Here is a 62,291-nt window from a genome sequence, read left to right on the forward strand (position 1 = left end):
CTCAAGAGGCTGAGGCAGGAGAATCTCTTGAACCCAGGAGGAGGAGGTTGCAGTGAGCCGAGATCGCGCCTCTGCCTCCGTGACAGAGCAAGACTCCGTCTCAACAACAACAACAAGAAGTCAGGAGATTTTTAAGGTTTGGTTCTGGAAATCTCCTCCCAGCAAGAGTACAATAGGGAGGAAGGAATCAGAGGTGAGATATCCACACAAAAGGGCCCTGTTTGTCCCAGTACTTCAGTGATAGAGCCAAGGATTGAACCTTGACCTTCTTTCTTTTAGACGGAGTTTCGCTGTTGTTGCCCAGGCTGGAGTGCAATGGTGCGATCTCGGCTCACCGCAACCTCTGCCTCATGGGTTCAAGCGATTCTCTTACCTCAGCCTCTCAAGTAGCTGGAATTACAGGCATGCACCACCATGCCCGGCTAATTTTTGTATTTTTTTTTTTTTTTTTTTTTTGAGACGGAGTCTGGCTCTGTGATCCAGGCGGGAGTGCAGTGGCCGGATTTCAGCTCACTGCAAGCTCCGCCTCCCGGGTTTACGCCATTCTCCTGCCTCAGCCTCCCGAGTAGCTGGGACTACAGGCGCCCGCCACCTCACCTGGCTAGTTTTTTGTATTTTTTTTAGTAGAGACGGGGTTTCACCATGTTAGCCAGGATGGTCTCGATCTCCTGACCTCGTGATTCGCCCGTCTCGGCCTCCCAAAGTGCTGGGATTACAGGCTTGAGCCACCGCGCCCGGCCAATTTTTGTATTTTTTAGTAGAGACGGGGTTTCAGGATGTTGGCCAGTATGGTCTTGATCTCCTGACTTCAGGTAATTCGCCCACCTCAGCCTCCCAAAGTGCTGGGATTACAGGCGTGAGCCACCGCACCTGGCCTGAACCTTGACCTTCTAGACCTGAACACGGGAGGCTGTGCACAGGCAGAGCTGAGGGCCCAGCCCTGCTGCTCAAATTATATGCGGTAGATCAGCCCTTGGGGGTTTGAGAAAGGAAGCCTGCTTTCATCAGCCTTAAACCCCCAACACCTTCCCTGAACTCTCAGCTCCCAGACCCCTTCCCCAGCCCTCTATCCCTCACCTCATAGACTGCTGGCTCAGGCCTGCCCAGCCCCCACCCAATGATGGAGGCGGCAGCAGCAGCAGCTCCCTGAGAAGGGACCATGAGGTCACCAGCCCCGGGTGGGCTGCAGGAGAAGCAGGAAACAGCCTCTGCCCCTTGGGAGGCCTGCGGGCTGCCTGGGAAGACTCAGCTGACACGCAGGAAGAATCTTGTCTCCCAGACCATGAACTCCTTGAGTGCAGCCTCCGCCTTTGTCTCCTGGGCCTGGCACAGGGGAGGAACTAAGTAGAAATCCAAAGAATCAATAAATAACCACTCTTAGAAAGCAAGACAAGTACCCGGCACGGGCCAAGAGTGAGCTGTGTGAACTAAAACGGTGCAGGGCAGAGAGGACAGTGCAGGTCCAGCCTTCCCAGGGAGGCAATGCCAGAAGACAGCGTGCTGGCTCTGGGCCCAGACTCCATCTCTCACTGCTATGCGACCTTGGGTAAGTCACGCAGCCTTTCTGAGCCACAGTCACCTCTAACTTCATGTTCACTCACTGCAGGAGTGGTGCATGCCTGTAATTCCAGCACTTTGGGAGGCTGAGGCAGACGGATCACTTGAGGTGGATCACTTGAGGTCAGGAGTTCGAGACCAGCCTGGCCAACATGGTGAAACGCTGCCTCTACTGAAACCCTGTCTCTACTAAAAATGCAAAAATTAGCCAGGTGTGATGGCGGGCGCCTGTGATCCCAGCTACTCAGGAGGCTGAGGGAGGAGAATCACTTGAACTCAGGAGGAGGAGGCTATAGTGAGCTGAGATCGCACCATTGCACTCCAGCCTGGGCGACAGAATGAGACTCTGTCTCAAAAAAAAAAAAAAAGAAAGAAAGAAAGAAAGAGAAAAGAGAAGAGGCTGGGCACGGTGGCTCACGCCTGTAATCCCAGCACGTTGGGAGGCTGAGGCAGGCGGATCACGAGGTCAGGAGTTCGAGACCAGCCTGGCCAACATGGTGACACCCCATCTCTACTAAAAATACAAAAATTAGCCAGGCGTGGTGGCAGGCAAGGCAAGACTCCATCTCAAAAAAAAAAAAAAAAAAAAAAAAAAAGAAAGAAAAGAAAAGAAATAGAAGGAACCCAGGGGAGCTTCCAAGTCCTGGGCCCAGGGCCCCTGGTGGGCCCAGGAAAGCCAGAGCTGGAACCAGAGTCAATGGGGGCCATAGAGCCATGGGTCGTAGGGACTATCGGAGGAAAAGGGGCATCTGAGGTCGGGGGTAGGGGAGACCATCTGGGAAGAAAGCCCGCCCTCCTCATTTCACATCACTTGGCTTGAGAATGGTGAAGGGGCTTCTGAACTCATCAAAACTGGAATCCTTCGGGAATGTGGCCCTTCTGGAAGGTTCTCCCTGCTCTCCACTCCCAACAGAGAGGACACCGGCAATTAGTGAATCAGCCAGACCCGGGCTGGTGATGCTACTTGGACCTGGGGCAAACAAGATACCCAAGAGGCCTTGCTGGGGGAAGGCGTGGTATTCTCTAGGGGCTATGCCTGGGTGCAGGGGACTAGTGGGTAAGGAGCAACATCTGGTCTTTGGTTTTGCTCTCTACACCCAGAGTTAGCTATCTCTCCCAGGAGCTGAGCAAGTGGGTCAGCTCCCCGGGCGAGCTGGGGCTGTGAGCGACGTGGGCGTCAGGAACTGGGGTGCACCGCGGCTTCTTCCCTGGCAAAACGGTTTCTGGCGGCGCAGGCCCACAGCGTCCCCTGCTGGCCGCGGAGGGCTCCTCACCCGGGAGCCGCCGCCTGAGCTGCGGACCCCGTTACCTTCCTGGGGTGACCACTTCCTCCCTCGTTTTCGGAAGCTGCAGCCAGGCTGCAGCCTGAGACCAAGGAAGCTGGAGGAATCCTTTCCCAGTTTATCTGCAGGAGAAGGAAGTGGAGGATTCTCTGTGCAGCCTCAGGACGCTCAGGAAAATGTCACCTCCATAGTTGGAACCAAGTGGAAAAAGTTAATAAATGGTCAATTTTTTTTTAAAGAACGCCTGTAATCCCAGCACTTTGGAAGGCCGAGGTGGGAGAATTGCCTGAGCGCAGGAGGTCAAGGCTACAGTGAGGTGTGATCGTGCTGTAGTACTCTAGCCTGGGCAATAGAACAAGACCCCATCTCAAAACATAAAGTAAAATGATTTTTTCTGGGCCGGGCGCAGTGGCTCACCCTTGCAATCCCAGCACTTTGGGAGGCTGAGGCAGGCAAATCATGAGGTCAGGAGATCAAGACCATCCTGGCTAACACCGTGAAGCCCTATCTCTACTAAAACTACAAAAATTAGTCAGGCGTGGTGGCACAAGCCTGTAGTCCCAGCTACTCAGGAGGTTGAGGCAGGAGAATCGCTTGAACCCAGGAGGTGGAGGTTGCAGTGAGCTGAGATCATGACACTGCACTCCAGCCTGGGCGACAGAGGGAGACTCTGTCTCAAAAAAAAAAAGTAAAATCAATTTTTTTTCATCATTGATATTTTTGTGTTAACATTGATTTTTTTAAAATATTGTATTCCAATATTATTTCTCTTGATTACTAGGCCCCTTAAATTTTGGGCCCCAGGCCAGTGCCTCACTCGCCACACCCTATTCCAGGTTCTGTCTCATTGTAGTGTCTTATTGTAGTGCGTTCAAGGGACCCCAGCTGAAGAGCACTCATTTTTAAATCTTATTTATTTAATTTAGGACACTGTCTGGCTCTGTTGTCCAGGCTGGAGTGCAGTGTTGCGATCACAGCTCACTGTAACCTCAAACTCCTGGACTCAAGTGATCCTCCCTCCTCAGCCTCCCAAAGTGCTGATATTATAGACATGAGCCACCATGCCCAGCACACACTCTTCTTGACCTCCAGAAAGTCGCCCCCACTCACCCACTGGGCAGCAGGTTTCATAGTTGCTCATTGGATGGCTTTGCTAAAAGAATTGATTTTAGCAGGGTATGAGTTTGGACTCAGCCCTTAGGGCTGAAGACACTGGGGCAGGAGCTTTTGGTGGCAAGGAGCAAAGGCCTATTTGGGCTCCCAAAGTGAGGGTGGGAAGGCTGGGCACGGCGGCTCACGCCTGTAATTCCAGCACTTTGGGAAGCCGAGGTGGGAGGATCACCTGAGGTCAGGAGTTTGATACCAGCCTGCCCAATATGATGAAACCGTATGTACTAAAAATACAAAAGTGTTAGCCAGGCGTGGTCGTGGGCGCCTGTAATCCCAGCTACTCAGGAGGCTGAGGCAGGAGAATCGCTTGAGCCCAGGAGACAGAGGTTGCAGTGAGCCAAGATAGCGCCAGTGCACTCCAACCTGGGTGACAGAGTGAGACTGTCTCAAAAAACAAAAAACAAAACAAAACAAAACAAACAAACTGAGGATGGGGAGTGCACAGTAAAGACATGCTTGGAAATAAGGGAGTCCAGTCTCTGGGGATCAGGGAAAGCTACATGACCCAGCCTTGCTGGAGGGAGAGACCGGTGCAGCTGCCCAGGAGCCTGGGAACTGAACAGCGGACTAGGGGAAGGCAACTCCCAGCCCAACCATCTCCTGACCGTCTGATAAATATCAGGACTCCCACTGTCTCTTGCGCACCCCTACTGCAGCCTTAAGTCCCTGGGACCCCACTCATGTTGAGCGGGCTTCTCCACTTTCCCTTCCTTCCATCACGGAGTGACCAGCTCTCAATCTGTGAAAAAACGCTGTAGAAACACTGTTGGAACCAGCCTTTCTCAGCGGCTGGGGTGGACAAAGCTCTCATTGGAGGCCACCCTGCAAGCCTGCCTGGGGCCCACCTGAGGTCTGATCAGCCCCGGCCGTCCAGAAACTGCCCCCACTACTGCACCAGTACCAAGGTCCCATCTCACTATTTCCTGGGGAAGAACAGAGCCATCATCCTCAGGGTCTCACTCTGTTGCCCAGGCTGGAGTGCAGTGGCGAAATCTCGGCTCACTGTAACCTCCACTTCCTGGGCTCAAGCAATCCTCCCACTTCAGTCTCCCAAGTAGCTGGGACTATAGGCACGCGCCACCATGCCTGGCTAATTTTTGTATTTTTTGTAGAGATGGGTTTTTGCCGTGTTGCCCAGGCTGGTCTTGAACTACTGGGCTCAAGCAATCCACCCTTCTCAGCCTCCCAAAGTGCTGGGATTACAGGTGTGAACCGCGGCGCCGACAGTTTTAACTTATTCATCATAGGACCCTCTGCCCCCACCCCACAGCAACCAGCTGCAGTCCTACTGGCCCGTCCACCCGACTTTGTTCATTCCTTCTACTGCCCTGGTTGCTTCAGGCCTAAGCCCAGGGTGGCCTCTGTGCCTTCCCCAGTCCATCCTGCACAGGCCGCCAGCTCTGTGGCCACTACTGCTCCTGTTCCAGGATCTCCACTGGCTCCAGGTCACCTCCCGAAGATAGTCTGAGCGCCTCAGCCATCGAGGGCCCCAAGACCTGGCACCAACACACTTCCCTGGTCTTACCTGGCTTGTTCTCCATCACAGATTTGACTTTCTCTAGCTCCCGGTCTCTGCTCACTCGCCCCCAGGGTCTCCACCGCTGACACGGTCTTCCTTCCTCATGGAGCCTTGAGCCGCTCTGCGCCCTCTTTCTCAGAACCTTCCTTGAAGCCCCTTCTGGACAAGCGCCCTCCTCTGTGGTGTCCACGCCCATGTACGCAACCTCCCTCTTCTCTCATGGAGAGGTTTGAGAGGAGAAACAGGACCTCATTTAGTCTCTATTTTTTTTTTTTTGGGAGACAGAGTCTCACTCTGTTGTCCAGCCTGCAGTGCATTGGTGCGATCTCGGCTCACTGCAACCTCTGCCCACTGGGTTCAAGTGATTCTTCCACCTCAGCCTCTCACATAGCTGGAATTACAGGCGTGTGCCACTGCACCTAGCTAGTTTTTGTAGTTTTAGTAGAAACGGGGTTTTACCATGTTGGCCAGGCTGGTCTCAAACTCCTGACCTCATAGGTCAGGATCCTCCCGCTTCGCCCTCCCAAAGTGCTGGGACTACAGGCATGAGCCACCTCACCCAGCCAGTCTCTTTAAATAATAGTGATGGGGTCTCACTATGCTGCCCAAGCCGACCTGGATCTCCTGGGCTTAAATGATCCTCCCACCTCTGCCTCTCAAGTAGCTGGGAATACAGCCAGGAGCCACCACGCCCGGTTTAATGTGATTTACTGATGGATGGGATGTGAGGGGTGAAAGAGAGAACAGTTGAGGAGGACTCCACGGCTGCTGGCCTGTTTAACTTGGCAAACAGAGTCGCCACTTTCGAGGGGAAATAGCCAGGGGAGAGGAGGCTTTGGCAGAGGTTCCGCTTTGTCCACACAAAGCATGAGGGGTCCAGGAAGCAACTGGAGGCTTCATCCTGAATCAGGACGGAGATGTCAGGGCTGGGATTTAAATTTGGGATTGGATGAGCTCACTGAGAAAAGAGTGTGGGAAGAGAAGAGGGGCGATGACAGAGTCCTGGAGCCATCAACTTTGAGGCCGGAATAAAGGGATCAGGGAGAGGGAGGATCAGGAGAGGGAGGATTAGGAAGGGGGAGGATCAAGGAGATGGGGGGATAGGAAGGATCAGGCAGAGGGGGCACCAGTGAGGGGCGAATGAGGGAGAAGGGGGACTAGGGAGAGGGCAAGGAGAAGGAGGACCAGGGAGAGAGGGAAGCAGGGTGAGGAGATGCCAGGTGGAGGAAGGATGTGGGGCGGAAGCCGGGGGATAGGGGATCAGAAGGAGGAGGTCAGTGGGAGGGAAGCCAGGGGGATAGGGGATCAGAAGGAGGAGGTCAGTGGGAGGGAAGCCAGGGGGATAGGGGATCAGAAGGAGGAGGTCAGTGGGAGGGAGGATGGGGGAGGGGGCATCATGGAGAGTAGGGGCCAGGGAGCAGGAGGAAAACCAGGAGGCTGCAAGGAGAGCATTTTGGGGCAGTGGGCAGCTGTGTGGGCGCTCTACTTAGGTCCAGAGCGGTGACGACAGATGGCAGGGTGGTGCCTGGGACTGTGACCTGGCTGGTTCAGAGACTGGAGGGGAGAGGTCTGGGTGGGAAGTATGGGTAAAGGATGATGGTCAGGGAGAGATAGGAGGCTGAGATGCAGGAGGACTTGGGGTCAGGAGAGGGAGATGCCAGCCCCTCTGTGTGGCCTGACCCCTGACGGAGAGAGAGAGAGAGAGAGAGAGGAGAGAGATGGCAATGCAGGGGATCAGGAGGAGGGGCTGGAGGGAAGTCCTCAAGAAAGAAAAGGAGGGGATACTGGCCTGGTGTGATGGCTCACACCTGTTAATTCCAGCACTTTGGGAGGCCAAGATGGGAAGGTCGAGAGGTCAGGAGTTCGAGATCAGCCTGGCCAATATGGTGAAACCTCATCTCTACTAAAAATACCAAAATTAGCTGGGTGTGGTGGCGCACGTCTGTGATCCCAGCTAGTCAGGAGGCTGAGGCAGGAGAATCACTTGAACCGGAGAGGCGGAGCTTGCAGTGAGCTGAGATGGCACCACTGTACTCCAGCCTCTGTGACAGAGCAAGACTCCATCTAAAAAAAAAAAAAAAGGGGGATGTCTTCATCCATCTGAGCTTCCCTAACAATGTTCCATAAACCAGGTGCCTGGACTGCTTATAAACAATAGAAATGTATTTCACACAGTTCTGGAGGCTGGGAGGTCCAAGACCAAGGAGGTTTCTAGTCGGTGTCTGGTGAGGACCCACTTGCTTATCCACAGAGGGCACCTTCTTGCTGTCCTCACCTGGTGGAAGGGCAAGGGTCTCTCTGAGAGGGCCTCTTTTATAAGGGCACTAATCCCATTCGTGAGGACACGCTAATGACCTAACTCCCTTCCAGAGATTTCGCCTCCTAACACCATCACCTGGGGGTTAATTACAACGTGTGAATTTTGGGGGGACACGGACTTCAGACTCTAGCAGGGGGATGGCCTTAAAGGGCCTGCCTGGGAAGGGGGAGGTGGGCTCTGCCACAGCTGGAAGACATGCAACAAGGCACGAGGGATGATGGTGGCCACCCCAGCTGGTGCTTCTCAATGCTGTGAGACAGCTCCTGACCTGAGGGGCCTGGGCTGTGGGTACCTGGGGAGGTCTGAGGAGAGAAGGGCGCACTGGCGGTCCAAGAGCAGGCAGGACTGGGTTTGCTGTGGAAGGTGGTGGACTGGCCAGGGAATGGCATGTGGTTACTGAGCCGTGCACCATGAACTGGAAGCAAGAGCAGCCCCTGCCAGGTGACTTTTTCCTTCAGAGAACAGAAAGTTCCTGCAAGGCCAGGATGTCCTGAATTACTGGGCCTCATAAGGTGGGTGAGGGCATAGGTCACATGGGTGGGATGACACGCTTACCACCCAGAGCGCCATCCAGCTACTATGAGCGCATCAGTCTCCTTGTCCAACCTCAGCGGCCGTTCCTCTGAGGAAAACAGGCCCAGCCCCAAACAGGGACCTGAAGGACCCATGCCCATCCCTGACTCCCCTGAGCCTTTTCTGTAGCAGGGGTAGGAGGGGTAGGGCTGGGGGGCAGAGATAAGTGAGTCTTTGACTTTGCCTAAATCCAAAAACAGAAAGTACAATACTGTTCATTGTCCAAAGCAATAACAATAATTTTCTTTTTTTTTTTTTTTTTTTTGAGACGGAGTCTGGCTCTGTTGCCCAGGCTGGAGTGCAGTGGCCGGATCTCAGCTCACTGCAAGCCCCGTCTCCCGGGTTCACGCCATTCTCCTGCCTCAGCCTCCCAAGTAGCTGGGAGTACAGGCGCCCGCCACCTCGCCCGGCTAATTTTTTTTTGTATTTTAGTAGAGACGGGGTTTCACCATGTTAGCCAGGATGGTCTCGATCTCCTGACCTTGTGATCCGCCCGTCTCGGCCTCCCAAAGTGCTGGGATTACAGGCGTGAGCCACCACGCCCGGCCTGCAATAACAATAATTTTCTGTTTAAAAATTTTTCTTTTAGAAAAATTAGCTGGGCATGGTAGCGTGCACTGGTAGTCTCAGCTACTTGGGAGGCTGAGGTGGGAAGATCTCCTGAGCCCAAGAGGTGGAGGCTACAGTGAGTCATGATCATGCCACTTAAAATGCAAGACCCCATCTTAAAAAAAAAAAAAAAAAAAAGTAAACATTGCTCTCCAGCCTGAGCAATACAGAGAGACCCCATCTTAATAAAATAAAAAATAAAAAATAAAAAAATTGTTTTCCAAGACAGAGTCTCACTCTGTAGCCTAGGCTGGAGTGTAGTGGCACAATTTAGGCTCACTGCAACCTCCACCTCCTGGGTTCAAGCAATTCTCCTGCCTCAGCCTCCCGAGTAGCTGTGATTACAGGAACCAGCCACCATGCCCAACTAATTTTTGTATTTTTAGTAGAGATGGGGTTTTACCATGTTGGCCAGGCTGGTCTCGAACTCCTGACCTCGTGATCTGCCTGACTTAGCCTCACGAAGTGTTGGGATTACAGGCGTGAGCCACCGTACCTGGCCAAAAAATTATTTAACACAGTTTTTTGTTTTTCTTTTTGTTTTAGAGACAGGGTCTCACTCTGTCACCCAGGCTGGAGTACGGTGGTGCAATCACAGCTCACTGCAGCCTCGACCTCCAGGGCTCAGCCTCCTGAGTAGCTGAGCCTCCTGAGTAGCTGAGACTACAGGCGTATGTACACCACAGTGCCTGGCCTTATACAAAGTTTTTGAAGTAGCATTCCTGGGAATTCTATATGATTACAAAGGCAATATGTATAAGATGACAGCAAGAGTGAAAAAAAAAAAAAACAGGCTGGGCGCGGTCACTAATGCCTGTAATCCCAGCACTTTGGGAGGCCGAGATGGGCAGATTACCTGAGGTCGGGGGTTCAAGACCAGCCTGGCCAATATGGTGAAACCCTGTCTCTACTAAAAATACAAAAATTAGCTGGGCATGGTGTCAAGTGGCTATAGTCCCAGCTACTTGGGAGGCTGAGGCAGGAGAATCGCTTGAACCCGGGAGGCAGAGGTTGAAGTAAGCCAAGATCGCACCACTGCACTCCAGTCTGGGTAACAGAGCAAGACTCCGTCTCAAACAACAACAACAAAACAAAGGCAGCCGGGTGCGGTGGCTCAGGCCTGTAATCCCAGCACTTCAGGAGTGCGAAGTAGGCAGATCACAAGGTCAGGAGTTCGAGACCAGCCTGGTCTCGAACATAGTGAAACCCCATCTCTACTAAAAATACAAAAATTAGCTGGGTGTGGTGGCAGGTGCCTGTAATTCCAGCTACTCAAGAGGCTGAGGCAGGAGAATTGCTTAAAAACCCGGGGGTGAAGGTTGCAGTGAGCCAAGATCACACCACTGTACTCCAGCCTGGGCAACAGAGCAAGACTCTGTCTCAGAAAAAAAAAAAAAAAAAAATTGCAGGAAATTTGAGGGGGAAAGAAAAGCACAAAGGGAGGTATCCAGGAAGCGGTTGGAGACTGGTCTGAAGCAGGACAGAAGTCAGGGCTGTGACAATAAAAGTCCCCTATGATCCCTCCACCTGAGAGTCCCTGTCAGTGTTTTCCTGTAAATACTGGCAGTGGTTTTCCTGTGCACGCGCACATTTTACGTGGCACACACACTACATTTTATGTTACTCCAGGATCTTAGCACGCATATTGGTTTTAGTGAAGAAGCCTCCAGCAGTTTCGCAAGTGAGTGGGTTTCGGTTCAGGTCACACGGGGATGATAGTAGCAGTTGACTCAGTGGCAGCGCATGTGGGTCTGACAAGTTCCCAAGGCTTTCTGGCTGGTCCCCAGTTTAGTGTGAAATGAGCCAGGAAAGAAAGCTATCATCTCTCCCGGCGACTGCAAAGCCTCCTCCCAGTTGTCGGCCTCCGCTCTGCCCTCCCACGTTGTGGTCTCCACGCAGGGCCCAGGAAATGCTTTCATCATATGAATCAGATCGCGTGGACTCCTCCCTGTCCCATCAAAACCCTGCCCTAGCTTACTGAAGTCACAGCCAAACAGAAAACAGAGTCCCGGCCTGGCTCACTAGCCCGCCTGAGTTGGCCCGGGCCATCTTTCCAGGCTGATTTCTCCTCCTGGTTCCCCTTCTCGCCTTTTTTTTTTTTTTTTTGTGAGACAGAGTCTCACTCTGTAGCCCAGGCTGGAGTGCAGTGACATGATCTCAGCTCACTGCAACCTCTGCCTCCCAGGTTCAAGTGATTCTCCTGCCTCAGCCTTCTGAGTAGCTGGGACTACAGGGCGAGCTACCACACCCGGCTAATTTTTGTATTTATAGTAGAAATGGGGTTTCACCATGTTGGTCAGGCTAGTCTTGAACTCCTAACCTCTGGTGATCCACCCACTTCAGCCTCCCAAAGTGCTGGGATTACAGGTGTGAGCCACTGTGCCCGGCCTAATGCAGTCTCTCTCTCTCTCTTTTTTTTTTTTTTTTTTTTTGAGACAGAGTCTTGCTCTGTCACCCAGGCTGGAGTGCAGTGGTGTGATCTCGGCTCATTGCAACCTCTACCTCCCAGGCTCAAGCAATTCTCCTGCCTCAGCTGCCCGAGTAGCTGGGATTACAGGCACCTGCCACCACGCCCAGCTAATTTTTGTATTTTTAGTAGAGACAGGGTTTCACTGTGTTGGCCAGGCTGGTCTCGAACTCCTGACCTCAAGTGATCCACCTGCCTTTGCCTCCCAAAGTACTGGGATTACAGGTGTGAGCCACCACGTCTGGCGACAGTAACTCTTAAAATCAAAATTAGCCGGGTACAGTGGCTCACACGCATAGCCCCAGCTACTTGGGAGGCTGAGGTGGGAGAATCACTTGAGCCTAGGAATTTGAGACCAGCCTGGGCAACATAGCAAGACTCTCTCTCAAAAAACAAAACAAACAACAACAAAAATACGCTCCCCCCACCAAAATCCATGATGAAAAAAATGCCAAAATTTTAAATACAGTGAGGATCCCTTTTCCCCGTCCCTCTATCCTCACTGTCTGGCCCTCCTGCCCACAGCCCACACTTGGGAAATATGGCTGAATGAATTAGAAGAGCAGGGGAAGAAACTGAACATAAGTCAGGCGGAGGCAAAGAGCAAGAAGCAAGTGGGGTGGCTCATGGGGACTGCTCAATGAGACCTCCCACCCGGGGATCAGGCTGGGGTCCTGAGGAGCCCCCTTCCCCTGCCTGGCTAGCAGGTCCTGAAAGAAGTGAAGGAAGAGACCGGCTGGGGGCCCCATGATGGGGCAGGGACCTGGGGGTTCTGCCTCCAGGAGAGCCGGGAGCGCAGGCCAGAAAAGCCTGTTACAACTATAATCCCAGCCTTTGGGAGGCTGAGGCAGGTGGATCACCTGAGGTCAGGTGTTTGAGACCAGCCTGGCCAACATGGCAAAACCCTGTCTCTAATAAAAATACAAATATTAGCTGTGCATGGTGATGGGTGCCTATAATCTCAGCTATTTAGGAGGCTGAGGCAGGAGAATTGCTTGAACCCAAGAGGCAGAGGTTGCAGTGAGCCAAGATTATGCCACTGCACTCCAGCCTGGGCGGTGAGCAGACTCCATTTCAAAAAAAAAAAAAAAAACCGGCAGAAATTGATTATCTCAGGGTGCTGGAGGCCACAGGTCTGAAGTCAAGGTGGGGGCCAGGGCCACGCTCCCTCCGAAGCCTCTGGGAAGGATCCTTCCTCACCTCTGCCAGCCTTTGGTGGCCCCAGGAGCTCTTGGCCCGGGCCAGCGTCACTCCAGCCTCTGTCTCCGCAGTCATGTGGCCTTCCCTGTGCGTTGCTCTTGTCTCAAGTCTCTCTCTGTGTTTGTCTTCTAGGACACATGTCACTGGATTTAGGGCTCACCCTCAATCTGGGATGGTATCATCTTGAGACCCTCAGCTTAGTCACATCTGTAATTACCTTTTTCCAAAAAGGTCACATGCACAGGTTCCTGGGACTCATATCTCTGGGGGCCACCATTTAGCCCACTACCCTTGTGGACTGGGAGGAAGGAGCCAGGGAAGAGGCAGGGATCTGCCACCCAGAGTTCCTTCCCCCTCCTCCTCTTGAGCCCTTTGGGAGCTGGGCCCTTCTGATCTGGGTGCCAGAGCAGACAGGTAGGGCCTGCCCGAGGAAGCATCCATCCCCAAAGACGAAGAACATAGTAAGCAAACATGTGAACAGTGGATTGAGTTCAGATGAGCAAGGACAGAGTCCCCGAGGTAGGGAGGGGCTGTTCCGGATGGGCCTCATCTGTTCTCCTCCATCACCCTCTGAGATGCACCTCATGACCTCATCTTACAGCCAAACGGCTGGGCTCATCAACAAGCCGCCCATGGCCATGGAGCAAGGCAGGAGCCACAGGCTGACCCCAAAGTCCCAGCCTCTCCCATAGTCCCCACCATTACAGAGAAGCAGAAAGGCGACAGCAGGGCAGGAAGCCATTGCTCTGGCCCAGGCTCCCCGTGGCCTCCCTGGTGGTCTCCAAGGTCACCCCCTACAGCCCAGGCTCCATCCAGCAAAGCTTTCTTCAGGAAAATCGACCTCCTCAGCCCCTGCTCAAACCTTCCAAAGGCCCCACACCAGCAGCAGCTGATGGTGAAGGATGATGAGGGTGGTGAGAGCAGCTGGGATCTGAGGCTGGAAGAGCACAGGGGTGTGATCGAGGGGGATCAGTGACAAGAGACTTCTGTTCCCAGCTTCTTACCCGGGAGTGACATCTGGGCCAAGGGAGAAAGGGAGGGCCCAGACGTCAGTGGCAGCTTGGGAGGTGAGATGGGACCCAGCCTCTGCCTCCCCTACCCTCTGAGGGCCTTGGGAGAGAAGAGCTCCTTGGAAGAGCCTCTTCTATTTCTCCTTGGTGACGGTGGAGCCAGCAAAGCAGTGTCTAAGGCTGCTTGGTTTTAGACTGGTCCCGAGAGACCCAGACGGGCTCCAATCTCCCTGGACTTGCTGTGCAACCGGGAGCCAGCCTCTCACCATCTCTGTGAAAGCTTGGTTACCTGCTGGCTTTGGGTTACCTGCTGTTCCTTCTGCTGAACCCAGTGCCCCCACGCACGACTCCCCGGGAGTTAGGATGAAGGATCCTAGGGAGCAGAAAGCCCAGGGGGCCAGCACCCCCCACCCAGGCTGTTGCCCAGGCTGGTCTCCAACTCCTGGGTTCAAGTAATCCTCCTGCCTCAGCTTTCCAAGTAGCTGGGATGACAATGTCATTTATTTTAAAATACAAATTTAAATTATTAGCATGAATTTTACTGTTCATCTTTATATTGCGCAATGCCAGTTTTTACACACAAATAGAAGAACATTGAATTCTTTTTTTTTTTTTTTTTTGAGACGGAGTCTCGCTCTGTCGCCCAGACTGGAGTGCAGTGGCGCGATCTCGGCTCACTGCAAGCTCCGCCTCCCGGGTTCACGCCATTCTCCTGCCTCAGCCTCCCGAGTAGCTGGGACTACAGGCGCCCGCCACCACGCCCGGCTAATTTCTTAAGAACATTGAATTCTTAATGCAGAATCAGCAGAATTACACAATTGGTATTTCATAGCTCGTACATGCGTCTGTTGTTCTTACCACAGCAGTGGAAACGCTGCACAAAACTAACTCACCTGTTTTTATTTCACTTTTGTTTTTGTTTTTGAGACGGAGTCTCACTCTATTGCCCAGGCTGGAGTACAGTGGCACAATCTCAGCTCACTGCAACCTCCACCTCCTGGGTTCAAGCGATTCTCCTGCCTCAGCCTCCAGAGTAGCTGGGACTACAGGCATACACCACCACACCCAGCTAGTTTTTGTATTTTTAGTGGAGACAGGGTGTTGCCATGTTGGCCAGGCTGGTCTCAAACTCCTGACCTCAGGCGATCTGCCCACCTTGGCCTCCCAAAGTGCTGGGATTACAGGCGTGAGCCACCGAGCCCCGCCTTTATTTCACTTCTTGATTCTTCCAACACTCCAGGGAAGCCAGTAGCTTCCTTAACTCCCTTACCTTGTATGCACGTTGAATCTTGCTAGACTCCCACCCAACCTAGGTCCGCCAGACCACTGTGCCATGGGCATGGAGAATGCTGTATGAAAGTCCAGTGGATGTCGGCTGTGGATAGGGTGCATGCCCCACTGTCCAGCTGGACTTCACTATAAGACACAAGTTCAATGAAAAAATGATTACGAATTCCAATATGGCGATAGCAGAGCATTAAACCAAGCACAGAGGCTTCTGAGCCCGGAGTCCTGTGCTACTGCCCAGCTGACACTCCCATATAGCGTCCCTGTCTCTGGACAGCTGCCAGTAGGGAAAGAAAACCTCAATCCAACAGGCCAGAGAGACACTGAATCCTGTCACCGCGTGAGTGTCCCCCAGTCAAGTCTCCAGATGACTGTAGACTCAGCCGACACCTCGTTGACAGACAGCCTATGAGAGACCCTGAGCCCAAGGACCCAGCTAAGCCACGCCCAGTTTCCTGGACCCACAGGAACTCTGTGATAATAAACATGTGCTGTTTCAAGCAGCTAAGTTTTGGGACACATTGTTTGGCAGCCAGAAATACCTAATACCTCTGGCATTCTTCTGTAAAGCAAGCATTCCTTCCTCAACCCGGACTATTCTGCTGCTTCGAAATACAGTTTCTACTGGAAAGGCAGGATAGATGCTAAATTTTTTTGCCTCTCTGGGCCCGATAATTTTTTTTTTTTTTTTTAAGAGGTAGGATCTTGCTCTCTGGCTTGGGCTAGAATGCAGTGGCACAATCATGGCTCGTTGCAGCCTCAAACTCCTGGGCTCAAGTGATCCTCCTGTCTCAGCCTCCTGGGTAGCTAGGACAATGGATGCACGTCACCATCTTCGACTAATTTCTCTTTCTTTCTTTTTTCTTTCTTTCTTTCTTTCTTTCTTTCTTTCTTTCTTTCTTTCTTTCTTTCTCTCTTTCTCTCTCTCTTTCTTTCTCTCTCTCTCTTTCTTCCTTTCTCTCTCTCTCTTTCTTCCTTTCTCTCTCTCTCTTTCTTTCTTTCTTTCTTTCTCTCTTTCTCTCTTTCTTTCTTTCAGAAACTGAGTCTTGCTATGCTGCCCGGGATGGTCTCAAACTCCTGAGCACAAGTGCTCCTCTCACCTCAGCTTCCCTAAGTGCTGGGATTACCTGCCACTGTGTCTGGCCAAGACTTTGGTTGAATAAATGCTTCGGTGGGGTCCCAAGAGTTTTTCTGGATTTCTCCAGTTTGAGTGTCTCAGGAACAAACGAATTTTATTTTTATTTTATTTTACTATTTTTTATTATTATTTTTTTGAGATGGAGTCTCGCTCTGTCACCCAGGCTGGAGTGCAGTGGGGCAATCTTGGCTCACTGCAAGCTCCGCCTCCCAGGTTCATGCCGTTCTCCTGCCTCAGCATCCTGAGTAGCTGGGACTCCAGGTGCCCACCACCTCGCCCAGCTAATTTTTTTGCATTTTTAGTAGAGACAGGATTTCACCGTGTTAGCCAGGATGGTCTTAATCTCCTGACCTTGTGATTCGCCTGCCTCGGAATCCCAAAGTGCTGGGATTACAGGCGTGAGCCACCACGCCTGGCCAGTCATTTTTCTTTTTGATGTTCAAATTGTTACAACTTGGTCAGTGGGAGTCCCTTTCAGCTAGCTCCTGTGTCTTTTTGACATGGCCCCATTAATCTTTTAAAGCTTCCTTCTTTCTACTGCAAACAGTATATGCCAGGCTCCCCATGCACTTGCCTGGCCCTGGCCCTGGCCCTGACCCTGGAGCCAGCCACTTCCTCAGGGAGCCACTTCCCCAGGGTTCCTTGAGTGGCCCCTGCCATTCAGACATGGAGATCTGGTTGCTAGGGATCATCACGGATTTAATTTACATCTCCCTAATTACTAGTGAGGTTGGATATCTTCTATATTCATTGATCATTTTTACTTATTCTTCTGTGAATGGTCTGTTCTTACCCTTTCTACCAAATTTCTATTAGATTTTTTTGTAATTTTTTTTTTTTTTTTTTTTTTGAGACAGAGTTTCACTCTTGTTGCCCAGGCTGAAATGCAATGGTGTGATCTCGGCTCACTGCAACCTCCGCCTCCTGGGTTCAAGCGATTCTTCTGCCTCAGCCTCCCGAGTAGCTGGGATTATAGGCACCCACCACCACACTCGGCTAATTTTTTTATATTTTTAGTAGAGATAGGATTTCACTATCCAGGCTGGTCTTGAACTCCTGACCTCAGGTGATCCACTTGCCTCAGACTCCCAAAGTGTTGGGATTATAGGCGTGAACCACCACACCAGGCCTTATTTTGTAATTTTTATTTTTATTTTATTTTATTTTTTGAGACAGGGTCTTGCTTAGTAGCCCAGGCTGGAATGCAGTAGCTCGATCTCAGCTCAATGCCACCTCCCCCTTCCTAATCCTCCCTCCCCGCATCCTCCCTCTCCCTGGTCCCTTTATTCTGGCCTCAAAGCTGATGGCTCCAGGGCTCTGTCCTCGCCCCTCTTCTCTTCCCACACTCTTTTCTCAGTGAGCTCATCCAATCCCAAATTTAAATCCCAGCCCTGACATCTCCGTCCTGATTCAGGCTGAAGCCTCCAGTTGCTTCCTGGACCCCTCACACTTCGTGTGGACAAAGCGGAACCTCTGCCAAAGCCTCCTCTCCCCTGGCTATTTCCCCTCGAAAGTGGTGACTCCGTTTGCCAATTTAAACAAGCCAGAAGCCCTGGAGTCCTCTTCAACTGTCCTCTTTCACCCCTCGCATCCCATCCATCAGTAAATCATGTTAGGCAGGGTATGGTGGCTCGCCCTTGTATTCCCAGCTACTTGAGAGGTGGAGGCAGGAGGATTGTTTAAGCCCAGGAATTGAGGCCAGCCTGGGCAACAGAGCGAGACCCCATCACTATTATTTTTTTTAGAGACTAGGGCCCGGCGCGGTGGCTCACGCCTGTAATCCCAGCACTTTGGGAGGCCGAGGCGAGGGGATCACGAGATCAGGAGATCGAGACCATCCTGGCTAACACGGTGAAACCCCGTCTCTATTAAAAATACAAAAAATTAGCCAGGCGTGGTGGCGGGCGCCTGTACTCCCAGCTACTTGGGAGGCCGAGGCAGGAGAATGGTGTGAACCTAGGAGGCAGACCTTGCAGTAAGCCAAGATTACACCACTGCACGCCAGCCTGGGAGACAGAGCCAGACTCCGTCTCAAAAAAAAAAAAAAAAAAAAAAAAAAAAAAAGAGACTAAATGAGGTCCTGTTTCTCCTCTCAAACCTCTCCATGAGAGAAGAGGGAGGTTGCGTACATGGGCGTGGACACCACAGAGGAGGGCGCTTGTCCAGAAGGGGCTTCAAGGAAGGTTCTGAGAAAGAGGGCGCAGAGCGGCTCGAGGCTCCATGAGGCAGGGAGACCATGTCAGTGGTGGAGACCCGGGGGCAAGTGAGCAGAGACCGGGAGCTAGAGAAAGTCAAATCTGTGATGGAGAACAAGCCAGGTAAGACCAGGGAAGTGTGTTGGCGCCAGGTCTTGGGGCCCTCGATGGCTGAGGTGCTCGGACTGTCTTTGGGAGGTGACCTGGAGCCAGTGGAGATCCTGGAACAGGAGCAGTAGTGGCCACAGAGCTGGCGGCCTATGCAGGATGGACTGGTGAAGGCACAGAGGCCACCCCGGGCTTACACCTGAAGCAACCAGGGCAACTGAAGAAACGGAAGGAGTCGGGCGGACGGGCCAGTAGGACTGCAGCTGGTTGCTGTAGCAGGGGGACAGAGGGTCCTATGATGAATAAGTTAAAACTGTCAGTGCCGCGGCTCACACCTGTAATCCCAGCACTTTGGGAGGCCAAGAAGGGTGGATCACTTGAACCTAAAAGTTCAAGACCAACCTGGGTAACATAGTAAGACCCCATCTCTACAAAAATATGAAAATTAGACGGCTTTTTTTTTTTTTTTTGTAGAGATGGCGTCTGCCCACATTGCCCAGGCTGATCTCGAACTCCTGGCCTCAAGTGATCCTCCTGCCTCAGCCTCCCAAAGTACTGGGATTATAGGCATGGGCCACCTCGCCCAGCTGTTTGGATTTTAACGTTGTCTGCGGTGCTTTTTGTGGCACGGAAGTTGGTGGCATTTATGTTAATCTGTCGATCTTCTGGTTTATGGCTTCTGGGTGGCATGTTTCTAGGACAGCCTCAGTATTCCAAAGTTAAGTAACTTGCTTAACCTCACGAGCTAATTATTGATGAGTTGGGTGTACCTGAGCATTTGTGTGCCCCCGAGGCCAGCGCCATTCTCCCGGGCCTCGCTCTCCTCCCAGGGTGACCGAGGCCTCCAAGGTTGGGGAGGGAGATACAGCAGTGATGGGCGCCTGAAAGATGAGCACAGCTGGGCTGAGCAGGTGACAGGGGCTCTGAAATAGCTTTCAAAGTCCATTCCCAAGGGCTGGTGGGAATGATCGAGCCCTGGCTGAGACTAGGATGACCCAGTGGAGGGCTGATGGTGGGGTGAGAATACTGGTGAGGAGCAATCTGCTGGCAGGCAGGTGGAGATGGATTTCAAGGGCACCATGAGGGAAGGAATAGCACCAGGAGGAAACAGCTGAAAAGTACCTCTGGGCCTAAGGAGTCTGACCACATCCACCTCCTCCCCAGCACCTGGGAATGACAGGCATTCTGGCTTCTCCCCTGGTGGCAGGCAGCTCCCAGGGTGCCTAAGGGTCTGGTGGCCCATGGACCCCGGGAGAGAGAAGGTCACTCACTGGTGCCCTCCCGGCCATGATGTCGTAAAGGCAAGCAGGGTGGCAAGGAGAGGCGTTACAGAGGCTTTGGCATCTTGCTAACCACTGATGAGTCCTGTTAAGAGTGAGCCTGTGCCCCTGTGCCCTTAACCTTCGGGCTGGACTGCCAGGATATCTGGTGAGAAAGCAGGTGCGGGGAGCACTAAGACTGCAGCTTCCCCAGGTTCCCCAGACCAGGTGGGTTCCTTGGTGCAGTACCTCTTCTCGCCACCAGATGGCAACGCCGCACCATCAATCGCTGTGGCCCTGCCGGCAAGATCCTGTGGTTCCTTTCTCCGGGGCTCCCACCTGGTCCCACTCCCGCCGCCGACTCTCCCTGCTGGAGGCCCAGGAGTAAGGGGAGGTAAATTCATCTATGCATATGGAGAGGAAGTCTGGGGGCTTGTGTCAGCTAAATTCCGAAGAGAGGAGATGCTCTTCTCATCCCTCCCCCTACTCTGCTCCCCCAGCCAATACCCTGGCCCCTCTCACCTGGTCTCCCCACTTTTGCCCAAACCCATCTGTTCTAAGCACAGCCAGAATGGGCCATCGGAAAGATGGGAATGGTCCGCCGGGATGGCTGGAAAGAGTCTGGGTGTGGGGCCCAGCACTCAGCCCTGCTCTCTCTCACCACCTGTGCCGTCTTGGGCACAGTCCTACACTTCTCTGAACCTTGACCAGGAAGTCAGCATCCAGCATCCTTTCATTCAAAATATTCAGTGTTTTTTTTTGTTTGTTTTTTTGTTTTGTTTTGTTTTGTTTTGAGATGGTGTCTCACTCTGTCACCCAGGCTGGAGTGCAGAGGCGTGATCTTGCCTCATTGCAGCCTCACCTCCCAGGTTCAAGCGATTCTCCTGCGTCAGCCTCCCGAGTAGTTGGGATTGCAGGCACGCGCAATCATGCCCGGCTAATTTTTGTATTTTTAGTAGAGATGGGGGTTCCACCATGTTGGCCAGGCGAGCCTCGAACTCCTGACTTCAAGTGATCCACTGGCTTGGCCTCCCAAAATGCTGGGATTACAGGTGTGAGCCACCATACCCAGCCCACTCACATTCTAAAAATGAAAAAAACTAACCATAGACCCCTAATATTTTATTCCCATGGACGAATGCCAGGGCGTCTTTCATAGGTGTGTTGTCGGAGCTTTTCTGAGTTCGCCAACTCATGGCTTCCAAACCCTCTTCCGTTTTCTTCTGAGGATCACAAGGTGAGTCTTGAGGGAGTCTCAGGGTGTGCAGTTCCCAGGGTGGGTCCCTCTCTGGGGCACATTCTCCTACCTTCCTCTTAGGCAGTACTCACTGAGGACCAAAGCTTCTCAATGTCAAACTCTGAGTCGCTGCTCTTAATTCCACAGCAGGCTCAGTGTCCTCATCTGTAAAGCCTGACCTGCCTATCTGCAGAATTGTTGTCAAGATTTAAAAAATAAAATAGGCTGGGCGTAGTGGCTCATGCCTATAAACCCGGCACCATGGGAGGCCGAGGCCGAGGCAAGAAGATTGCTTGAGTCCAGGAGTTCAAGACTAGCCTGGGCAACACAGTGAGACCTCCATCTCTACAAATAATAAAGCAAAATTAGCCGGGTGTGGTGGCCTGTAGTCCCAACTACTCAGGAGGTTGAGGTGGGAGGATCACTTGAGCCCAGGAGGTCCAGGCTACAGTGATTCCCATTGTACCACTGCACTCCAGCCTGGGTAACAGAGCAAATAACTTCCTCAAAAAGTAATAATAGGCCGGGCACAGTGGCTCACACCTGTAATCCCAGCGCTTTGGGAGGCCGAGGTGGATCACCTGAGGTTGGGGGTTCGAGACCAGCCTGACCAACTTGGAGAAACCCCATCTCTACTAAAAAAATACAAAATTAGCCGGGCATGGTGGCGCATGCCTGTAATCCCAACTACTCGGGAGGCTGAGGCAGGAGAATCGTTTGAACCCAAGAGGCGGAGGTTGTGGTGAGCTGAGATCGCGCCACTGCACTCCAGCCTGGGCAACAAGAGAGAAACTCCATTTCAAAAAAAAAAATTAGCTGACTGTGGTGGCGCATGCCTGTAATCCCAGCTACTCGGGAAACTGAGGCACAAGAATCGCTTGAACCCAGCAGTCGGAGGTTGCAGTGAGTGGAGATCGTGCCACTGCACTCCAGCCTGGCGACAGATCGAGACTCCGTTTTAAAAATAAATAAATAATAATAATAATAAATGAAATAGTGTCTGTGAAAGCATGTTTCAAAGGAGGCTACACAAGCAGAAAATATGAGGGTGCAATTTCCTAGTTGAAAATGCCTCATGGCTCCCCGTTGCTTATAGAATAAAGGAAAACTCTTATCTGGACACACAGCAGCCTCCACCCTGAGGCCCCCCTGCCTCCCGGGCTTCTCCTGTCCTCCTCCTCACACAGCCTGCGATGTAGCCAAGCCGTAGCGCCAGAAGCTTCCCCACCACGGCCAGTTTCCTGGCTGTGTCTTTGTTCTTGTTCTTCCCACCAGAAATCCCTTTCCTCATCCCGATCTGTGAAGATCTTCCCTACACCTGTAGGTCTATAAAAATAAAAAAGCTTAGACAGTGTTTTACTTTTTTTTTTTTTTTTTTGAGACGGAGTCTCGCTCTGTCACCCAGGCTGGAGTGCAGTGGCACGATCTCGGCTCACTGCAAGCTCCACCTCCTGGGTTCACGCCATTCTCCTGCCTCAGCCTCCCGAGTAGCTGGAACTACAGGCGCCCGCCACCACGCCCGGCTAATTTTTTTTTTTTTGTATTTTAATAGAGACAGGGTTTCACCGTGTTAGCCAGGATGGTCTCGATCTCCTGACCTCGTGATCCGCCCATCTCAGCCTCCCAAAGTGCTGGGATTACAGGCGTGAGCCACCGCGGCCGGCCGACAGTGTTTTTCACTTCTTTCCGTTTTCTTTTTCTTTGCTTTTTTTTTTTTTTTTGAGACAGAGTTTCCCTCTTGTTGCCCAGGCTGGAGTGCAGTGGTGTGATCTCAGCTCACTGCAACCTCTGCCTCCCGGGTTCAAGCGATTCTCCTGCCTCAGCCTCCCAAGTAACTGGGATTACAGGCATGTGCACCACGCCTGGCTAATTTTGTATTTTTAGTAGAGACGGGGTTTCTCCTTGTTGGTCAGGCTGGTCTCGAACTCCCGACCTCAGGTGATCTGCCTTGCCTTGGTCTCTTAAAGTTCTGGGATTACAGGCATGAGCCACTGAGCCTGGCCGACAGTGTTTTTCTTTAAGTTATAAAAGTAAAATATGCAAAGTGTATTCCCCCAACACTTTGGGAGGCCAAAGCAGGATCACTTGAATACAGGAGTTTGAGGCCAGCCTGAGCAACGTAGTGAAACTCCGCCACCATCACCCGCCCCCCATCTCTACAAAAAAAAAAAAAAAATTAGCCAAGAAGGATGGCGTGCACCTATAGTCCCAGCTACTCAGGAGGCTGAAGTGGGAGGATCACTTGAGCCCCAGAGGTCGAGGCTGCAGTAAGCCGTGAGTATACTATACTCCAGCCTGGGTGACACCAAAACCCCGTCTCAAAACAAAAAAAACAAAGAGTTTAGACAGTGTTTCTCTTTAAGTTATATGAGTAATATATGCACATGATACAAAATGAAAAGCAAGTGCCTCTCTCCCCCTAACCCCTGCAGGGTTACCCCACAAATATCCTTCCAGAAAGTTTTTGTGGATCTACCAACATATATATGTCTGTTCTATTTAAATTTAGGTAAATGGGATTACACTAAACATGCAGCTTGCTTTTTTAAACTTACTATAAGTTGGAGATAATTCCTTTATCAGTACATGGATAGCTGCCTCATTGCTTTTAACAGCTGTGTCACATTATCACAAATATACCCCTGGCCTATTTAACACTCTTCCCTCTCTAGCCTCACAGGTGCGTGTTGCTACAGCCAAGGCTGTGATCAGCATCCCTGCACCTATGTGGCCGGGCAGCATGCCATATTTGCATGGGACAAATCCCTGACACTAGCTTAAACACCACCATGAATCCCTCCCCTCCTGGGGACTCCTACAGAGCTTCCAGTAGAGCTCCAGGAGAGAGGACCCAGCTCAGGCGTTTGTAGCGTGTTTGTTAGTCTAAAGTCAGATCGTGACTGAGTTTAAACCCCAGCTGCTCCCCTCACATCGCCCTCTGCCTCAGTTTTCTCATCCCTAAAATGGGGATGATCATAATGGTGCCCACTTCATAGACCAGTACCGCAGATTATATAGACTAAAGCACTTTGGAATGGCTAGCTGCTGTCACCCCTCCTGTTACAGTATTGAGTTCCAACGTCTCCCTGTAGAATGCTGGCACTTTGTGGGCAGACCCTGGTTTTGTTCCTGTCTGCACATAAGCCTGGAATATGCTGGTCGCACAATAAATGGTCCCTTACATTTGTTATTAGGAGCAACCCGCAGCTTTGGCCCACTCCCCTTCCTTCCAGCCTGTGCCCTCCTTGTGGCCCCAAAGCTGGGGAGGAGAGATGCATCTCTCAGGATAATCCCCAGCAGCCAGGTGCTCCCCACCTCCACCCGGGTCAGCAGTAAACACCAGAGTCCTTGCGTTGGGGGGCAGGGTGGCTCAGGAGCTCTCTACGGTCCAGAGGTTTTGCCTTGGCCCTGACACCCCCACCCCCGCCCCTCCAAGGCTGAGTCTCTTCAAACTCTGCTTCTCCTGGCCTGGCCTCCTGGAGCGGGACAGGCGAGATGATAAGCAATGGGGCTGAGAACGGGGCATCCAGACCTTGGAGTTCGGTCCTAGCTGCCCTGGCCAAGGTTTTGTTTGTCTAGTCCCAAGAGTCAGGCCCTTGGAGTCCAGGGAAGAGAGAAGGAACCACCTGGGCAGATAGACCCAAGTCAAGGGGCCAGGTGTCGCCAGCGTCCCCAGTCTCCAGTCTGGCTCTGGCCCACATGGCAGCTGGAAGGGCCAGAGCTGGGTGGGTTCTGTCAATGCTTCTACGGGGCGTTTGCGGGGGTGGGGGCGGCAGGAGTCAAAAATGTTGGCCTTAGCTACAGGGCAAATGCAGATAGGACCTCCACGGAGAGCCTGTTCCCAACCCAAGGGCACAGCAGAGCTAGGGGAGAGGCCTCGGGGTCCAGGAGGGAGAGGTGTTCAGGCCCAGCTTCCCGGGTACAGTGTGACTAGAGACTAAAAAGGTCAAGGGAACAGGCCCACCTGGCCTGAGGATGAGGGCGCTGGAGGAAGGGGATGGGAGATTGGGTGCTTTTTCTTGAGGGGGAGGGGCGACTTAAAGACAGCAATCCAGACCTAGATGACGTGTTTGGTCTGGGGTGGAGTGAGGACGCTAAGAGAGAAAGGACGGCGCCCTGAAGAGACCAGCTCGGGCGAAAACAAGGCTCTGCCCAGGCGGGGACCCAGCTGGGTGGAAGGCGGAGGCGGGAACCCAGGAAGCAGACAGAGCAAAGGCTGCGTCCGGCAGGCCCCGCCCCCCGGAGCCCGGCCCCGCCCCCCGGAGCCCGGCCCCGCCCCCCGGAGCCCGGCCCCGCCCCCCGGAGCCCGGCCCCGCCCCCCGGAGCCCGGCCCCGCCCCCCGACCGCCCGCGCGCAGGTAGGGAAGAGGCGGAGCGCCGCCGCCCCGCCCCCGAGGAGCCACCGCCCAGCCGCTCGCAGGCGCCGCACGGAGCTGCGTCCCGGGGACTTGGGGCCGCAGGGAGGTGAGCGCGGGGCGACGAGCGGGGCAGGGCTCACGGCAGCCCAGCCACAGGCGCTGGAAGGGTCTCGAGGTTGTGCCCGAGCCTGCCCTGGAGCGGTGGTGCGCGGCCAGGGAGGGTGCCCTGTGCCCGGTGCCCGCCCTGCGGAGCGCCTGGGTCCCACGTGGGCTCGGCTGGAGGCCCGGGCTGGCTCGGAAGGCGCCGGCGGGGCCGCTGAACCCGGTCTGCTGGCCCCTAGGGCTCGGCTCGAACAGGACGCCTAAGGGGTCCTTGGGTAACGGGGCGCCAGATGTAGGGGCAAGACGATTGGGCAGAGGTTTAAACCTCCGGAGGAAGAGAGGGAACTGCGCAGGGCAGTGCCGCCTGCGTCCCAGAAGTGCCTGCAGTTCAGACCCTTCTCTCCCCTTCGTTTTCTCCCGGGAGAGCACCGGGCAATTTGAGGCCGAAGTTTGTTGGTTGAGCCGGCCAAGGTGGAAACAGGTGCGGGGATGGGGATGAGGGAGCCGGACTCACACAGCGGGGCTGGACCGGAGCTCAGAAATTGGGCCCAGGAGTCCTGACTTCTGGATGGAGGGGCTGGGGAAGGTTGGCTTGGGCTTGCCTTTTACCTATTTGACCCCTCGGATGTTCCCCCAGGGCATTGGGTTAGAGACGGATGAGTCCCCTAGGGTACAGACCCCGCCCCACTCCCACGCCAGGGCGCAAAGGAAGCCTAGGTTTTGGTCCTGCCCCATTCCATGAAAGATTAACGGAGGGGGCTCTAAGGTTGGAGCTACTGAGAGGGTGGCAGCGGGTGTGTCTGAGGAGCAGAAGGCGGGGGGAGCTGACCCCACATGGGGAGGGGCTGCTATTGCCTGGGCGGCTGGCATCAGGCCCCCAGTGTGTGCCATTTGCTGGTAAAATAACGAGACCAGCATCTGTCTTATTTGACCATCACTGTCTGTAGGGCAGGGAGTGGAGTGGAAAGGGAGGCGTGTTTTAGAGCAGTGGTTCTCAACCAGGGGCGACTTTGCTTGCCATGGGATATTTGGCAATGTTGGAGTGATTTTGGGTGTCACACACTTGGGAGGGGAAGTGAGTGTTGTTACTGGCAGGTAGTGGGTAGAGGCCAGGGACGCCACCAGACATCTTCAGGGCACAGGACAGTCCGCACAATGAGGAATTATCCAGCCCAAAGTGCTGTGCTGTACTGTGCTGTGCTGAGGCTGGGAAACCCTGCGCAGCACCTGGTCGGTCAGGTTCCTTCTCAGTGATGCTCCCTCACTGGGGAAACTACCTCAGTTTTCCCGAGTGGTTAGAAGAGGAACTTGAAATAAACCTGAATGAGATAAGGGGTAAGGCAGTGTGAGGACACTTATTCCCCTTGCAAGAGTCCTCCTTTGGTGCCATGAGCCACCACTGTTCCCGATCTCCACTGGCCCTGCAGGAAGCTGGTCTGGGTGCTGTGGGGTAGAGGTTGGGAACAGGGGACCCCTTCGCAGCCCAGGCCTGGAGTGCTTAACCCCAGGGCAGTCTCCCAGGAAGGCTGGGCCGAGGCAGCCCTTGAGCTCAAATATCCCTGGGCTGGAAGGGTGGGCAAAGGATGAACTCTGTTCCCATAGATTTTCCCAAAGCTGAATTGCTGAGGCTGGCATGGGTGCCTGATACCATGTGACCTGCTGGAATTTTCCCTTCTGAACTCACACCTAACTCCTCCAATGATGTACACCTTTTGAAAGCGACATCCAAAGAGTATCAGGGCTCCTAATTCCTGGAAGCTCCCCAGGCTGCTTTCCTCCTGCAATAAAGAGGGCACCCTGGGTTAGCGGACGAGCCCTGGAGTGGGTCCAGCTGCTGGCGGGGTGGGAGCACCCTGCCTGTGGTGTTAGCAGAGGTGAGAGATGGGAGACATCAAAGCACAGGCCAGGCGGCCCCCCGGTAGGGATGACTCAGAGTTGTTTGTGTTGAGCTGGAGGAATGTACTTCCAGTTTTCTGGCAACAAGGAGGGGTGGCTGGCACGGTGGGAGAGGATCGGATGAAGCAGCCGCGTCCATGCCCAGGAGCCAGAGCCACTTCGCTGCCCTCCCTCCCCGTTTTCTTGCAGTAGCCATCACACCCATCTGTTCACTTCTGGACTCGGCCTTCTTGCCCGGGAACCCTGGTGGAGGTTTTCGAGCCTGGCTTCTTTTTGCTGGTGTTGGTGGGGTTTTGTTTGTTTGTTTTTGTTTTTATTTTTGTTTTTTTGGTCTCTCGACTGTAAAAGGCCGAAGTGAAACTCCCACCTTTTCATTTGCACAAAAAACAAAAGTGGCCTCCATTGCTGTGAGCCTCTTGAGGGACAGGGCTGAGCACCCAGACTTAGACAAAGTTGTTCAGAAAGTCAGCAGTGGAGCTCAGGTGTGAACCCAGTTGCCCACCCTCAGGCCCAGCCCAAGAGCCCCACAAACAAACCCTCGGTGACTCCTACCTGTCTATATCTGGTGTAGACACACACACACACACACACACACAGACACACACACAGAAACACAGACACACACAGAAACACACACAGAGACAGACACACATACACACAGAAACACATACAGACTCACACAGAAACACACACAGACTCACACAGAAACACACACACACACAGACACTCTCTCTCCAGCTCAGGAGGGGGACTTTTGTTCCTGTAAGAGGAGGAAAAAATTACACTACAAATGCTTTGGGTGACGCACCTGGGACCCGAGTCCTGCTCTGGGGTCAGTGGTGCTGTTTTGGCTGTGACCTCAGCTCTGGATACTGTGGTGGCCTCTCCACCAAGGTTTCTGTCCTCCTTGCTGTGTAAACTCTGCCCCAGACAAGGTGACAGATGACAGCAGAAGTCAAGGAGCTGCGCATACCTACCCGTGAGTGTCCGAGTGGCATGGCTCAGCCGCCTGGTGCTTCCCTTTGGGCCTGGCCCCCGCCTGCCGCTGGCACAGCACAGGGAAGACGTGTGCCCTCCTGGCTGCCTCTCCCCCTCCACACTCTCCTCAGATCTCTGTGCCACGCACTCTGGAGCAGGCCTCGGCACTGCCCTGTCTGCCCCAGGGGGTTTCCAGAGTGAGCTCACGCATCTGCACCGGCTGCACTGGCTGTCGGAAGCGGCTCCCGGTTTCCTATCCAGCTGAGCCAGGCTGGGGGAGGAGTGGCGGGGACGTCTGCGCCTGCCCAAGTGCAGGCTGACCTCGGCAGTGATAGTGGCTAGTCAGGGACAGCTCTCAGGGCACGGGCGGCTTCACAGGGAAACCAAGCCTGCCTGGAACATCGTTTTGCCTCCCAGGAGACCTGGATGGGTGTAAAGAAAAACACATTTTCTGGGAAGTACAAAGCGCCACCGTGTCCACGGCCCCTCCTTCGGCAAATGTATCCGGGCGCCCAGCTGGGAGTTGTTTGTGGTCCAAAAGCCACTGGAAGGCAGTTCCAGCCCCAATGCCCGGCTCCTCCAGGAAAGTGGTTTCAGCCCAGTGGGCAGCGCGGGAGGTGGGCCGGAGACACTGTTTGGAGTGTGAGGGGAACCTTGTGACCCGTGGAAAAGGATGGAGGAGGATTCCAAACTTCAGGAGCTGGGCCAAGGCCCAGGGGCTGCCGGGCACGGTCATCCATGTGTGTGCTCAATAGGATGGGGTCACTTAACTAGTCTGTGCCTCAGTTTCCCCAGCTGCACAGTGGAGTCACTAACAGTAATCTACCTGGAGGGTTACGTGAGGTGAGGATTCCCGTGGTGAAGGTGTACAGCCTTCAGTGCAGTGCCCGGCCATGGCAGGAGCAGTGAGGGGAGCCGTCGTGATAATGGTGTTAGGGTGGCTTCAGGTAGGGGCATGGCTGCCAGTCCATAGCACAGCCTTGGGAGATGGCCAAGGCCCTGCCTCATGGGCTGTCAAGGACTAGACGGGAACATGCATATGGAGCAGTGGCACTGTTGTTGTTGTTATTGTTATTCCGTAGGAGTGTGTCTGGGGTAGGGGGACCTCAGTGCCTTGGTGACCAAGGGAAACGAGGGTGGGTTTCCATCTGGGCATGAACTGTTGACCTCTGCCCGGGGGTTTTCCTGGCCTGCCAGTGTGTGTGTCACTGACGGTGGGGTGGGGAGCAGATCATGGAGCTGGTGCCCCTCAGCTGTTCTTTCCCTGGCGTAGGTTCCTGGGGCTGGGAGCAGGGTAAAGCTACCTCAAGTCTTGGTTTTCTCCTCTGCCTCCCCCGTGTGGCCCCCAACCCTGTGCTAGCAGGTGGTGCGGGGATGGCTTCCTGCCCTGATCTCCGCCAAGGCTCCCCAGGTTGTCAGCTCCATGTAGCCATAAGAAGATCTGGGGCCGAGTGCAGTGGCTCATGCCTGTAATCCCAGCACTTTGGGAGGCTGAAGCGGGCGGTCACAAGGTCAGGAGATGGGGACCATCCTGGCTAACATGGTGAAACTCCGTCTCTACTAAAAATACAAAAAATTAGCTGGGTGTGGTGGCAAGTACCTGTGGTCCCAGTTACTCGGGAGGCTGAGGCAGGAGAATCGCTTGAACTCAGAAGGCGGAAGTTGCAGCGAGCCAAGATCACACCACTGCACTCCAGCCTGGGCGGCAGGGCGAGACTCCGTCTCAAAAAAAAAAAAAAAAAAAGAGAGCGATCTGGAAGAGGAGGATTGAGGATGTGCTGTGGGGTTTGGAGTGGAAACAGGACTTTGAACCCTGGTCTAAGCCCCTTTTGACCTTGCCCGCCCGTGAGGATGATGACAGCTGCTTGTCACCCTCAGCCTCAACTAAATGAGCTCATGTTTGTAAAAGTCTTTTGCAAGCCGAGCAGTGCCACCCAGGCACTTAGGTGCTGTCCCTTCTTCATGAATTAAAGGCCTTTGCACGCGGGACTCACTCCAGCACCCCAAACACTCAGAGTCCTCACCCGTTCTTTTTCCCCTGCCCCTCACCAGTTCCAGGGTGGCAGGAGGCTGCAGAGTGTGGAGGTTAAGAGCGCAGGGCCCTGGCTGGGGTTGTAGCCCCACCACTCCCTAACTGTGGGACCTTGGATAGGTGACTTCATCTCTCTGAGCCTCAGTTTCCCCACCTGTCGAATAGAGATCTGTCCCCTGTGGGGCTCACGGCTCAGATAGAGACTAAGTGAGCGATGGTGGCAGAGCTCAGCCAGGAATAAAAGAAGCTTCCAACTGGGCGTTGGGTGTGTGCCAGGCAGCGTCCATTCATATCTGCTGTCATCTTCCCCGGCTCCCTCCATGGTGGGGCGTCACCGCATCTCACAGCAGAGGAGGCAGGCTCCGTAGCACCCACTTGCCCAAAGTCTCCCAGCAGGTAGGTGGCCAAGGCAGGTTTGAGTCCTGTCTCTGGCCCCTTGTTCCTCCTCATTCCTCAGCAAGAGAGCCCCACGCTGCCCCAAAGCAAGGTGCGGGCCATGAGCGGTTGGCTTTGCAGGCCTGCTTGGGACGAGCAACCTGGTGGGCTGGTGTCCAAGTGTCCTGAAACCCTGGCAGCCACTGGGACTAGGGCCAGCCTCTTCCCTGGGAAGCAGGGAGCCCCAGGGCAAGAATCTGGGAAATTAGGTTTATTGGTTCCTTAATGACTGTTTACAAGCTCAGAAGTGTCTGCCTGGCATTTTCCTCCCTGCTGAGGGGCTCCATGCAGCCAGGGGCAGAACTGGGTCTCCAGAAGTGTTCTGAGTGTGTCAAGGTGCGGGCCAGGGCCGCCGTCAGCTCCCTGGGCTCTGCATGCTCACACCCAGCCAGCCCAGGCCTATTTCTGGCTGGGTGACACTGGGCAAGGTGCTTACCTCTCTGTGCAGTAAGTGAGACCTCGCACCTCAGCTGAGCTGCTCCTGGGGTAAGCCTGCATTCATGGTGATGTAGTCACCTAGATCTTAGACCCTGGGAGGATACTAGCATCCTATGCATACACAGACTGAGGCTCAGAGATGTTCAGTGGCTTGCCCAAGATCACACAGCAGTTAGAGATGGGCCTATGACCCTGTCTTCCGCTATCAGGCCAGATTTTCACCATCTGGAGGCAGGTGGAAATCGGGCAGGCTCCTACTTTGTAAGCGCAGGACAGAGCCCTGTCTGTGTACATGGGGCAGTCACAAATGGAAATGGCCTGGTCACACCTTAGTGTCAAGGAGCTCCAGCAGGAGTGAACCGGACCTCTCACGCAGACCCCAGGCTGCATCCCATCCTGCCCCAACCGCTGGGCTTGTGCTGGACCGCCGCTGCTTCCAACGGCCGTGAAAACTCGGCTGCCGGGACGCAGACAGGCGGACTTTCATGAATGTTTGCAGCAAAGGGCAGTTCCCACCGTGCCTGTGTTGCTGTGGCACCGTGTGGTGCACACCCCACCCTGGAAACCCTCCAGTGTCCTGGTGTCTGACCCCAAATGGACAGGGCCTTTTGGGCCCCAGGGGCCACTTCTAACTCCTCCCCTTTACAACGATGCTGAGGGAGCAGGAGAACTGGGGTCCGGCGGCTGCGCGTGCCCCCTTCCCTTCATTGCCCCGAAGCCTGCAGTCCAGCCCCAGGCTCGGGAGCGGCTGCATCTTCCCTGGGATGTGGAAGGCACCTGTATCCCTGCCCAGCTGCTGCCACTTGCCTGCCTCCGCCAGCAGCTTTGTTTTGTTTTGTTTTGTTTGTGTGTTTTTTGAGATGGAGTCTTGCTCTGTCGCCCAGGCTGGAGGGCAGTGGCGTGATCTCAGCTAACTTCAACCTCCGCCTCCCAGGTTCAAGTGATTCTCCTGCCTCAGCCTCCTGAGTAGCTGGGATTACAGGCACCTGCCACCACGCTTGGCTAATTTTTGTATTTTTAGTAGAGATGGGGTTTTACCATGTTGGCCAGGCTAGTCTAGAACTCCTGACCTTGGTTGATCCGCCCACCTCAGTCTCCCAAAGTGCTGGGATTACAGGCGTGAGCCACTGTGCCCAGCCTCCACCAGCAGCTTTTGAAATCCAGAAATTTCCAGGGGAGGGCACTGTGGTGGGTGGGGCCTGGCACTGTGTCCAGCTCAAGAGGCCTGGCTGCACTGCCACCTCCTTTGATGCCCTCCCCTGTATCTTGCCAGCAACTGCTGCACCTTGGGCTTTGGGGATGCAGGGCTCGGGCACCCCCAGCTCAGCCTGCTTCCTGGACCAGGAACCCCAGCAGAGGAGGGGCGTTTGTATCTCTGCCATCCCTGCTGGCAGCGGGTCCTGAGAAAACCCAGATGGTTGGTGCAGAGGGGGCATCAGGCTGCACCACCCTAAGAACATGACATGTCACCCCCCAGCCCCCCGCAACACACACACGCAGGTTCACACCCTCATACCCTGATCTTGGTGGCTCCCTGGAGCGCAGCGCCCGCTTCCCGTGTCTGTGGTTGGCTTATGACACCCCAGCCACTCTAACCAGGTTAAAGGGAGCCCAGAGCCTGGGGCCTGATGGGAAAAAGCCCAAAGAAGTCAGGGGATGGTCAAGCCCCTGAACCTGCCCCTGGGGGTTCTTGATCTTCTGAACTGAGTTTGGGGCAAGCCCTGGAGGGGTGAGGAGGAGAAAGAAACGGCTCTCTGGGCCAGGGCCCGCTGTTAGTGGGATGTCTGGGGAGGTGTGTGAACCCACAGGCCGTTTTGTTTCTCTCCATCAGCGGCTGTGGGCTGAAGCATGTACCGGCGGAGTGGGTTGAGATCGTGTCTGCGCCCACTTACCACCAGCTCTGGCCTCTGGGGAGGTGGTGCTGAGAGGGAGGGAGAGCAGCTCCTGTTTGGCTTCTGGAGACAGACAGCTAGGTGTCCCACCCTTAGAGTCCCCAGCCCCCTCTCCCCTCTGCTAACTCTGCCGGTGGAGCTCACGCCGCAGCTCCTGCCAGCCCTGCCCTCCTGTTTTGTCTCTCATGACTCTCCCCAAATCCTGCCCCCAGGCCCCCAGCCAGCCTTCTTGCCACTTTGCTGCCCTTTACTCTTGCCCCTTCTACCTCTTGCCAGGGCAAGGAAGTGTGCAGGGCGGCGTCACTGGCTACGTGAGGCCCAGCTTGGGGATGCATGGGGAGATGTGAGGACAGCTGTCCCATGAGCTGTCCTTCCGGGCCTCTGGGGCTGGAGAAACCCCGGGGTCAGCAGAACTACGGGTTTTACTGGGGATTGCACACTGGGTGAGGCCCAGCTTCCTCTTTGCCGCTTTCTAAAAATGCCCTGGTTCCCAGCAGGGCCACAGGCAGGAAAAATGAGTTTCAGTTTCTATGGCAGGGAAGCTGGGGAGAGAAGCAGTTTCCTCGTCCCCAGCCCTCACCCTGGCATCCTGTGATTCAACCGGGAAGACGTGGCCCCAAGCCTCCCACCGCCCTCCTTCTGTCCTGACTGCCCACTCCCAGGGACGCCAGGTGACTCGCTTCACCCACCCGCAGCTCCGGAGCCAGGCTGGAAGCAGCTTCCGGCCCAGGGGGTGGTTCCCTACTTCCTCTCTTCAGGTGGCTAGAGCCCCTCCCTTCAGGAGGTCCCCTAAACTTCCTGGTCATATCCAGTGGGTAATAGTGGTCTCCCTCTTTCTTGTCTGGAGGGGAAGAGGCTGCTTACTCCTTATCCAAGGGCCTGTCCCACCCCTTTGTCCCCATTTCTGGCCACATGCAGGCTAAGCCCTTGCATCAAGCCTCTGCCTGTTTCCCTCTGGGCTGCACCTGCCACGCTCTCCCTGCCCCGCCCCCTAAAGCTCATAGAGCCCAGGGTTTGTGGGGACTGCACCCTTCATTAGCAAGACTCGGAGCCTCTAGAAACCCACTTGTGTGGGGGTGGGGAGTGTAGGGAGGTTGGTGGCACCAGGTGGAGAGAGAAAGGGAACTGCACCTGGGGGAGGTGGGAGGGGCAGTAGGCTGGGCCTGCCTGAAGGAGTGTGGCTTGTACAGTCCGCATGGTGGGGGGACCCTTGTACCCTGCCTGGGCTGGCTGGTAGGGCTCTGTTGGGGACCTCCCTGGGGGTGGCCTTGCTTACCCAGCTGTGCAGGACAGGCTTGGTTGGGAGTGCCCAGCCCCACCCTTTGTGGGGAAACCGGATTCTCTGGGCAGCAGTGGTAAATGGTGTCTGAGTCTGCATTTCTGTTGGATGTGCCTGAGCTCCGCTGCTGCTAGCTGGGTTATGCTATCTCCAGAGCTATCTGCAGTGGGGGAGGCCCTGAGCCTGGGCAGGGGAGTGTGCAGAGGCCTCAACCCATGGGACCTGGGGGGGATCTGAACTCTGCACTTCACTTTGTCTCAGAATTTCCCCGCCCCACCCTAAAGGAGGAGGAAATAGAATCTGTCCCACCCTAAGCCCCAGTCCCTCTCCCCAGGTCCCTTTGGCATCTCCCAGCTGGGCTGGGGCTGAAGGCCCTTCTCTGGGGTTGGCCACAGTGAGGTCAGGATCTGGCTGGGCAGGTGGCAGTGCTCCGCCTGTGGGCTGGGTGCGGAGGTGGGCCTGGGGGTCTTAGAGAGACAGCGGCGGATGTGACTGCGGGCCAGGAGGAAGCCTGGTCCCAGGGTGTCACCATTTCCCCTGCAGTGAGCAAGCATTTCTAGGGCTCGGAGACAAGTGCCGTGTGGGGCGGCTCCAGCTCGCCAGGACTTTTTTCTGTCTGGTTCCTGCCATCTGGACTTGAGCCATGCTGAAGGCCAGAGTGGGTCTAACAGTCCCCACTCCTTTCCCCGTTGAGCCCCAAGGAGGGGACTGGGCTTTTGCACCCCTACCCCAATTTCTGCACGAGTTGGAGGCCGTTGATCTCAATGGTGGAAAGCGGCTGGTGCAATCATGCTTTCACACTCCGTGTTTAGGCTTCATAGGTGTCAAAGCTGGGCCATGACCTTATCCCATTCCCTCAGAGAAGGGAACTGAGGCGGGAGAGTGTAGCTGCTGTCGGGCCGCCGCCCAGGCCTCTTGTGCTCTGTGGTTCAGACAGTGCTCCTGATGCCAGGCTCCCGCCCAGGAAGACGTGCCCACCCGCCTTGGACCTGTCTCTGCTCTCTGGTCTCAGACCACCTCTCTTTGGAACCCCCACCCCCCCCACGGATTGCCCTGGGGCTGACCAGGCTCTCCTCTCCCTCAGTGTGGGTTTTGGGAGCCTCTGTCATCAGGAGGTTGGCACAGATGCCAGCAGTGCAGCGGATCCTGGGCGGGGGTCTCAGCTGGGATGGCCTGGCCTTGGGATAGGGAGGCTGGCTGGGCAGAACCCCAGAACCAAAAGCAGTGCCTGCGGCGGGCTAGGGAGCTAGGTGGGGAGTCTAGTGGGGAGGTCCACTGGACGCTCATCCTGGCACAGCATGTAGCGTCCTCCATCCTGGCCCTGCTGAGGGGGCACAGCCAGCAGGGTAGGAGCTCTCAGTGGAGCCCTCCAGAGGGGGCTGCCTCCTGGAGCATCTGCAGGATGGGGGAGACCACTTCTCTCCAGGGCTGCTATGGACTGACTGACCACCCCCATCCCCACCCTCTCACTAGCTTCCGCTTCCCATTCAGTCAGCCATTGATGAGGGCCCCCTGGTTGCAGAATCCTGGGCTGCCCGGGGTTGGGTAGGGGACTCCGACACGTAGGTAAATCTGCGAGATGGCAGAGAGAGCAGGCAATAAAGTGACTGATTCTCTCTGGAGGTGACGTTTCACTTTCCTAGTAGGGCTTGGCCAGGCAGGGAAGGTGGAGCCTTGTGTGCCAGGCGCAACACTTCAGATGACAGGAGGTGAGAGCTTGGGGATGGCACAGGGATGTGGTTTGTCTGGTGAGGGCGTGGCAGGGAGGGCCGGCCTGAAGGGACCTCCAGGGAGGTGTAATCAGATCTGAGTTCCAGAAAGATCCTACCTGCTTGGCAACCTTAACTGAACTGGAGTCTGGAGGCCCCACCCTTGCACCCGGCTCCTTCCACTACTTGCCTCCCATCCCCCAGTGCCAGTTCCCCAGGGCAGTGCCCTCCCCATGCCCTCTTGGTGTACCCTGGTCCCAAAGGAGACCAAACTATGAACTTTTCCTGCAGAGGTCCCAGGTGAGGCTGTTGTCTTGGAGCTGTCCCCAGAGCAGGCTCAGGACGAGGGGACCTGGCCACAGCTTCAACCGAGTGGGGTCCCGGTGTGGCTGCCAGGGCTCCTTGGCACCAACCCAGCCCAGTGGATTGATCTCTGAGGACCTCGTCATACTCGGCCGGGCAGTCTGCCCGGGGTGGGTGGGGTCAGGACTCCCTAGCACTTGGGGATGGAAGGAGGTGAAGCCAGCACTGCTAGCCTTAAAGAAACGGGAGACATCCTAGCTCTGCCTCAATAGTTCTCCTCTGTACCCAGCATTCTGCTCCCCAAATGTCCCAAATATGCAGGGGGTCAAGGAACATTGTTGGATGGAATCACTGGGGGGCCTGGGCTACTCCCCAGCCTCTGATTTGCCCCATAGCGGCCCCTTAGGCACCTCTGGGGACCCCCAGGCCTCTGAGGAGCTTTGTTTGGAAAGCACTGGAATGCTGGACCAAGTTCCCTCTCTGGCTCCCTGAGAGGGGGGTCTTCTAGCCCCAGTCTTAGGGCAGGAGGGAGCCCGTCCCCTAGGAGCCCCCAGGCCCCGGAGCCAGACATCGGGCATCCTAGCTGCACCGTTTCTTGGCTATGTGAGCTTGGGCAAGTTACTGAACCCCTCTGAGCCTCCATTCACCATCTACAGAATGGAAGAAACACTAACGTCTCCCTGGAAGGTGTTTTGAAGGGTAATGCGTATAAAGGCCCAAACAAGGCCCAGCACAGTTAAGGACTTAATCCTGCCTGGCCTCGAGAGGGATTCCGGCACCTTGGGGTTCCCCTCAAAGGAGGACCTGGTCAGGACGTCTTAAAAACAAACAGGAATGCCCCTGGGTTTCGTGCTTTAAAATGGTTGATTTTATGTTGTATGGCTTTTAACTTCAATAAATTACTAATCAAAGCAACAAAACACTTCCAGATCATTTGAACTTTGCCTTAAGTATCAGTAGGCAGCTAGTAATTTCTGGACTTTGAAAGTTAAATATGTGGGGTTCTTTTGTTTTGTTTTGTTTTGTTTCAAGACTGAGTCTTGCTCTGTCACCCAGGCCGGAGTGCAGTGGTGGGATCTCAGCTCACTGCAACCTCTACCTCCCAGATTCAAGCAATTCTCTTGCTTCACCCTTCCTAGTAGCTGGGATTACAGGCATGTACCACCACGCCTGGCTAGTTATTTCGTTGTTTTTTTTTTTTGGTTTTGGTTTTGAGACAGTCTCGCACTGTTGCCCGGGCTGGAGTGCAATGGCACGATCTCAGCTCACTGCAACCTCTGCCTCCCATGTTTAAGTGATTCTCCTGCCTCAGCCTACTGAATAGCTGGGATTATAGGCGCCTGCCACCACACCTGGCTAATTTTTTGTATTTTTAGTAGAGATGGGGTTTCACTATGTTGGCCAGACTGGTCTCGAACTCTTGACCTCATGATCCACCCGCCTTAGCCTCCCAAAGTGCTGGGATTACAGGCATGAGCCACTGCACCCAGCCCTGGCTAATTTTTGAATTCTTTTTTTTTTTTTTTTTTTTTTTTTTTTTTTGAGACGGAGTCTTGCTCTGTCGCCCAGGCTGGAGTGCAGTGGCGCGATCCTGGCTCACTGCAAGCTCCACCTCCTGGGTTCACGCCATTCTCCTGCCCCAGCCTCCCGAGTAGCTGGGACTACAGGCACCCGCCACTGCGCCCGGCTCATTTTTTTTGTATTTTTAGTAGAGACGGGGTTTCACCGTGGTCTCGATCTCCTGACCTTGTGATCCGCCCGCCTCGGCCTCCCAAAGTGCTGGGATTACAGGCGTGAGCCACCGCGCCCGGCCTAATTTTTGAATTCTTAGTAGAGATGGGGTTTCACCATATTGGCCAGGCTGGTCTCGAACTCTTGACCTCATAATCTGCCCACCTCGGCCTCCCAAAGTGCTGGGATTACAGGCGTGAGCCCCTGCACCCAGCCTGAAAATACGTGGTTTTGTTTGTTTGTTTTTTGAGACAGAGTCTCCTTGTCGCCCAGGCTGGAGTGCAATGGCACAATCTCGACTCACTGCAACCTCCGCCTCCCAGGTTCAAGCAATTCTCCTGCCCCAACCTCCCAAGTAGCTGGTACTAAAGGTGTGCACCACCATGCCCAGCTAATTTTTGTATTTTTAGTAGAGATGGGTTTTCACCATGTTAGCCAGGCTGATCTCGAACTCCTGACCTCAGGTGATCTACCTGCCTCAGACTCCCAAAGTGCTGGGATTACAGGTGTGAGCTACTGCACCTGGCCGAAAGTTAAATGTTTCTGTACCATTCAAGTAATATTGAGAAAAATAACAGGGGCCATCTTGACTTTAATGTCCCATTCCAATCAGGTTCTCAGACCAGAGGACTGTTGTGAGGTGATTGGCTGTAAATACCCTGAGGCCAGTGCCCCTTGCTGCTTGGCACTCGGAGAAGCCTGATTAGCACCTTTAATCCCTCACCAGTAAGGCAGGTGGAATTGGCCCCATTTTACAGATGGGAAGACTGAGGTCAGGAAGGTTAAAGCACTCAGTGGTGGGCATGCTCCCTGGAACCGGCTCTCCTTTCTTCCAGCTGTGAGTGCCCAGGAAGCTGCACCACATGGCCTGGAGCTGTCTATCCGTCCTTGCAGCCACCTATCTGTCCGTCTGCCCTTCCACAGACTGAGGCTTGACGCCGGAGCATCTATACAGAGCAAGGAGAAGACAAGAACATGCTCTAAAGCCCTTTACAGCAAGACCCAGGAAGCCACAGGCAAACTCAGACTCGAAGGTAGGAAGCTGGGCGGCTGGGTGGCTGGACCCAGGGCACTGGCTGCTGTGGCCACGTCCAGATGCCTCCTGCGGGGCCCACACTCTCTATCTGAACAGCGGTGGACAGTGAATGAAGCAAGTTAATTCAGGGAGCGACAGGGAGGAATAAGGGCAGGGAAGGGATGGGCGCAGTGGCTCACGCCTGTAATCCCAGCGTTTTGGGAGGCCGAGGTGAGTGGATCACCTGAGGTCAGGAGTTCAAGACTGGCCTGACCAACACGGCAAAACCCCATCTCTACTAAAAATACAAAAAAATTAGCTGGGCATGGTGGCATGCACCTGTAGTCCCAGCTGCTTGGGAGGCTGAGGCAGGAGAATCGCTCGAACCTGGGAGGCAGAGGTTGCAGTGAGCCGAGATCATGCCACAGCACTCCAGCCTGGGCTACAGAGTGAGACTGCGTCTCAAAAAAAAAAAAAAATTGCCAGGCACGCTGGCTCACACCTGTAATCCGAGCACTTTGGGAGGCCGAGGCAGGTGGATCACCTGAGGTCGGGAGTTTGAGACCAGCCTGACCAACGTGAAGAAACCTGGTCTCTATTAAAATTATAAAATTAGCTGGGCATGGTGGTGCATACGTGTAATCCCAGCTATTCGGGAGGCTGAGACAGGAGAATTGCTTGAACCCAGGAGGCAGAGGCTGCAGTGAGCCGAGATTGTGCCATTGCATGCCACCCTGGGCAACAAGAACAAAACTCCATCTCAAAAAAAAGAAAAAAAAAAACAGGAAGGGAGGTGAGGTGGGACCGGCACTGCTCAAGGTGGGGCAGGAGGGCACTTGAACTGCAACGCGGAGGCTAAGAAGAGCCAGCCCCTCCGCTGTGTGATGGTCTGGGACAGTGACTGGACTGGCTCATTCAGAGGCCCAACATTATGGAGCACCTGCTTCACTGAGAGAGAATTCACACACCAGTCGATTCACCCATTTAAAGTGTACCATCAGTGTTTTTATTTATTTATTTATTTTTTGAGACAGGGTCTCACTCTGTTGTCCAGGCTGGAGTGCAGTGGCGAGATCATGGCTCACTGCAGCCTCGACCTTCCAAGCTCAAGCCATCCCTCTGCCTCAGCCTCCTGAGTAGCTGGGACTATATGCATGCACCACCATATCTGGCTAATTTGAAAATTTTTTTGTACAGATGGAGTCTCACTATGTTGCCCAGGCTGGTCTCGAACTCCTGGGCTCAAGTGATCTTCCTGCCTCAAACTCTCAAATTGCTGGGATTACAGGCATGAACCACCGCTCCCAACCCTCCGTAGTTTTAATGTATTCACAGACGCTGGGCACGGTGGCTCACACTTGTAATCTCAGCACTTTGAGAGGCTGAAGCAAACTTGAGGTCAGGAGTTCCAGAATAGCCTGGCCAACATGGTGAAACCCCATCTCTACTAAAGATACAAAAATTACCCGGGCGTGGTGGCTTACGCCTGTATTCCCAGCTACTCGGGAGGCCGAGGCAGGAGAATCGCTTGAACCTGGGAAGCGGAGGTTGGCAGTGAGTCAACATCGCACCACTGCACTCTAGTCTGGGTGACAGAGCAAGACTCTGTCTCAAAAAAATATATGTGTGTGTGTGTGTATATATGTACATATTTATACATATTCACATACAAAACCATCACCACAGTTTTAGATTGCTTTCATCACCCCCTAATGAAAGCCTGCACCCTTTAGCTGTCACCCCCCACCCAGTCCCCACCTTCCCAGCCCTAAGAACCACTAACCTGCTTCTGTCTGCAGATTTCCCTATTCTATTCTGGGCTTTCATATGAATGGACTCATGCAGAGGTGGCCACCGTGACTGGCTCCTGTCCCTGGGCACAATGTTCTCAAGGCTCGCCCATGTTGTAGCTTTATTGGGACTTCCTTTCGTGGCTGAAGGATGCTCCATTGTGTGGCTCAATCACATTTTATATTTGTGCCTTCATCTGCTGACGAGCACTTGTGTTGTTTCCCTGCTCGGGCTCTGCAGAGCCGTTGCTGCCGGGTACTTCCTGTCCAGGTTTCTGTGTGGACACAGTGCTTCAGTGTGTGAAGCCATCTGCTCTTTTTTTTTTTTTTTTTTTTCCTGAGACGGAGTCTCACTCTGTCACCTAGGCTGGAGTGCAGTGGTGAGATCTCGGCTCACCACTAACTCGGCCTCCCGGATTCAAGCGATGCTCCTGCCTCAGCCTCCAGAGTAGCTAGGATTACAGGGATGCGGCACCACGCCCAGCTAATGTTTTTTGTATTTTTAGTAGAGATAGGCTTTCTCCATGTTGGTCAGGCTGGTATCGAACTCCCGACTTCAGGTGATCCGCCCACCTCTGCCTCCCAAAGTGCTGGGATTACAGGCGTGAGCCACTGCGCCCAGCCACAGCTGGGGGTTTTAACAAGAAGACGGTCATGGGGCAGAGCAAGAGATGAAAGGAAGGCAATGAAACAGGCAGAGGTGTTAATTCTGGTGGAGTCAGAGGGGAATTGGGGACTGGCGGCATATGCACAGGAAAGCCCCAGATGGAGTACTGGGCAAGAGCTCTGAAATTCGGTGTGCGCTTACCCTTCAATCCAGCCATTCTCCTTCCAGAACTTGATCTTGTAATACTAAAACAAGCACATGTGGTGTATGCAAGGGTGTTAGTTGCAACATCAGACCCATGTCTCAAATTCTGGAAACATCCTAAATAACCAGCAATCCGGACTTAAGTAAATCTTGGTGCATTCCACTCTATGAAATCTTTGTATTCATCAAAAAAGACAGAGGCCTAGGGCCAGGCATGGTGGTTCACACCTGTAATCCCAGCACTTTGGGAGGCCGAGACAGGTGGATCACCTGAGGTCAGGAGTTCAAGACCAGCCTGACCAACATGGAGAAACCCCATCTCTACTAAAAATACAAATGCCTGTAATCCCAGCTACTCAGGAGGCGGAGGCAGGAGAATCACTTGAACCTGGGAGGCGGAGGTTGCGGTGAGCCGAGATCACGCCACTACACTCCAACCTGGGTGGCAGAGTGAGACCCCATCTTAAAAAAAAAAAAGGTCTATCTGTATGTGTTAACAGAAAAATTTGTCTACAATGCAGATAAAATGATAGAGTGTGGGCAGGGCATGGTGGCTTACACCTGTAACCCCAGCTACTTGGGATGCTGAGGCGGGAGAATTGCTTGAACCTGGGAGGCGGAGGGTGCAATGAGCCAAGATCACACCACTGCACTCCAGCCTGGGCAACAGAGTGAGATCCTGTCTCAAAAAACAAAAAAAAAAGTTACGAGTATGTGTAAAATTTTGAAGTATGTAGTTTCCAGGCCCAGAGAGGCCTTCCAGAGGGTAGGGGGAAAGGTGGGTCACGTGCTCATGTGCTGCTTTATAGAATACTGAATTTTTTTTTCTTTTTGTTGAGATGGAGTCTCTCACTGTCACCCAGCCTGGAGTGCAAGGCACAATCTTGGCTCACTGCAACCTCCGCCTCCCGCGTTCAAGCAATTCTTCTGCCTCAGCCTCCCAAGTAGCTGGGAGTACAGGCGCCCGCCACCACGCCCGGCTAATTTTTTGTGTTTTTAGTAGAGAAGGGGTTTTACCGTGTTGGCCAGGCTGGTCTCGAACTCCTGACCTCGTGATCTGCCCGCCTCAGCCTCCCAAAGTGTTGGGATTACAGGCGTGAGCTAGTGTGCCCAGCTGAATTTTTTTTTTCTTTGAGACGGAGTCTTACGCTGTCGCCCAGGCTAGAATGCAGTGCTATGACCTTGGCTCACAGCAATCCCTGCCTCTCATGTTCAGGCGATTCTCCTGCCTCAGCCTCCCGAGTAGTTGGAACTACAGGCATGAGGCACTATGCCTGGCTGATTTTTGTATTTTGGTAGAGATGGAGTTTCACTCTGTTGGCCAGGCTAGTCTCGAACTCTTGGCCTCAAGTGATCCATCCACCTCAGCCTCCCAAAGTGTTGGAATTATAGGTGTGAGCCACTGCACCCGGCTGTGTGATTTTTTTTTTTTTCAATGAGCATATGCCACTTTTATTGTTAAACAATGTTCTCACTATGGGGGAAAAAGTGCCAGACAGGTGGCAGTTTTAGTTATCTTTTTTTTTTTTTTTTTTTGAGACATTGTCTAGCTCTGTCGCCCAGGCTGGAGCGCAGTGGCATGATCTTGGCTTACTGCAACCTCTGCCTCCTGGGTTCAAGCAATTCTCATGCCTCAGCCTCCCAAGTAGCTGGGGATTATAGGCATGTGCCACTACTCCTAGCTAATTTTGTATTTTTAGTAGAGACGTGGTTTTACCACATTGACCAGGCTGGTCTCAAACTCCTGACCTGAGGTGATCTACCTGCCTCGGCCTCCCAAAGTGCTAGGATTACAGGCAGGAGCCACGCGCCCAGCCAGTTTTAGTTCTCTTTGAAAACTGAACTGGGGCTGGGCACAGTGAGCTTGTACCTGTAATCCCAGCACTTGGGAGGCTGAGGCAGGCAGATGGCTTAAGCCCAGGAGTTCCCGACCAGCCTGGCTAACATGGAGAGACCCCACCTCTACAGAAAAAAGACAAGAAAAATAAACTGGGCGACCTTGGGGGACAGGGACCAGTATGGTAGGTTTCTCATCTCTTGGCCCACCTCGGCCTCCCAAAGTGCTAGTATTGCAGGCGTGAGCCACCGTCCCTGGCCTGCATCTTCGTGTTCTTTTCAGGCTTTGTTTCTTGCCTGGAGCGGAGAGATCAGAAATTGAATGAAGTAGTAAGTTGAGGACCTCCCAGACCCATATGGTCCGGGATGCAAATGATGTTCAGAAATAGACTTCACTCCAACCACTGGGCATGAGGTTCAGCCTGGTTCAGGCTGGGTTTAGTCCCCAGGGATGTTTGTTTTTGTTTTGTGTGTGTGTGTGTGTGTGTGTGTGTGTGTGTGTGTGTGTGTGTGTTGTTTTCAGAGTCTTGCTCTGTTGCCAGGCTGGAGTGCAGTGGCACGATCTCAGCTCACTGCAACCTCTGCCTCCTGGGTTCAAGCCCTTCTGCCCCAGCCTTCCGAGTAGTTGGGATCACAGGCGTGAGCCACCACGCCTGGCCCCGCAGAGATGTTTGAGCCAACTTTAGGCAGGTTGGTTCTCGGTCTGCGCTGCGTGCCCTGGCGTCAGGGTCCTGACACCCCGCCACCCCTTCCACCACCCACCGCTGCTCTCTCGGTCTCCATTCCAGCCCTCCCACCGCCTGCCCACAATGGCCTCTGCTGACAAGAATGGCGGGAGCGTGTCCTCTGTGTCCAGCAGCCGCCTGCAGAGCCGGAAGCCACCCAACCTCTCCATCACCATCCCGCCACCCGAGAAAGAGAACCAGGCCCCTGGCGAGCAGGACAGCATGCTGCCTGAGGTAAGGGGGCTGGCCTGGGGGCTCACTGTCCTGCCACAGGCAACAGATGTGCCCATGTGACACCTTCTGGACAGTTTCACTTCCCAGAGGGGCTCCTTCCTGAGCCACAGCTGCTGCCTGTGCAGCCCTTGACTCGGGCCCCACCCCCTCCTTCCTGGGCCCGAAATATCACAGGGAGTAAGGCCAGGAACCGGGCTCACTCTCACCATGGTCAGAGGCACATAGGAAGGCCAAGAAAGGGCTTGCTGGTAACCCTGGGGCCCTGGCTGTTTTCATTTCACCCCCTAGGCCTGGACTCTTGGTCTCTCTTCTGAGGGCTGGGGGCTTTCTTTGCCATGGGTAAGCAGGGGACAGTGTCTCCCTGGCATCAGCAGCCCGCCTAGGCAGTGCCCGCTTCCTGTGAGAGGACGAAAACGAATCAGTGTTTCCGACAGTCTGGTCTAGTGCCCCATAAAGAACTCATTGAAAACAGGCTTGTAGCAGCGTGGGCTTCCTGCACAGCCTGGAGTATAAAGGGAAGCGATGTTAACGCCCCCCGCTCACCCGAGAACTCTGCAGAAGACACAGCAGCAGGCAGGAGGGGAGGGACTGGATGAGGAGTTGGGAAAACACTTGCTGGGATTGATGGAGAAACGTTAGACAATGGCGATTTTAAATTCAGAATGAGGCTGGGTGCGGTCGCCTCGTGCCTGTAATCTCATCACTTGGGGAGGCTGAGGCAGCCAGATCACTTGCGCCCAGGAGCTCAAGACCAGACTAGGCAACACAGCAAGACCCTGTCTCTGCAAAAACAAAAAACAAAAAACAAAAAGAGCTGGGTGTGGTGGCACATGCCTGTAATCCCAGCTAGTTAGGACACTGAAGTAGAAGGCTTGCTTGAGCCTGGGAGGTCGAGGCTCCAGTGAGCTATGATGGTGCCACTGCCCTCCAACCTGGGCAACAGAGCAAGACTCTGTCCCAAAAATATATATATATAGGCCGGGCATGGTGGCTCATGCCTGTAATCCCAGCACTTTGGGAGGCTGAGACAGGCGGATCACTTGAAGTCAGAAGTTCGAGACCAACCTGGCCAACATGGTGAAACCCTGTGTCTACTAAAAATACAAAAATTAGCCGGGTGTGGTGGCACATGCCTGTAGTCCCAGCTACTCAGGAGGCAGAAGAATCGCTTGAACCTGAGAGGCGGAGGTTGCAGTGAGTCGAGATCACACCACTGCACTCCAGCCTGGACAATAGAGCAAGACTCCATCTCAAAAAAATATATATACACACACACACACACACACACACACACATACACATATATACACACACACACACATACATTTATATATATTTCCAAATGAAAGCAGATTGGGGCATAAATCGGGGTTGAGGTGTGTTCTCAGGGTTTTCAGAATGGGAGGCTAAAGAAAAGCCAGCCCAGGACCTGGGCTGCACACACCACCACCTGCCCTCCCTCCTTCCTCCCCAAGAGGAAGAACCCAGCCTACTTGAAGAGCGTCAGCCTCCAGGAGCCACGCAGCCGATGGCAGGAGAGCTCAGAGAAGCGCCCCGGCTTCCGCCGCCAGGCCTCGCTGTCCCAGAGCATCCGCAAGTGAGCCCCCCTACACCCAAGCCCAGCACCCCCCACCCAGTGACCTATGGATTCTTGGTGCCTGGACATTATTGGGCCCGGTCCCTGCGTCCCCTCTCTGGAAGGAGGAGGCGGGCATTAATGAGCAATGTCTCCCTGCGACCTAATATCATGGTATAGATGGGGAAGTGGGTATGTGCCTTGTGGAATGTCACGGTGTGGAGGCTGAGAGGCTTCGAGGAGCTGGGTGGATCAGTGTGGAGGTGCCTGGGGCCCTAGCCTGGCTCCTCATGCTCCACTCATCCCCTGCTTCTGCTCTTCTGGTCACTGGGCTCCAGCCAGGGGCCTCACAGGCAGATGCACCCCCACCTCCCTGCAGGCATGCGGGCACACACGTGCCATCACCCCTTCTGCACACTCACATGCACAGGCTCAGGCAGGCACATGCCCACCTGTCCCTTGTCTGCTTCCGCAGGGGCGCAGCCCAGTGGTTTGGAGTCAGTGGCGACTGGGAGGGGCAGCGGCAGCAGTGGCAGCGCCGTAGCCTGCACCACTGCAGCGTGCGCTACGGCCGCCTGAAGGCCTCGTGCCAGCGTGACCTGGAGCTCCCCAGCCAGGAGGCACCATCTTTCCAAGGCACTGAGTCCCCAAAGCCCTGCAAGATGCCCAAGGTGGGATCCATGGGAAAGGGGGCAGGGGTGGGGACCCTAGTGGCTCTGCTCACCACCCCTCTCCCTTCTAGATTGTGGATCCGCTCACCACCCCGCTCCCTTCCAGATTGTGGATCCGCTGGCCCGGGGCCGGGCCTTCCGCCACCCAGAGGAGATGGACAGGCCCCACGCCCCGCACCCGCCACTGACCCCCGGAGTCCTGTCCCTCACCTCCTTCACCAGCGTTCGCTCTGGCTACTCCCACCTGCCGCGCCGCAAGAGAATGTCTGTGGCCCACATGAGCTTTCAAGCTGCTGCTGCCCTCCTCAAGGTACAGGGCTCCCTGCAGGGCCCCCACCTCTGCCCAGCCTCCCTCCCTTGCCCCTCCCTTCCACTCCTCATAGTAGCCTCCCCTAAAGCTCACCTGGGTATCTGCCTTCGGTGCCAAGGACAGTGGATGTGCTGGGATCCCTGGGCAAAGAGGGACCCTGAAGCCCAGCACCCAGGCGTCCATCCTTCTGTCTTAAATCTCGTGTGACCCCCTGCCACATTTTGGAACCTGGTCTCTGTGCTGACTCTTAAGCTGGGGAGGTGGGAAGGGAGATGTGCACTCGCTCCTCACCCACCCGGGTTTTCCGAGTCCCTGTTATGTGCTGGGCACCGGGTGCAGAGCCATCGCCATCCTGGCTGAGCTCGCAACCCAGGGTGAGAGGGTCACCATTCAGGGTGGTCAGTTTGGGAGAGCGGCTGGTATCAGGGAAGACACTGAGTTAAGCCCAGAAAAAAACAAAGAGATGTTCACTAGGGAAGGAGGGGAACAGAATTCTCAGCAGAGGGAATGGCCTGTGCAAGGGCCAGGAGCCCAGAGGAAGTGCAGTGTTTTGAGGGAGCAGCAGGCGGTTTGATGCGGTTTTAGTGAGGCGTGGTTATGGGAGCTGTGGCAGGAGATGGGGTCAGAAAGGTGGGCAGGGGCCTGGTATTCCATGCCAAGAAACAGGACAAGGAGACATGGCCTGAGCCTCGGGAGTGAGGGTATAGAATGTGGGTTGCTTTGAGTGTTAGGGTACCAGCAGCCCAAGGCAGAGGGGCAGCAGGGACCAAGGGAAAGGTGACTCCAAACTGTGCCAATAGTGGTGTGCCAGCAGAAGCTGGTGCCTCATTTCCTGGCATTCCAGTCTCAGGAGCTCCTCTTGCCCGTTTAGCTTGCAGAACCTCCATGCTTTGGGCAGTATCCCTCCTCCCAAGGCGCTGCCTGCAGGCGGATGGGCTTGATGATTCCTTCGGTGTTGGGGCTGGGGGCCCAGGTGGCCAGGCTCTGGTCCTGATGGCTGTGCTTCTGCCCGTGCACAGGGGCGCTCGGTGCTGGATGCCACCGGACAGCGGTGCCGGGTGATTAAGCGCAGCTTTGCCTTCCCGAGCTTCCTGGAGGAGGATGCGGTCGATGGGGCAGACACGTTTGACTCCTCGTTTTTTAGTAAGGCAAGCATGGGGTGTGGGCCCTCAGGGACAGCAGCGGTGGGGTGGGGTGGCCTGGGAGCTGGGTGAGGTGACTTTGGCCTTGATCATGTTCAGGAACCCCTGAGCGACCCAGAGGCCCACTGGTGGGATGTGGCATGGTCCTGTGTGAAGCTGCTGGGCCCCCGTCTTTCTGTTGGGTAGGGCGAAGACCTGCGGTGGGGCACAGTGCCACCCGGGAAAGTCACCACTGGGGCCGACGGGCATGTGGCTTCCTGCTTCATTGTGAAGAGCCTGTCGGTTCAGCCGTGTCCTGCCCTTGAATTGAGGTGCTGGGAGGCTGTGTGTGGGACAGACTCCTTACACTGTATTTTCATGTCCCCCACCCCAGGAAGAAATGAGCTCCATGCCCGATGATGTCTTTGAGTCCCCCCCACTCTCTGCCAGCTACTTCCGAGGGATCCCACGCTCAGCCTCCCCTGTCTCCCCTGATGGGGTGCAAATCCCTCTGTGAGTGCTGGACAGAGTCCCTCCTCCAGGCCAGCCACCAGCCTGGCCCCCAAGCCCCTTCTGAGCTGCCCTGGTGGGGTCTGGGAGTGTTTTGGTGGGGGTATCAGGCTGAAAGCCACCATCCCCACCAGGAAGGAGTGTGGCCGAGCCCCAGTCCCTGGGCCCCGGCGCGGCAAGCGTATCGCCTCCAAGGTGAAGCACTTTGCCTTTGATCGGAAGAAGCGGCACTACGGCCTGGGCGTGGTGGGCAACTGGCTGAACCGCAGCTACCGCCGCAGCATCAGCAGCACCGTACAGCGGCAGCTGGAGAGCTTCGACAGCCACCGGTGAGGTGGCGCCCTGGAGTCTACAGGAGGGCCTGGAAGCTTCCAGATTCCTCTGGGCCCTCCTAAAGCGCTCCCTTACTCATTCAGCAGGTGTTTCATGAGTACCTCCTGCGGGTCAGGAGTGTAGCGACAAGCTCAAAGGCGCACCCTGTCCTAAGGGTTGTGCACATGACCTGGGAAGGGCCTGGAGTGTTTGCTGCTTCTCCTCCACCCCATGCTTTCTGAGCCTGTGTCCTCAGCCTTGCTCCCTAACAGCAGTCAGTCAACAAATGTTCATTGAGTGTCACTGCCTGCAGGCCCTGAAATGGAGCCCCCAGAGGGTGCAGTGGGGAGGGCAGGGTGAGTCAGAGGCCAGTTAGAAGCTGGGGCCGGGGCTGGGCGCCATGGCTCACACTTGTAATTATTAGCACTTTGGGAGGCTGAGTCAGGAGGATTGCTTGAGCCTAGGAGGTTGAGACCAACCTGGGCAACATAGTGAGACCCTACTTCTGCTTTAAAAGAAGAAGCTGGGGCTGGGAGGGAGGGGACTCTGGGAGAGGCTGTGCAGAGCCCTTGAGGAAGAACAGGGCATCTGATCTGCAGCAGCCCAATAAACACTGGGCCCAAATTAGAAAATAACAAGCAGGCAGGGGGCGGTGGCTCACGCCTGTAATCCCAGCACTTTGGGAGACCGAGGTGGGTGGATCACCTGAGGTCAGGAGTTCAAGACCAGCCTGGCAAATACTAAAAACACAAAAAATTAGGTGGGCGTGGTGGCAGGTGCCTATAATCCCAGCTACTCAGGCTTGAGGCAGGAAAATCACTTGAACCCGGGAGGCAGAGGTTGCAGTGAGCTGAGCTGAGATCGTACCATTGTACTCCAGCTTGGGCAGTAAGAGCGAAATTCCGTCTCAAAAAAAAAAAGAGAAAGAAAGAAAAAGAAAACAAGGGCCAGGCGCGGTGGCTCAAGCCTGTAATCCCAGCACTTTGGGAGGCCGAGATGGGTGGATCACGAGGTCAAGAGATCGAGACCATCCTGGCTAACACAGTGAAACCCCGTCTCTACGAAAAAATACAAAAAACTAGCCGGGCGAGGTGGCGGCGCCTGTAGTCCCAGCTACTCAGGAGGCTGAGGCAGGAGAATGGCGGGAACCCGGGAGGCAGAGCTTGCAGTGAGCCGAGATCACGCCACTGCACTCCAGCCTGGGCGACAGAGCGAGACTCCGTCTCAAAAAAAATAAAAAAGAAAAAGAAAAAGAAAACAAGCAATGGCCAGGCGCGGTGGCTCACACCTGTAATCCCAGCACTTTGGGAGGCCTAGGTGGGCCTATCACCTGCGGAGGTCAAGAGTTCGAGACCAACCTGGCCAACACAGTGAAACCCAGTCTCTACTAAAAAGACAAAAAAAAGTTAGCCGGGTATGGTGGGAGCCTGTAATCCCAGCTACTCGGGAGGCTGAGGCAGGAGAATCACTTGAACCCAGGAGGCGGAGCTTGCAGTGAGCCGAGATCATGCCACTGCACTCCAGCCTGGGTGACAGAGGGAGACTCCGTCTTTCTCTCTCTCTCTCTCTTTCTGTCTCTCTATCTATCTCTCTATCTATCTATCTATTTATCTGTCTATCTATATGTATATAAAATAACAAGCAATGAAAGGTGTGGTGGGTGTCCTGGAGGAGGACAGAGAGGGAGAGTGAACAGCTGGTAGGGAGGGGGCGTGGTCAGGACAAACTGGTGTCCTGTGGAAAGGCCCCGGGGCTGCAAGGGCAAAGTGCCTCCCAGGAAATGCAGGCAAAGAGACCAGCGAGGTGGTCGGGCAGGCAAAGCTTTGCAGCCAGCAAGAGGGGGTGATTTTGGAATTTGTCTCAAGGCCAGTGGAAAGCTGTCAAAGGGTTTTAAGCCAGGAGAGAGATGCTTGGAGGCTCATCTTAAAAGTTGCTCTGGTTTCAGATGAGTTGACAGGGCAGAGCAGGGAGCCCAGGTGAGCCATGCGACTGGGCCAGGGTGGCCCCGTGGCTGGGACTGGGGGTTGGAATAGGAGCTCGGCTCGGCTGACCTGAGGCCTCTCTGCACAGGCCCTACTTCACCTACTGGCTGACCTTCGTCCATGTCATCATCACGCTGCTGGTGATTTGCACGTATGGCATCGCACCCGTGGGCTTTGCCCAGCATGTCACCACCCAGCTGGTGAGTCGGGTCGGGCTCCATGCTGGGGATCCCAGCCTCCCCCAGGAGGCCTCAGCATCGTAGGTACCTAGTCCCTCCCACCGCAACAATCTGGCCCCAGCAGGGCGGTGCTCAGGCTCGCCATAGCCTGGCCCCTTCCTGGAGGCTCTTCCCTGGGGACAGCTGCCGCAGCCCCCCATGCCCAGGGCTCACACTGTTCTGAGGCTTCCTCTGCACTACCTCCGTGACAGGTGCTGCGGAACAAAGGTGTGTACGAGAGCGTGAAGTACATCCAGCAGGAGAACTTCTGGATCGGCCCCAGCTCGGTGAGGGCCCAGGCTGGGGGACATCATCTGAGCCAGGAGTCCCTGTGCCCTGTCACCCCCAGCTGGGCAGGTGGGCTCCTCACCTACCTGCAGGCCCCTCATCAAGGGGAGACTCTGCGGGGCAGAGGTGGAGTGATGGACCCTTTCCAGGTCTGGGGCTCAAACTCACTCTCTCCTTCCCCTCCCTTTCCCTTCCCCAGATTGACCTGATCCACCTGGGGGCCAAGTTCTCGCCTTGCATCCGGAAGGACAGGCAGATCGAGCAGCTGGTGCTGCGGGAGCGAGACCTGGAGCGGGACTCGGGCTGCTGCGTCCAGAACGACCACTCGGGCTGCATCCAGACCCAGCGGAAGGACTGCTCGGTGGGGGCAGGCCCTCCCTCCCTCCCCTGCCAGACCCTGGTCCCAGACTAACTCCACTTGCCCTGGCCTGGTGGACGGGCCTTTCAAGGGCAGTGACCACGTTCCCTCCTTCCCGCCCCATCCTTCCCAGACCCCCCCAGATGAGACTGAGCCCTGGGGAGATGGGAAAAGCCTCTGTGCCCACTCCAGTGGGGGTGACCTGGCCCTGGCATGACCGACCAGTCCTCTTCCGCCCTCCAGGAGACTTTGGCCACTTTTGTCAAGTGGCAGGATGACACTGGGCCCCCCATGGACAAGTCTGATCTGGGCCAGAAGCGGACTTCGGGAGCTGTCTGCCACCAGGACCCCAGGTAGGGCCTGGAGCCTCTGCTGGGCCTGAGGGTCAGGCATAGCCAAGCCATCTGAGCCACCCACAGGGAGGTGAGTAGGTGGATGTGGCAGGCTGGGTGTGCCACAGCCCAATCTGAACCCTGTCTCCAGGACCTGCGAGGAGCCAGCCTCCAGCGGTGCCCACATCTGGCCCGATGACATCACTAAGTGGCCGGTGAGTGAGTGTCCCTGGCGGGGAGTGGTCCGGGAAGGTCAGGGACGGGGGACCTGCCTGCTGCACAGCCCACCCCCCTGCCGGTGCCCCTCCTGGCAGATCTGCACAGAGCAGGCCAGGAGTAATCACACAGGCTTCCTGCACATGGACTGCGAGATCAAGGGCCGCCCCTGCTGCATTGGCACCAAGGGCAGGTGAGCGACCTGGGCCCTGGCCTCAGCCATCCCACCGCCCCCTGAGCTGCGGCTTCCTGTGGGCCCTCTGCTCTTCCACCGTCACCACCTACAGCCGCTGGGCTGATGCCCTCCGATGGCTGTCCTTCCCTCCCCTGCTCTGGGGCTACCCATGGTGTGAGCTGGAGGAAGGGAGCTTGCTCCAGAGTGGAAGGCTCTGGAAGGGGCATCCCCCTTCCTGCCAGCGATGCCTGCTGTAGCCAGGTGCTGGGCTCTGGGCAAGGTGGGCAGCGGTTATTCGGCGCCCTGATGTCCCCTCTTGCCTCACCACCCCACCCCAGCTGTGAGATCACCACCCGGGAATACTGTGAATTCATGCACGGCTATTTCCATGAAGAAGCAACGCTCTGCTCCCAGGTGAGGCGAGGCAGGCCTGGGGTAGTGGAGAAGAGAACGATGGACATGGAAGCCTGCTGGGGCTGGGGCTCACACACTCCCTCCCATGTCGGGGCCTCAGACTCAGCCTGCTTCTGGGGCGCTGAGCACTGTACGCCCACCCCCAGGTGCACTGCTTGGACAAGGTGTGTGGGCTGCTGCCCTTCCTCAATCCTGAGGTCCCAGATCAGTTCTACAGGCTCTGGCTGTCTCTTTTCCTACACGCTGGGTAAGAGGTTCCTCACTGCCCCCGAACCCGACCCCTGTGATGGCTGCCCAGCGAGACCCCTGGGGAAAGGTTCCTGGGCCAGGGCATGGCCGGCCCAACCCACCGAAGCTTACTGCTCCTGAAGTGCCTGGCTGAAGGCCGCTGCCTGGTGTGTCCCTCCCCCAGCGTGGTGCACTGCCTCGTGTCTGTGGTCTTTCAAATGACCATCCTGAGGGACCTGGAGAAGCTGGCCGGCTGGCACCGTATCGCCATCATCTTCATCCTCAGCGGCATCACAGGCAACCTCGCCAGCGCCATCTTCCTCCCATACCGGGCAGAGGTAAGGATGTGGAGGACGGGACCCCTTCTGCACACAGGGGGCCAGCCCTGCTGCTTCTGTTCCACCCACCTGGGATCTGCCAGAGGGACACGGGGCCCCTCCTGTGCTGGGCTCCACAGAGGATGGACAGCTAAGCTGGGGGCTTACTGGCTGGTCTCTTAATCCCAGCAAGAGGGAAGAGTGATGCTCTTGAGTCACCCTGTCCCTCTGCCACCTCATTTATCTTCATAACCGTGCCCACTGCCCGACAGTATGCCAGGTATCTAGGTCGAGCGGTAGGAAATGGCCTCGTGCACCGTCAGCAGTCTGATCAGTTCCACCTGACTGATCTAGCTTGTTCAGTGTCCGTCCTCTCCCCACCATGTGCGGCCTGGAACAGGCTTGTCTGTCTTGCTTACTCCTGTGGACCCACACCAGGCACGTACACAGTAGGCACTCAGTGTTTGCTGAAAGAATGGGTGGAGCAGGCCCAGCTTTGGTCCAGCAGCTCCAGCTGACCCCCCGCCGCTCAGCCTTGCCTGCCAGGGAGGAGCTGATGGATGGGGTGACCCAGGGTGCAGACCCGGCCCAGGCCGCCCACCCGATGCCTGAAGCCGCGTCTCCCCTGCCCCACCCCAGGTGGGCCCGGCCGGCTCACAGTTCGGCCTCCTCGCCTGCCTCTTTGTGGAGCTCTTCCAGAGCTGGCCGCTGCTGGAGAGGCCCTGGAAGGCCTTCCTCAACCTCTCGGCCATTGTGCTCTTCCTGTTCATCTGTGGCCTCCTGCCCTGGATCGACAACATTGCCCACATCTTCGGCTTCCTCAGTGGCCTGCTGCTGGCCTTTGCCTTCCTGCCCTACATCACCTTTGGGACCAGCGACAAGTACCGCAAGCGGGCACTCATCCTGGTGTCGCTGCTGGCCTTCGCTGGCCTCTTCGCCGCCCTCGTGCTCTGGCTGTACATCTACCCCATTAACTGGCCCTGGATCGAGCACCTCACCTGCTTCCCCTTCACCAGCCGCTTCTGTGAGAAGTACGAGCTGGACCAGGTGCTGCACTGACCGCTGGGCCACACGCTGCCCCTCAGCACTGCTGGCACAGGGTCTGCCTGCGAGGGCTGCCCTCTGCAGAGCGCCCTGCGTGCCAGAGAACCAGAGACCCAAGACAGGGCCCGGGCTCTGGAACCGGGTCCTGCCCTGCCAGGCGAGGCTGACTTCACATGAGATGGTTGATTAAGGTGGGATTTTTCGGGGGCGTGAGGCCTGTGTGATCCTGGCCTAAGCTCGGGCACACCCAAGGCACCTGCCTCTCTGAGCCTTGGGTTCCAGGTCCTAACATCCCGTTCCCCGCTGGGACCACCTCCTGGGGCCGGGTCCTTTTCTTCCCAGGGTCCTCAGCGCTGTCTCTGCTGGTGCCTTCTCCCCCACTACTACTGGAGTGTGCCCTCACTGGGGACGTGGCTGTGCCCTCAGTTGCCCCAAGCGCTGAGTGCCCACCATGCCCCTTCCTGTTTCTCCTCCTACCTCTGCCCTGTGAGCTGGCGGGGAGCTGGCGGGGAGGGGAGATCCACAAGGCTCTCAGATGGGACAATGTGGGAAAGGCTTTGGCCATGGTCTGGGGGCAGAGAACAAGCGAGGAGACACAAGCAGACCTCAGGTAGAATGAGACTGGGCGGAGCCACCCTAGGGCCTGCTCCCAGGGGGGTACTCGAGGCGCATCAGGCCCATTTTTTTACCAGTTTATATCATGGTCTTCATTTTTAAAAGTAACGCTAACTTTGTACGGATGATGTCTCATGGATTAAATAATATTCTTTATGGCAGTATTGTCTTCAGCGGAGACCTCAGGTCGCATGAAACTAAGATTTGGGGGTGAGGGGTCAGCCATCAGCAGCTCAGAGACAGCGGTTTGGCCCAGTGGACAGCAGAAAACTTGTGGAGCATCTTGGGGATTTAGTTGGGCCAGAAAGCAGACTGGGGTCACGTGGAGACCCCAGGGGTCCACTTGGGACGGCTGGGTTGAATCCTTAGGCCCCTGGGGTTCCCACTCCCACCTGCTCTGCGTTGGCTCCAGGGCAGGGAGGGGGCTGCCTGGGCCCAGGGTGGCCTGCCCTGATGGGGATGGCGCTGAGGAGAACTTGTCCTGTTACCCCACCTGGGGACGAGTCCACTCCCTGTACCGGTGCCTCACCCACCACACTGAGGAGCGGCACAGAGTGTGACCACTTGATTACCATGGGCAGAGGGCCCTGCACCAGCTTCCCTGCCTCAAGCTGCCTCCGCAGCACAGGCCTCCCGCCTCTGCCCCATCTGCTCCCCACTATCCCCCATTCCAGTGGCTAAGAGTGAGAAAGGGCCGGACGCGGTGGCTCAAGCCTGTAATCCCAGCACTTTGGGAGGCCAAGACGGGCGGATCATGAGGTCAGGAGTTCGAGACCATCCTGGCTAACACGGTGAAACCCCGTCTCTACTAAAAAAATACAAAAAACTAGCCGGGCGAGGTGGTGGGCGCCTGTAGTCCCAGCTACTTGGGAGGCTGAGGCAGGAGAATGGTGTAAAAACCCAGGAGGCGGAGCTTGCAATGAGCTGAGATCCGGCCACTGCACTCCAGCCTGGGGGACACAGCGAGACTCCGTCTCAAAAAAAAAAAAAAAAAAAAGAGTGAGAAAGGGCATCCACGAGGCTGGGGAGAATAAGGACCCCCCTTGAGCAATGGGCTCCTGTCAGGATGCTGCCTTGGTGCCTTTGCCCACCTGCCAGGAGGAGGAAAGGAGCCAGGGAACCCACAGCGCCTCCCATTGTCCCCACTTACCAACCCAGCCCAGTCTCAGGTACAGAGTTCAGAACACAGGAGGTCCAGAGGCCTCGTGGGAACAGACAGGACACACCACTCCAGCTCGGGCTGTGAGAAGCCACCCCATCTCCTCTTTATTTAGCCCTGCTCTCTCCACTCTGGAAACTGCTGTCTCCATGCTCAGCTGAGCTAAGGGGCCCAGGGCAGAGACGGGGATCACGTTGGCAGCCAGGTGGGCAGCCCAGTTCAGCAGCCGCTGTTCCTGCGCAGGAAGGGGTGGCCCTGCAGGGAGCAGTGGAGCTCCGTGAAGCTGAGGGAGCCCACGGTGATGGCGCAGGGGCCCATGGCGTGGAAGCCGAACCTCTCATAGAAGGGTACCAGCGCGTCCTCGCACATGAGCGCGGCCCGGTGCACAGCCGGCTGGCTGCCCAGGTGGTGCAGGTAGCGCCACAGCAGGATGGGGCCCCTGCCCTGCTGCCGGAAGGCGCAGTGCACGGCCAGCACGTGCAGGTGGGCTATGTGGCCCCCAGGCCTGTGCATCGTCAGTGACTCCTGGAGGTGAGCAAGGGACGAGAGCCCAGGTCACTTCTGCTGATGCGTGCTCCTCCCCAGCCACCGACCCAGACAGGGAGCAGGTGTCCCCTCGGTGCCTGTGGTCAGGGCTCCCGCCCCAGCCAAGGAGGGCCCCAAATTTTGAGCCATACCCCCATCCCCATGGAGAAAACTTGAAAACCCAGAACGCCTTGCCCTGGGAGGGGGCTGTGGCCTATACTCATCTCTCCAGTTCTGGAGGAATAAATCCCAGCCCCTGGGCTCCCCTCCCCACCGTCTGGCTGACCTCTGTCTTCAGAGGCCTCCCTGGAGCTGAGCGTCACAGCCCCGTCCTCACCTGCATGAGTCTGTCCTTGTCCCAGAGTGAGCCGATGATGAAGGCCACAAGGCAGCCCTCCTCGAACCAGCCCAGGGACAGCTCCGGACACAGGGTCAGGAAGTGCCGGATCTCATCCAGGTACAGGGGGCAGACACCCAAGACGGAGACGAAGGCTGTGGCAGGAGGCTCAGGTGGGCAACTGGTAGTCGCTGTGCCTCACGTCCACTGTCTGCTGCACCCCGAGTGTCTACTCAAATGCCCCATTCCCCCCAAGAAAATGGGGTTTAGGGCTGCTGTTTCCTCCACTTTCTTGAGCGCACACATGGTCTGATACTCTGGGACCCAGCCTCCAAGACAGGAGACTCAAGGGTCTCCTCCCCACAGGATAACTGGACCGGAGTGGAGCTTCCCTCTGACCCTGTGCGGGGCCACTCACCTTCACGCTCGATCTCAAAGGCGCTGACGGCGTCCTCCGGGGTGAGGCAGCGAAACTCGCTGGCAGGGAGCGTGTGGCGCCGCTGACAGCTCGAGATCGCAGGCGGCAGACGCGGGGCCTCCGGTTTCGGGGGGTGGGTGCTCTGTGTGGACATCCTGGCCACTGGTGCCTCCCTGGGGCACCCCACCTTTGGAAGTGGCCTCCTAAGCCACGGAGGGCCTCCCAGCACCTGTTGGAGAACATCAAGGGGCAGGGGTCTGATCCTCATCTCCAGGGAGTCTGGCCCCACACTGTGCATCTGGCCTCTTTTATAGCAGGAACTGGGTGGAGCCAGCCCCCAAATCAATGGGCACATTCCCCGGGTACCTGGTCTTCAAGGCTGTTACCAGGCACTACAAACATTGGCACTGTCTCCCCACCTTTCCCTCGCAGCCAGAAGGATCCCTGGAGGTCTGTCCCCTTGCAGACCTGCAGACACTGGTCTCAGGTGCCTTCTGGGTGCTTCTGAGCCCCAGAGATGGTGGCAGGGATGAGCAGGGCTCCGTGGAGCCTGGGGCACCCCAACCCTGCTGCCCACAGCGGGGAGGCAGGACTCCTGACCCTCCACTGACCACATCTAATGCAACTGTGCAGTGGGTGGGCCCCCGGGTCCCCCACACCACCATTCATGTGGTTTATCTTACCTCCCCAGAGGGAGGCTTCTGGTTTTCTGGGTGCAAGATCCTGTGGCGAAGAGCTTTTTAGGTAGTCTCAGCCCTTGGTCCTAGAGAAAAAGCCCCTTAATCCCCTTAGGGAGCCTCTATTTCTATCCAGATGGCCTCAGACTGGGCCACACATATGCAGGATTTGTGGTGGGGGGTGGGGAGGTTAGAGGGAGCCGGGGGCTGCAGAGGGCCTGGGGGATGGGGAGGAACAGGCAAGGAGGATGCATAGGATACCCCCTGCCCCACACGTCCAGCTCATCGGACATGCCTCTCTGGGCACTCTTGTCTCCCAAGACACCCTGCAAATTTGCAGTTCTTAGAGGAGGCCATCCCTCCCTCCACCTTCCAAGACACTTAATAAACTCCATGACTCCCATGTTTCCCTCCATGTCTAGAAGCTCCAAGCAGGGAAGCTCCTGTTCCTGAAGGCTGAGAGCCAGGAGCTGGGGTTCCACCTACCTGGGCTGTGGAGAGGGCACCGTGTTCCCTCCACAAAGCCAGTGGCCCCGGGGACCTGTCCGCGGGCACAGGAACCAGGAAAATCCAGGACTCCTGGCTGCAAGGCTGTAGTAGCAGATGTTACCAGGGCAGCCTGTGGTCCTGTTCTCAGAGGTTTCTAATCCCCCCCACCCCACCTCTCAAGCTATCCCAGGCAGGATGACGCCAGCAGGGCTCTGGCAGCCTCTGCCCCTGCCTTGCTGAAGGGAAACGTCAGCTCTGGTGCCCTGGGCACAGAAGGGATTACCAGAGGCTGACTGAGGCCCCAGGGTTTGGGGAAGAGAGCATGGGGCTTAGCCTCAGGGGTCCAGCTCTAATCCCTGCTCTGTCACCGACTGGCTGGGCACCAGCGATTTCCCCCTCTGTCCCTTGGAGTCTTGGACAAGCCCACCTCTTATGTGGGAGAGTGGGTAGGAATTCAAGCTACCAATTTGTGCACTTTAAGTATGTTCTACTTCAAGTTTACTTAAATATTCAGGAGGTTGCTCTACCAAACATCTCAACTACAAAGCTCTCTGACTGCCATTGACCTTGGTTCCACCCATTCCCATGGCTGCCTGGGCCTTGGCACCTGGTGCTGGCGTTCCCTCGGGATGCAGGCCCCTCTCCCAGTCAGCCCTGACTACCCCCTGCCCTCCAGCTCACACCCCATCCTGCGCCCCTTAGCTTTTCTCTCACCGGCACCTGCCCAACCCCCCAGGCCCCTGCCGCGCCAGCGCCTGCCTCTCCGCCCCATCCAGCAGTGCAGATCCCCTGTCCATCTCAGGCTCCTGGGGGTTCTGAAGGTTGCGTCTCACAGGTGCACTCTTTTGACCCCCCACAGAGGAAGCTTTCGCTCCTACCCACAGTTTGGGACAGACCTCTGAGGGTCCTTCCTGTCCTGGCAGCCTGTGAGCGCCACTGCTTACAGCACTTGCTACGTGCTGGGCCCTGGATACGTGTCTCCTTTAATCCACACGGAAGCCCGGTCAAATGAGTATTAACCATATGTTATAGAGAAGGAAACCGAGGCACAGACAGGTTCAGTAACCTGCTCAGAGCCATCCAACAAGTGAAGTGGGAGGGGCAAAACCTCCTGACATGCACAGCCACTGCTGCGCTGGTGGGACTCACTGCATCTCACAATGAGACTCCTGGTTCCTGTCTTCATGATTCTCCTGCTGGGTTTCAGTGTCCTCACAGGTGCACTCTTTCAAACCCCCGCAGAGGAAGCTCCTGTTCCTACCCGCACGGTTTGGGACACAGCCTCTGACCGTGGAGTGACCCCATCCCAGTGCCCCCGCCCACCCACCACCTGCACTCCTCCTGTCTCTGGGTCCCTGTCTCCCAGGGCCCTTCTCGGCTCTCTGAGGCCCACCTGCCTGCTAGAAGGGACCCTCGACAGACCTCTCAGGACCAACCAGAAACCTCCTTGGGCTCGGTTTGGCGGGGTGATCATGTCCAAGACCTCAGCTGGGCATCCCCACCTTCAATCCAGAGTTCCCCAAAAGGCCTCTTCTCTCCCTTCATAGACTCTGTGGCTCCATGGCACCCCCTGGTGGCCAATCCTAATCACAGCCACTTGGCAATGCCTGAGAAGAGCCTGCTGTTCAATCGGCCTCTCCCTTTGCTGACTTCCACATGGCCCTGTTCTTTCTGGACAACACCCTAGAGGTCTAGAACCTCAGAGAACAGGATGAAGCAGTAAGCCAGGCATAGTGGCTCACCCCCGTAATCCCAGCACTTTGGGAGACAGAGGTGGGAGGATGGCTTGAGCCGGAGAGGTCAAGGCTGCAGTGAGCCAAGACTGCGCCATTGCACTCCAGCCTGGGCAACAGAGCGAGACCCTGTCTCAGAAAAAAACAAATACAAATAAATTTTTTTAAAGATGAGGCGGTCTGTTAAACATGGTGAAACGGGGAAGTTCAAACCCTTGTGGGACAGGAGAGGGGACAGAAAGGGAGGGCAGGGTGATCGCTGGGACCTTTGTCCTAGTCAACAGGAAGAAAACCACACGTCACCACCAATGAGAAGGAAAATTAGGAGGGTGAGGGGCCCACAGGGTGATGGGTACAGATAGAAAGAGATCCCTGGGCCTGGGCATAGTGGCTCACACCTGTAATCCCAGCACTTTGGGAGGCCAAGGCAGGAGGATCACTTGAGCCCAGGAGTTTGAGACCAGCCTAGGCAATATAGCAAGATCCCCATCTCTACAAAAAATTTAAAAATCAGCCAAGTATGGTGGCACACACCTGTAGCCCCAACTACTTGGGAGGCTGAGGTGGGAAGATCACTTGAGCCTAGGTGGTTGAGGCTGCAGTGATATGCCCCTGCACTCCAGCCTGGGTGACTGAGCAAGATGTTGTCTCAAAAAAAAAAAAAAAAAAAAAAACTCCTGACCTCAGGTGGGCTCTAAAAAGAAGCATCTCCAAGGTCATCCTCACACCAGGGACACTGATTGGCCGAGTCTTGTCCTGCTTCTGCAGTTAGAGCGCTGGCAATGTCTCTGGTGACTGCCTCTCAGGTGGATCTTGGGGATGGAGGGGAGAATGTGTCCTTTGCCCCCCAAGTCATACCTGTTCAGTCACTCTAGACAGCTGATAAACACCTAACCTGATGGGCAAGGCTGGGCGCCATGGCTCACGCCTGTAATCCCAGCACTTTGGAAGGCCGAGGTGGGTGGATCACCTGAGGTCAAGAGTTCGAGACCAGCCTGGCCAATATGGTGAAACTCCGTCTCTACTGAAAATACAAAAAATTAGCCGGGTGTGGTGGTGGGTGCTTGTAATCCCAGCCACTTGGGAAGCTGAGGCAGGAGAATCGCTTGAATCAGGGAGGCGGAGGTTGCAGTGAGCCAAGATCATGCCATCGCACTCCAGCCTGGGCAACAAGAGTGAAACTGTCATCTCAAAAAAAAAAATGTAGATACAGACAGGGAGAAGATGGCATCTGTATGTTTCCCACGGGTGCTGTAACACAAACTGGATGACTTTAAACCACAGAAATGGCTGGACATGGTGGCTCATGCTTGTAAACCCAGCACCTTGGGAGGCCGAGGTTTTTTGTGCCCGGCCTCTCCCTCCAGCAGCAGCTCACTTGAAAGTCCTGTATCCACGACTCCCCCACCCCGACTCCCTTCCCAGTGTGTACCATGCCACCCTGCCTCACCCATGATGGCTCCCCTCAGGGGTCCCTCTGTCTCTCCGCCTAGCCTGGCCTCTTTTGGTCTCCCAGACAGGTTTACACATTTCAGATGCCAGATGGGGTTCAGTTTTCTGCCAAAAGGCTCTTTGGTCCCATGAAAATCATGGTCTGTGACTGGGCTTCCACTTCGAGACTCCAGAATAGTCTTTTTTTTTTTTTTGAGATGGAGTCTTGCTGTGTGGCCCAGGCTGGAGTGCAGTGGCACGATCTCGGCTCACTGCAAGCTCCGCTTCCCAGGTTCAAGCAATTCTCCTGCCTTAGCCTCCCAAGTAGCTGGGATTACAG

General features: G+C 55.5%; 2 protein-coding genes across 2 annotated transcripts; one reads left to right on the plus strand and one right to left on the minus strand.

Moving 5' to 3' along the window:
* Nucleotides 1-25,288: 25,288 nt before the first annotated feature.
* RHBDF2 (rhomboid 5 homolog 2) lies at nt 25,289-55,343 on the plus strand. Its single transcript, XM_050764209.1, has 19 exons — nt 25,289-25,395; nt 38,921-39,118; nt 44,325-44,495; nt 45,971-46,092; nt 46,547-46,742; nt 46,849-47,052; nt 48,072-48,200; nt 48,568-48,686; nt 48,818-49,012; nt 51,066-51,177; nt 51,408-51,482; nt 51,683-51,844; nt 52,085-52,194; nt 52,325-52,388; nt 52,488-52,582; nt 52,903-52,978; nt 53,125-53,225; nt 53,391-53,544; nt 54,163-55,343. The coding sequence occupies exons 3-19, from the start codon at nt 44,346-44,348 to the stop codon at nt 54,580-54,582; spliced, it is 2,484 nt and encodes an 827-aa protein (XP_050620166.1). The 5' UTR covers nt 25,289-25,395; nt 38,921-39,118; nt 44,325-44,345; the 3' UTR covers nt 54,583-55,343.
* Nucleotides 55,344-56,420: 1,077 nt separating this feature from the next.
* On the minus strand, nt 56,421-58,004 carry AANAT (aralkylamine N-acetyltransferase). Its single transcript, XM_050764426.1, has 3 exons — nt 57,622-58,004; nt 57,204-57,358; nt 56,421-56,866 (listed from the first exon to the last, which is right to left on the minus strand). Exons 1-3 carry the CDS (start codon nt 57,974-57,976, stop codon nt 56,561-56,563), a joined length of 816 nt encoding a protein of 271 aa, XP_050620383.1. The 5' UTR covers nt 57,977-58,004; the 3' UTR covers nt 56,421-56,560.
* Nucleotides 58,005-62,291: the final 4,287 nt, after the last annotated feature.

The sequence above is a fragment of the Macaca thibetana genome, chromosome 16 (genome assembly GCF_024542745.1).
Source record: "Macaca thibetana thibetana isolate TM-01 chromosome 16, ASM2454274v1, whole genome shotgun sequence".
NCBI classification, from domain to species: Eukaryota; Metazoa; Chordata; class Mammalia; order Primates; family Cercopithecidae; genus Macaca; species Macaca thibetana.

Coding starts and splice junctions, on each gene's coding strand:
- RHBDF2 (XM_050764209.1), top strand. CDS start 44,346: ATGGCCTCTGCTGACAAGAATGGCGGGAGCGTGTCCTCTGTGTCCAGC. Junction 48,201..48,567: donor ACTCCTCGTTTTTTAGTAAG/GCAAGCATGGGG, acceptor CCCCCACCCCAG/GAAGAAATGAGCTCCATGCC. Junction 51,845..52,084: donor CCCAGCGGAAGGACTGCTCG/GTGGGGGCAGGC, acceptor TCCGCCCTCCAG/GAGACTTTGGCCACTTTTGT.
- AANAT (XM_050764426.1), bottom strand. CDS start 57,976: ATGTGCCCATTGATTTGGGGGCTGGCTCCACCCAGTTCCTGCTATAAA. Junction 57,359..57,621: donor CTTTGAGATCGAGCGTGAAG/GTGAGTGGCCCC, acceptor CTCCTGCCACAG/CCTTCGTCTCCGTCTTGGGT. Junction 56,867..57,203: donor ACAAGGACAGACTCATGCAG/GTGAGGACGGGG, acceptor GCTCACCTCCAG/GAGTCACTGACGATGCACAG.